The 69,079-nt window shown below is 52.1% G+C and overlaps 3 protein-coding genes, 1 long non-coding RNA gene and 1 other non-coding gene across 8 annotated transcripts; 2 read left to right on the top strand and 3 right to left on the bottom strand.

Moving 5' to 3' along the window:
- Positions 1-7,180: 7,180 nt before the first annotated feature.
- Positions 7,181-25,222, bottom strand: CACNG7 (calcium voltage-gated channel auxiliary subunit gamma 7). The gene is made up of 6 exons (XM_070386788.1): positions 25,079-25,222; positions 22,436-22,660; positions 21,426-21,512; positions 20,734-20,874; positions 8,046-8,191; positions 7,181-7,601 (listed from the first exon to the last, which is right to left on the bottom strand). The coding sequence occupies exons 2-6, from the start codon at positions 22,629-22,631 to the stop codon at positions 7,344-7,346; spliced, it is 828 nt and encodes a 275-aa protein (XP_070242889.1). The 5' UTR covers positions 22,632-22,660; positions 25,079-25,222; the 3' UTR covers positions 7,181-7,343.
- Positions 25,223-26,942: 1,720 nt separating this feature from the next.
- Positions 26,943-47,483, bottom strand: PRKCG (protein kinase C gamma). The gene is made up of 19 exons (XM_005886913.2): positions 47,403-47,483; positions 45,791-45,998; positions 45,383-45,414; positions 44,304-44,386; positions 40,076-40,187; positions 39,779-39,910; positions 38,860-39,016; positions 38,110-38,244; positions 37,743-37,830; positions 37,202-37,231; positions 33,725-33,877; positions 33,237-33,425; positions 32,118-32,209; positions 31,959-32,021; positions 31,685-31,823; positions 30,601-30,681; positions 29,358-29,465; positions 27,911-28,051; positions 26,943-27,814 (listed from the first exon to the last, which is right to left on the bottom strand). Exons 2-19 carry the CDS (start codon positions 45,958-45,960, stop codon positions 27,626-27,628), a joined length of 2,094 nt encoding a protein of 697 aa, XP_005886975.1. The 5' UTR covers positions 45,961-45,998; positions 47,403-47,483; the 3' UTR covers positions 26,943-27,625.
- A 1,941-nt stretch (positions 47,484-49,424) lies between these two features.
- Positions 49,425-57,882, bottom strand: MYADM (myeloid associated differentiation marker). 3 transcript variants are annotated; one of them, XM_070387105.1, is made up of 3 exons: positions 57,836-57,882; positions 53,663-53,740; positions 49,425-51,784 (listed from the first exon to the last, which is right to left on the bottom strand). In XM_070387105.1, the coding sequence occupies exon 3, from the start codon at positions 51,780-51,782 to the stop codon at positions 50,814-50,816; it is 969 nt and encodes a 322-aa protein (XP_070243206.1). In that variant the 5' UTR covers positions 51,783-51,784; positions 53,663-53,740; positions 57,836-57,882; the 3' UTR covers positions 49,425-50,813. The 3 variants fall into 3 exon arrangements, with proteins under 3 accessions (XP_070243206.1, XP_014331819.2, XP_005886976.2); XM_014476333.2 differs by lacking the exon at positions 57,836-57,882 and adding an exon at positions 57,109-57,249; XM_005886914.3 differs by lacking the exon at positions 57,836-57,882 and adding an exon at positions 55,804-55,933.
- Positions 57,156-68,649, top strand: LOC138991723 (uncharacterized). 2 transcript variants are annotated; one of them, XR_011467588.1, is made up of 5 exons: positions 57,156-57,283; positions 57,512-57,607; positions 57,822-57,912; positions 67,304-67,387; positions 67,607-68,649. It is a non-coding gene; the product is annotated as an uncharacterized lncRNA (long non-coding RNA). The 2 variants fall into 2 exon arrangements; XR_011467587.1 differs by having other exon boundaries at positions 57,226-57,363; positions 67,607-68,648.
- TRNAG-GCC (transfer RNA glycine (anticodon GCC)) lies at positions 63,161-63,232 on the top strand. The gene has a single exon. It is a non-coding gene; the product is annotated as a tRNA-Gly (tRNA).
- Positions 68,650-69,079: the final 430 nt, after the last annotated feature.

Below are 69,079 nucleotides of genomic sequence, written 5' to 3'. Positions count from 1 at the left end.
GACCTGGTCAGGTGGTCTCTTTTAGAAAGAGTCAAGAATCAGCTCACGCTAGTTAGAATGGAAATGCTGGAGAGGGTGTGGGGAAAGGGGAGCCCTCCTAGAATGTTGGTGGGAATGTCAGTTGGTGCAGCCACTCTGGAGAGCAGCACGGAGGTTTCTTGAAAAACTAAAAGCAGAATTACCATATGATCCAGTAATCCCACTCCTGGGCACATATCCAGCAAAAATGCTAAGTCAGAAAGATACATGCACTCCAATGTTCATAGCACAGCTATAGTCAGTAATCAAAACATGAAGGAGTTCCCTAGCAGTCCAGCAGTTAGGACTCAGCACTTTCATCACCCCTGCCTGGGTTCAACCCCTGGTCAGGGAACTAAGGTTCCGAAAAGATCACAAGGCAAAACAAAAAAACAAAACAAAACAAAAAAAAAAACAAAAAAAAACCTGCTACAGGAACTTCAGTCACACAACCGCAGGAAATGAATTCTATTCAACCCGAGGGAGCAGAAGTGGATCTCTTCCTAATTGAACCTCCAGATGAGGAGCCAGCCAGCCGAGTTCTTGGTTTCAGGCTTGTAAGACCCCTGTTGAACTGTACGAGATTCCACGGTAAACTGTGAGATAGGAAACACATGTTGTTTTAAGCCCCCGTGTGTGTGGTAACTTGTTATGCCGCACAGGTGACCAGTATGCCTTGTAAATCACAGTGCACTGTGAAACTCACAGGGGGCCTCCTCAGTGTCTCCCCTCCCCTGCTCCTGACAACCAGCCAGTCCCCGTACATAGACTCGTCTCCCTCCAGGGTCCCTTTTGCTCCCATTTCCTCCTGTCTGACCTGCTCCTGGGTAGACTGTACCATCAGCTCCTACCACTGGTTCCCTTCCCCCGAAGTCCAATTTCCACTTGGCCCCTTTCTAACATTCAGAACTGTCCTTGTTCTTCCTCTGCTCAGAATTCTCCAATGGCCCTCTCTTACCCTCAGGGGAAAAAGCTAAGCTCCTCACCTGTGTCCTCAGCAGTGAAAGCACAGACTCCTAACCATTGCACCACCAGGAAACTTCCCAATGCCTCCTGCAAGCTGGAGTTGTTTTTCCCTACCGTGTCCAGCTCCTTCATGCTTTCAAGTTTTCTGAGTGTGGCTCCCTTTTCCAGACTCCCTTTTCATCACTCATCCATATGACAAACCCTCTACTTGCTCTTAAAGATTCAACTGAGTTGCCTCTTCCTCCAGGAAGCCTTCCCTGACCTCTCAAGGCTGCATCAAGTGTTACAACTGTGCTTCCTCCACACCTGGTAGTGTTCCCATTAGAGCACAGTCACCCTGCATTGTGACTGGTCCAACGGTCGGGCTCCCCCAGTAGAGCAAGGAGCTGTTCAGGACAAGCAGGGGTCTAGTTCACTCTGGTGTCCCCCAGAACCCAGCCCTGGTAGACAGGAAGCTGCAGTTCACAGATGCAGAATGAATGGATGGATGAAGGAATGAATGAATGACTCAGGGAGCGAGTGGCTGCACATTTCAGGGTCCCTTACCCCCCTAGCAGTCCCTGCCCAAGCCCTCTCCCCCGCCTCACATCCTGAATGTGCTTTTTCCCAGGTGCCTGAGTGTTTCTCATCAACAACAGCTGGGCCTTTTGTGTTTTCTCAAGAGGAACAGAGTGCTGGTGGCGTGTTTTCCCGCTGTACCAGGAAGAGAAGATCAGCGTTTCTAAAACGTCCTCATTCAGGGTGAAGTGGAAATATTCCAGCGCTGGGGAGTCAGGTGGCCCGAGTTCCAATCTTTGCTTTGCCTTGCCTCCCAAAGGACCCAGAACCAAACTATTGCTCTCTCTCTGCCCCTTCATCCTCTTGTCTAAGAAGGGATCGAGGGGTGCAAAGTTAGTGATCTCTCTCTCTGGATGGGGTGCTCTAGGGCTGTGATTCGAAAATCACACATCCTTGGGGACCTCCTCGGTGGTCCAGTGGCTAAGACTCTGCCTTTCCACTGCAGGGGGTGCAGGACTCCATCCCTGGTGGGGAAACTCAGATCCCACATACCGCGTGGCATGGCCAGAAAATAAAAGCTGGGGCTTCTCTGGTAGTCTAGAGGTTAAGAGTTGAATGCAGGGGACATGGGTTTGATCCCTGGTCCAGGAAGATCCCACATGCCATGGAGCAACTAAGCCCATGTACCACAATCACTGAGCCTCTGCTCTTGAGCCGAGGAACCAAAACTACTGAGCCTACACACTGCAACTGCTGAAGCTCACATGCCCTAGAGTCTGTGCTCTGCAACAAGAGAAGCCACCGCAGTGAGAAGCCCGAGGATCGCAAGCAGAGAGTAGCCCCTGCTTGCCACCACTAGGGAAAGCCCAAACATAGCAACAAAGACCCAGGGCAGCCAAAAATACATGAACAAGTAAATCTGTAAAAAACAAAGAAGCAAACAAAAATCCCACACCCAAGGGATTCTGGCAGGGCTCATTTAGTGACTGTGAAGCTCCTGAAATTATGTACAAAACTTTGTAAATATGGATATTGCTTTCTGGGGGGTTTATCTGGTGTTCAAAGGGATCCCTAATCCCCTATGAGTTGAGTCACTTTTTAAAATTGATTTAGCAAAATATCATTTGTGTTAATAAAAATAAAGGTTAGGAAAAAAAAGCAGGAGAGAACATATAAACAAACAAATAATGTCAAAAGAAGGCTTTTATCCACCCCAGCACTAGTCACTTCTCGGACCAGATCATTCTTTGTTGGTAGGGGACTGTCCTGTGATTGTAGGCCATTTACCAGCATCCTTGGTCCCACCATATGCCAATAACACCCGCTCCCTAGTTGTGACATCCAAAAATGTCTCCAGACATTGCCGGATGCTCCCTGGAGGCAAAATCACCCTGAGCAGGGAACCGCTGATCTAGAAGAAACTGATAAAAATTGTTCCCCCTGGGGATCAAAACTGGGATTGAGAAAAATGAGAAGAAAGTTATTCTTTTTTCTTTCTATCCTTCTCTGGCTCTTTAAATTTGAAAATCATGACTAAGTATTACATTTGTAATAAAAATGAGTTTATTGTTAAAGTAAATTACCTCCATTCAAGGAACCACTGCACAGCCTTTGGAAAAAAAACAGGCCAGTCTCTGCATCTGATATATTGCCTCCATGGCATACAGCAGCAATGATGAAAACTTTTGCCCTCAAAACCCCTCTCTACACTTAAAAATTGTAGCAGACACTGAAAAATTTTGTTTGTGTCTATCAACATTTAGCATATTCAAAATTCAAGTTCAAAAGATTTTAAAGTATGTATTGTTTAAGTAAAATAATAAATTCATTGCATGCTAGCATAAACAAACTTATTTTAGTGAAAAATAACTCTCATGAATACTTGCGTTCACTCAGCCCAGCTGTATCCGACCCTTTGCAACCACATGGACTGTAGCCCGCCAGGCTCCTCTGTCCGTGTAATTTTCCAGGCAAGAATACTGGAGTGGGTTGCCATTTCCAACTCCAGGGAATCTTCCCAACCCAGGGATTGAGCCCATGTCTCTTGGGTCTCCTGCATTGGCAGGTGGGCTCTTTACCACTGGCCCACAGATTCAGCTGTATGAGGACTCAAACACTGCCTGATGGCTCAGTGGTAAAGAATCTGCCTGCAAAGCAGGAGATGCCAGTTCAATCCATGGCTCAGGAAGATTCTCCTGGAGAAGGAAATGGCAACCTGCTCTGGTATTCTTGCCTGGGAAATCCTATGGATAGGTGAAGCTGGCAGCCTGCAGCTCACGGTGTCACAAAAGAGTCAGACATGACTGAGCAACTAAACAACAACAACAATATATATGCTTAAATATGCATATAGTATTCTAGAAATTACACAGTAAAAGATGATAATACCTTAGGGCGAAGGGTATTTCTGGATGTCAAGAAGTCAGAAGTAAGACAGACTTTTCACAGTATTCCTTTCAAAAAAATAAATCTTTATGGAATCCTATTGTATTTTTCAAATGTAAAATTTGAACCACCAAAAACATTAGCTTAATTTTTTATTTTAATGAACATGGACTTGTTGTTGTTAAGTTCCAGACAAAACTCAGCAGATAACCTCAGCGCTTGCACCACAACTGCTAATCCTGCACGCAAGACAGACAGCACGAAACGAACAGGATGGCAGACAGCACCAATCGATGGCGGACAGTCTTTCCCACTGAGCAAATCCTTCTCAATACTGTGCTTCCAAGTGGCCATTAGGAATCAATTCATCTTGATGAAGAAGCCAAAACTCATTTGCCGTTCCCAATTCTTGAGCATGACCTCCAGAAATTCCTGAAATCATTGAAAATGACTCAGAGTATTTCCCTCAGGGAGTCTGATCCTGCTGACTCTTAATTCTCTCCTGCTAACCTACCCCCACCACTGTCTCTGTTCCCGAGGGATTTCGGGATTTGGAGTTTTGCTACCCCACCCCCCTCCTCGTTTCTTTCTTTTTTTTTTTAAACAGAAAAAGAAACCGAAGCCCCAGAGATTAAAAGACTCGCTCAAGGTCACAGAATGAGTTTGCATCAAATTTGAAGTAAAATATAGCAGCTTTGAGAGTAGATGCTAGAATTTGGCAGAACTGGTTGTGAATGCTGCCTCGCATCCTTCTAGCTGGGTGACCTTACCTCCCAGAGTCTCAGTTTCCCCATCCTCAAAATGGGGCTCCTTGGAATGCCTCGCTTAGAGGATGTCTGGGAGAAACCAATGAGCTGATAAGTGAAAAGGGCTCTGCACAGCATCTGACACCTAATGGCAGCTTGATCAATGGGATCATGGCTATTATAGGATGTGTTAGAGGCTGCAGAAGTTTTTCTGATTATCCCCTAGAGGCTAAATCTAGGTGCACTGAGGAATCCAAGTGCTAGAACTGTGTTTCCTTTTCAGTGTATTTCAAGAATAAGCTTATCAAGCATTTAGGCTATTTTCAATCCCTCAGTGTAGTAGGTGGGATCACAGACCTTGGAGCCCACTTTGAGCCTCCCTCCATCACCTGTAAAATGTGGGTGTGTGTGTGTGTCTGTGCCCTACCTAAAGGGCTGCTGGGAACGTCTCCTGAGATCAGGGATGGCAGCAAAGTGTGTGGCTTTCCATACGGAGTAGATACAACAGATGATAGTGGTTATCTCTCAATAGCGTCACCAAGCATTAGGAAAAGCCCCTGCTCCTTGGTGCAAAAGGAAGGAAGCTTAACTTTTGGAACCAGATGAACCTAGTTTCAACTCACGGCTCTGCCAGTTTCCACCTGTGTGACCTGGGTGAATCATTTCACCTCTATGGACCCGGCTGCAAAAGGAATCCAATAAATTCAATGTGCAAGCTTGGGGAGGAAATTAAATGAAGCAGGGAATGCTCTGGCTGACCATCCGCTGGTTAGGGCACTGCAGAGAGCATGTCCTGGTGGAGAACTAAGATGCCCCCAGGGGGCACAACCAAAAGAAAAGAACAACTTTTTTAAAACGAAGCAAGGAAAGTGAGTAATAGTAACAGTTCTGTAAGTGGTCATTATCACGCATACTGTGTGCCCAGTCGTGTCTGACTCTGTGCAACCCGTGGACTATAGCCCACCAGATTCCTCTGTCCATGAGAATCTCCAGGCAAGAATACTGAAGTGGGTTGCCATGTCCTCCTCCAGGGGATCTTCTCAATCCAGGGATCAAATCCATGTCTCCTGCAGCTCCTGCATTGGCAGGTGAATTCTTTACCACTTAGCCACCTGGAAAGCCCGGGTCAGTGACACCAAGTGTTAACTTTTACTGATACTGACCTGTGTCATTTGCTGTCCTACACGCTTTACATGGACTGAATTATAAAGTGCGACTGTTAATACCTGTGATGATTAAGCAGTTTAAGAAACAACTAACTTTATTCTGTAGCACCCCCCGCCCCCCGCACCACACACACACATATACCCTCTAGAGACCTAGATTCGTCCTCTGTATCCAATGCCCCCACCCCCGGATAGGCAGAGACGTGTTTGAAATAAAGTTTATTGAAGTTTCTGTCGGTATTTACATATGATACACGGTAAATAACAGAGCCAGGCCCCCCACCCACCCCTCCCCCATCTCCAAAGCCCCCCTCCCCCCAGCCTCGTTAAAAATCGCTGCGTAAAGACAGGTTAACTGCTGCGGTCCCCCCTCCCCCCTCCCACCTAAGATGCAAACTAAAAACCCCCCATCCCTCCCCTGCCCCCCTCCCCCCACCCAGGGGGCCTTTCTGGTTCCGTGTACAACACTGTGCTACCTCGCCCCTCCTCCCCTAATAAGAGAGTGGGTGAGTTTCTGGTGAACCCTCACCCCCACCCCAATCTGTCCTAGGAGGCAGACGGACCCTTGAAAGAGGCCAGAGTTGGGGGATCTGAGATGGGGAGGGGGACTTCAATGAAGGGGGAGGTGCCAGAAAATGGAAGACTTCGAGGTTTGGGGGGGTGTCGACCCCCGCTACTGCCTCTCCCTCCCACGACGGGGCCTCGAGGGGGGAGAGGCGAGCACAGGCGTGGAATTGGCGTGGAGGACTTTCCTCCACCCTAGGGTCTCCATTCTTGTCGCGTGGTGTGTGGGGGCTGGATACACCTAGGGGGGCTTTGGATGAGCGGGTGGTGAGGAGGCCAGGAGACAGGGCAGGAAGAGGAAGAAAAAAGAAGCCAAGGTCAGCTGAGAGAGAGCGAGAAAATTCGTTAAAGAGCGCCCTTGAAAAGGCAGGTAGCCTTCAGAAGGCTGAGGCGTGTCCAGCAGGTGAGACAGAACGGGGTCTCCCGTGTGTGGGGAGAGGGGCGGGGGAGGCCAGGTTAACCATACCCGGTTATGGTTAACCATCCCCATACTAGAGATGGGGTAGGGGTGTGGGGTAGAGTAAGAAGGGCCTCCCCCTCTGCACTCATTGCACGCAAGGACCATGAAGGTCTGGAGGTGAGACTGGGCCAAGTAAGAGGCTAGCCGAGGCAGAGAGAAGAGGATGTTTGGCATTCCTGGCGGCTGCCGGAACCTACTCTCCAGCCCAGAGCCCCCGGCCGAGGCGAAAGGTAACTGGTGCGGTTTGCACGGAGGTGGACGCGCTCGGCCGCTGCGCGCGAAGAACCCGGGACCTGGGAGTCTTTTGGCTGGGGGGCGGGGCCTAAGGGAAAGGGCCCCTCAGGAGGAGGAGGAGTCTGGAAGTGGAAAGAGGGCGGGGCTACGGCGGGGGCGGGGCAGGGCTAACGCGCGCTGTTTCTTCCCCGGGGGACAAGGTGTCCCCGGGACTTGCTCTGGAGCCGCGGTGGCGACGAGACCCGTGAGGAGGAGGAGGAGGAGGAGGAAGAGGAAGAAGAGGCAGGGCGCTCCGGGGGCGGGGCCTCAGCAGGGCGAGGTGGAGATGTGGAGGTGGTCGGGGTACTTGATGGCGGGAGGGTAGTTCTGCGTCATCTGTATAGACACGTCGCTGGAGATGTCGGAGGGGCTGCGGCCACGGCGCCACGCCTCGGGCTGCAGAAACTGGCCCGAGTAGTCGGAGCAGTCGCTGAGACGCGGGCGGTAGAAGGCCGGGTGCGGGCGGTACATCTCCTCCTCCGCGTAACGTTTGGTGAACAAGTACACGGACATCACGCCGGCTCCCTGCGCCAAGGCAAGACCAGAGTCCCCGCGGCTGGGCCCGGGCGCGCCGCCCCAAGGCCAGGCCCGCCGGCCCCGCTCTCCCAGGACCCGGGATTCCAGGCCTCCAGCTTCCTCCTTTCCCAAAAGCCGGGGATTAGGGGCCTGGCCTCCTCCTCCCTTCCCACAGCCCCTCCCCCCACCCCTCCATCCCAGGAGTTAGAGTCCCCGGCTTCATCCTCCAGAGATCTGGGAGTCCAGGGCCCCCCCTTCTCCCCTGGGACCCCAGGAGTTGGAGCTCCCAGACCCTCCTCCTCCAGGACCTGGGGGCTAGGACCTCAGCCACCACCTCCTTTTAATCCACAGTCTAACCCACAGCCTCCTCTTCCCCGTGGACCCAGGAATCACACACGCCCCTGCCACCGGTCCCCATTCAAAACTCTGAAGTCTGGGCCCCACAGACATCACCTCTTTGAGTAGGAAGGAGGATGCAGCGAAGGCAAAAGACCACCCGTAGCGATAATGGAAATACTGCTCCGAGCTGCTGGGCCTGTTCATGACCTCGTCGTTGATGCTGGAAATGTAAAGAACCAAGCCCACCACCAAGGAGAGGCCTGGGGGAGTAGAGGGATGCCCTTGGTCCACTAGCAGCGGACCCCTTTCCCCAGCCCCAGGCCCCTGCCTCCCACTGCCATCTTCTCCTCCCACCCCCCATCCCATTCTATCCTGGACTGTGCTGTGCTTAGTCACTCAGTTGTGTCCGACTCTTTGCGACCCCATGGACTGTTGCCCGCCAGGCTCCTCTGTCCGTGGGGATTCTCCAGACAAGAATCCTGGAGTAGGTTGCCATGCCCCCCTCCAGAGGATCATCCCAACTCAGGGATGGAACCCCGGTCTCCCACATTGCAGGTGGATTCTTTACTGTCTGAACCACCAGGGAAGCCCAAGACTACTGGAGTGGATAGCCTATCCCTTCTCCAGGGGAATTTCTTGAGCCGGGGTCTGCTGCATTGCAGGTGGATTCTTTACAGTCTGAGCTACCTGGGAAGCTCCCATCAATTGAAGTCCCTTGTGGGCTCGTCCTGGGCTGGGTGCAGGGAGTCTAGAGGTAAATCAACAGCCTCCTCCTCCTTCCCCCCACCCCTGCATCCCTAATCTGCCATCCAGGGGCTCACAGTGCAGTTGGGGAAGGCAAATATGGACACTGGTCAGCAGTCACATCCATGGTGACAGTACTGTAAGGGAAATGGTAGCACAGGGACTACCCTAGCGGTCCAGTGGTGAAGACTCCGAACTTCCTTTGCAGGGGGTGCTGGTTTGATCCCCAGTCAGAGAACAAAGATCTCACATACTGTGTGGTGCACCAGAAAAATTAATTTAAAAAGTTTTGCAGATGAAATAGTAGCATAAAGTTCCATGGGCCCAGAAAAGGCACCAAAGCCACCTGGGCCAGGGGTGGAGGGAGTCAAGAAAAGTTTCCCGGAAGCTGCATTTTGTCCTAAATCTCAAAGGATGAGGCCCAGGGAAGAATGCAGGAATACCACGCCATGCACGGCAGAGGGACTGGCATTGTTCCAACCAGAATTAGAGGGGGAATGCTGAACTGATCCATCCATGCAGCTCAAAAACATGGCCCACAGCCACCAGAAAGGAAGCCAGAGAAGGTTGGGCAGGGGCATTGCCATGATGAGCCTCAAGTGCCAGTCTGAGGAGCTTGGCATTGATGGCAAGGGCACTAGGGAGCCATGGAATGTTGGGAACAGAGGGAGGACAGGGCCAGACTGCAGTGTTAGAAGATCCTTTGGGGGCTGATGGGTTGTGGGAAGGGACTGGAGGGGAGAAATGCTGGAGCTGTGATAGGCCCAAGGCTGGGGAGGATGAAGCAGAACTAAGGCTGTATAGATAATAACATCAACAACAATAATAGCAGCTGCTTGTGTAGGTCTTGCTCTGTGCCAGGCACCATTCTGAGTGTCTTATATGCATTAACTCATTCAAACTTCACAATAACACTTTCAAGTAGGTACCACTTTTATCTCTGTTTAGAGTTGAGGATACCGAGGTACAGGGAGAAAATGGAGAGAAGAAGTCTCATTTGAGAATTTTTAAGAGGCAAGTCTCACTTCCTCAAGCTGAACTTTCTGTTTCTAACATATATATGTATATAAAATAAACATATATATTTTATATGAGCAGCATGGGGGATCTTAGTTCCCTAACCAGGGATTGAACCCATGCCCTGTACATTGGAACTTGGAGTCAACCATTTGACCACCAGGGAAGCCCCAAGGTGAACTTTCTTTTAAACAGTAGCACAAGGGTGGCTTGCAATGGGTGTGTGCTCAGTTGTGTCTCACTCTTGGCAACCCTGTAGCCCAGCAGACTCCTCTGTCCATGGGATTTTCCAGGCAAGAATGCTGGAATGGGTTGCCATTACCAGGGGATCTTCCTGACCCAGGGATTGAACTCATGTCTCCTGTGTCTCCTGCCTTGGCAGGTGGATTCTCTACTGCTGTGCCACATAGGAATCCGTTAAAGGTGGCTTAAGGAATCAGTAAAATCCCCAGCCCTAAATTAATCTCCATAATCCTCATTAGCACCTTCCCCTAGAATCCTATTACACAAACAAATATCTGTGTGCCCATCACCCAGAATAAATCTGAATTCCTTCCATTGCCTACGAAAGGGGTTAGCAAAAAACGACCCCCCACCCCGACCCCGACCCAGGGCTAAATCCAGCCCACCTCCTGTTTCTGTATGGTCTACTAGCTAAGAATGACTTTTACATGATTAAGTGGTTGAAAAAAAATCAAAAGAAGAGTATTTTATGGCATGTAAAAAGTATCGGAATTTCATTTGGCAGTTCCTCAAAGCGTTAAAGATAGAATTACCATATGACCCAGCGATTCCACTCCTAGGTATTTAGCTGAGAGAACTGGAAACATATGCTCACACAAAAACTTGTGCAGGAATGTTTGCAGAAGCATTATTCATAATAGCCAAAACGTGGAAACAGCCCAAACGTCTATCAACTGCATGGATAAACAAAATGTGGTATAGCCATATAAAGGAATAGTATTCAGCCAAAAAAAGGAATGAAGTGCTGATTTATACTGCCACATGGTGGAACCTAGAAAATATGCTAAGTGAAAGAAGCTAGATGCAGAAGACCACATATTGTACGCTTCCATTTATAGGAAATGTCCAAAATAGGCAAATCCATAGACAGAGAAAGTAGATCAGGACTTCCCTGGTGGCTTAGTGGTGAAGAATCTGCCTGCCCATGCAGGTGACACAGGTTTGGTCCCTGACCTGGGAAGATTCCACATGCCACGGGGCAACTAAGCCTGTGCGCCATGACTACTGAGTCCAGGCCCCAGAGTGCGTGCTCTGCACAAGAGAACCACCACTGTGACAAGCCTGAGCAGCACAACTAGAGTGGAGCACCCACTCATTGCAACTAGTGAAAGCCTGTGCCCAGCAACAGCTACAGCCCATAGGGTCACCAAGAGTCAGACATGACTGAAGCAACTTAGCACGCACGCACACAATGATATTAGGATGCAGGAAAGCATCATCAGTGGTCGTTAAAACACTGAATGACATAATCTTCTCGTGGAATATCTATGCATTACAAAGATACTTTGGAAATATCATAAAGGAGCCTGAAAGATACCCTTTGAACCAAGTACCTGAAGCTAACATCACCAACAGTGGGACAAACGGACACCCCGACCTCCTGATGGGATCGCGCCACTATTTCATTTATGCAGTGTCCCTGCTGGAAATGTGTAACCTGGATCCACTCCAGGAGAAAATGTGGGGCGTTTTACAAACACCGGCTGCGTTCTTCAAAAATAAACGTCAACATGAAAGATTTTTTTTTTAAGGCATAGGAACTATATAAAAGATGAAAGGAGACGAAAGAGACACATCAAGGAAATGCAGAGGGGAATCCTAGCCTGGATCCCAAATCAGGGGAAAAACGGACTATAAAAGGCGGTGTGGGGACTTCCCTGATGGTCCAGTGGTTAAGACTCTGCGCTTCCACTGCAGGGAGTTTGGGTTCGATCCCTGGTCAGGGGACTGGGATCCCACAGGCCCCGGGGTGCAGCCAATGGGGGAAAAAAAGGAGTGTGGGTGCTGTGGGGCAACTAAGCCCGTGCATCACAACTACAGAAGCCTGAGAGCCTAGAGCGCATGCTCCGAAACAGGGGGACGCCCCGGCGATGAGAGGTCTGTGCACCGCATCTAGTGAGGAGCCCTGGCTTGCCATAGCTAGAGAAAGCCTGCCAGCGGCAGCCAAGACTGAGAGCGGCCAAAAATGTTTAAAATATCAAAAAGGGCAGAGTGCAGACAATTGATGAAATTTGAATACGGATTGTGTATTAGCTGTAAAATTGTATTAATGTTCAACTTCCTGAATTGGATGATGGTGCTATGCTTAGGAAAGGAAATATACTTGACCTTAGGAGATATCTGATCTGATTTATTTAAGAGTGAAGTGTTTCTAGTTGTGTCAAATGGATAGTTGGTGAGAAGATGCTGTGTGGCACAGGGGGCCCTGGATGCTCTGGGATGACCTAGAGGGATGGGATGAGAGGAGAGGAGGGAAGCTCAGAAGGGAGGGGATATATGTATAATTATGGCTGATTGTCGTTGCTGTATGGCAGAAACCAACACAACATTGTAAAAATTAAAAAATATTTAAAAGGGTGAGGTATTTGCAATTTATGTTCAAGTGGTTATCTATGATAATATAATGTATTAATAATATATAGATATATACCCATATACACACATATACTCTAATACTTTGGCCACGTGATGCGAAGAACTGACTCACTGGAAAAAACCCTGATGCTGGGAAAGACTGAGAGCAGGAGGAGAAGGGGACAACAGAGGATGAGATGGCTGGATGGCATCACAGACTCCATGGACATGAGTTTGAGTAAACTCTGGGAGTTGGTGATGGACAGGCAAGCCTGGCGTGCTGCAGTCCACGGGGTCAAAAAGAGTCGGACACGACTAAGTGACTGAACTGAACTGACTTATATACACATAAGATAGAGAAAAAGACAAAGGTGGCAAAGTGTTAAAAATTGGTCCAGGTGAAAAACATGAGAATTCTTTGTGCTGTTCTTGCAACTTTTCTGTACGTTTAAAAATTTGCCAAAACAACAAATTTTAAATAAAATAGGCATCACCAAACAGGAATTCCACTCCCTGAAGATTCAAAAGTGTTACCCAAAAGTCTACAAATAATAAATGCTGGAGAGGGTGTGGAGAAAAGGGAACCCTCTTACACTGTTGGTGGGAATGCAAACTAGTACAGCCACTATGGAGAACAGTGTGGAGATTCCTTAAAAAACTGGAAATAGAACTGCCTTATGATCCAGCAATCCCACTGCTGGGCATACACACTGAGGAAACCAGAAGGGAAAGAGACACGTGTACCCCAATGTTCATCGCAGCACTGTTTATAATAGCCAGGACATGGAAGCAACCTAGATGTCCATCAGCAGATGAATGGATGAGAAAGCTGTGGTACATATACACAATGGAGTATTACTCAGCCATTAAAAAGAATACATTTGAATCAGTTCTAATGAGGTGGATGAAACTGGAGCCTATTATACAGAGTGAAGTAAGCCAGAAGGAAAAACATAAATACAGTATACTAATGCATATATATGGAATTTAGAAAGATGGTAACAATAACCTGGTGTACGAGACAGCAAAAAAGACACTGATGTATAGAACAGTCTTATGGACTCTGTGGGAGAGGGAGAGGGTGGGAAGATTTGAGAGAATGACATTGAAACATGTAAAATATCATGTAAGAAACGAGTTGCCAGTCCAGGTTCAATACACGATACTGGATGCTTGGGGCTGGTGCACTGGGACGACCCAGAGGGATGGTATGGGGAGGGAGGAGGGAGGAGGGTTCAGGATGGGGAACACATGTATACCTGTGGCGGATTCATTTTGATATTTGGCAAAACTAATACAATTATGTAAAGTTTAAAAATAAAATAAAAAATTCAAAAGTGTTCCCCTGCAAATGGTTTACTCATCATAAAGAGAAAAATGTGCCTTTCCAATGGAGAGCTCTAATGATCACCCCCTTTACCAAGGGGTTAAACATTTTCCCACTCCTGGTGGGAACAACTTGACATTTGCTACCTGAAGTGATGGGCTATAAAGAATACGGCACCACTTCTAAATCTTACCAAACCTATTTAACTAGAATCTAATCAAGTCTCTACCTTGGACATAACTGCCGGTTACAGAAAATACAAAGGAAGAGGAAGAAGTCAAATGATGCCACGAGGAAACAATCCAACAGATGCAGGATGTGGGGTGTTCTACAGGACATCCTGTCTTGTAGATTTCAAAAGGACAATGGTACGACCCAAGTTATAATACTTAAGCTGGTGATTAATCTTAACATCTCAAAAAGAGAGGCAAACACGTAGTATTATGTCTCCTGATGCAATGCAATAGGACTTAATAACACCACCTATCTATGAGGTATTTTTGCCCCCCCACTCCCAAAGTCAAACCTGGATCTGATCTACAATTTTACAGGAAAACACAGAGTAGATGGATATATTAAAATCACAACACAAAGACACAACAGAAAGATCAAAAGTGTGGAGATTATATGAGGCAAATGACTAGATGTCTTCAAATGAATGGCAAGAAAAAAACAGAAGGAGAGGGACTATTAGAGATTAAAAGAGGCTTCAGAGATCTATCAACTAAATGCACAGTGGAATTTGGATCCTGGTTTCCAACACACTAATTGTAAAAATTTTAAAAAGGCATTTATGAGATAAGTGGGGAAGTTGAACTCTGGCTAGATATTAATTTATATTAAGCAGCTATTCTTCATTATTTGGGCAGATAATGGCACTGTGGCTATATTAAATAACAAAGTACTAGTTTCTCAGAGATATGCTGAAATATTAGTGGATAAGATGATTTAATGCTGGAGACTGACTTTAAAATTCTGTAGTGAAGTGCAGAAGGGAGATATGGCAAGTTTGACTAAAAAAAGACTCACCATATGTTGATAATTGTTGAAACTGAGTGAAGGGTACATGGCACACTATACTATCCTTTCTATATTTTCATAATGAAATATATTTTAAAAGTCAGTGTTGTAAAAAATATAGTACGGGAACTAGTCTAGACTAAAAGAGAAATTAACTAAATGCAGTGCATAAACTTAGATTGAATCCTGCTTCTGGGGGAAAAGCTATAAAAGGCATTCTTAGAATGTCTAGGACAGTTTGAAAATGGAATGGATTATGGTATGGACTTTTGTAAAATTTCTAGGTTTAATAATGGTCTTGTAGTTATGTAGAAAAATGCCATCACTGTTAAGAGATGCATATTAAAATGCTTAGTGATGCCTGCAACTGACTTTCAAGTGGTAAAGTTAAAACAGAGTGCTTGTGTGCTCAGTTGCTACAGTCGTGTCCAACTCGGTGAGACCCCGTGGACTGTAGCCCACCGGGTTCCTCTGTCCCTGGGATTCTCCAGGCAAGGATACTGGACTGGGTTGCCATTTCCTTCTCCAGGGGATCTTCCCGACCCATGGATTGAACACGCGTCTCTTCCATCTACCTGCATTGGCAGGCGGGTTCTTTACCACTAGTGCCACCCGGGAAGCCCAGGGGAGTCCTTTTAATCCCACCCCCCTCATCCAAGAAGGATGGTCAGTCATCAAGTCATGTCTATTTTCCTTCCTAAATCTCTCATAAATCTAAAATCCCTTTTACGCCCCCAAGTCCTCTAATCCAGCTGAGGCTTATTCCCTGTGCCTGTCCCGTTGCCTTCAAACCTGTCTCCCTATTTTAGATACTGTTGTTTCTTTCTTTTCTTATTTTTGCCACACTTCGAGGCATGTGGGATCTTAGTTCCCCAACTAGGGATGGATCCCACATGCCTTGCATTGGGGGGTGGAGTCTTAACCTCTGGACCACCAGGGAAGTCCTGTATGTTTTTGTTTTGTTTCAGATACTGGCTCTTTCTAAAAACCCATACCAGGGAGGTCCCTAGCAGTCCAGTGGTTAGGATTCTGCCCTACCACTGCAAGTTGCCTGGGGTCCATCCCTGGCCTAAATAATTAAATAAAACCCATAGCAGACTCTGTCCTTCTCTTGTCAAAATACTTTCTCGGCGCTCTAGGATCCATGGGAGAAAGTATTCATTCCTCAGTCTGGTTACCCAAGCTCTTTTTGATCTGAAAACCTGCCAACCACTCCTGCCTCACTCAAGTCCCTGTTTCTTATTTCAGTTCTAAAAGACATTCTCCCTACAGAGAGTCAGGAGCAGGGTTGATGAGAAGGGAACAAATGTTTCTCAAGAGAAGGAGCTTTTTGTTATTGCTTTTGCTCTTGTTTTTGTTTTTAGTGATTGAAAGTTATCTAAACACAATGTCAGAAGCTGTTCTTGTCATTCTTTCTCCTTCCTGGGCATTTTATGGCGACTCTGGTTCTCTAAAAATAACCTTCTTTTCTCTTTTTTCTCCTCCCCTTTTCTCTCTCTCCCATCCCTCGCCCTTTCTCTGTAATACAGTCTTCTCTCCCCCCACTCCACTACATCTGCTTCAGAATTCTTAGAGCACAGAAGGCAAGAATCACCTACATTCCAAGCTGAATAGGAACAACCTGGATTTAGAACAAAGAATTTCAGGACCATGGAGAGCTACATGGGCGGCTACCTCAGTCTTACCACTTTCTGGAGTCTTAACACACGCTGTGAAATGCATGTCTGTACCAGGCACTTTTCTTTCTTTACTTGAAAAGCTCCCCCTCGCCCTTTCTGCATCAATTTAGATGTCACCTGCTCTTGAAATTCTGGTCACTCCCACCCTCTCCAGCATCCTACTCTGTCTGCTTAAAGCAGCTTCCCTTTTCTCAGAATGCCTTGAACTTTCTTTATGAGGGATCTCTTCTACCAATACTTCATTGTGGAACTTTGTACCAGCAACTAATCTAGGCTCTGAAGATATAAGCATGAGCACGTCTCTGCCTTTTATTTATCTATTCATTTGGCTGCGCTGGGTCTTAGTTGTGGCACTGGGGCTCTTTCCTTAGTTGCAGCGTGTGAGATCTAGTTCCCTGGACAAGGATCAAACCCAGGCCCCCTGCACCGGGAGTGTAACGTCTTAGCCACTGGATCACCAGGGAAGTCCCTTCCTGTCTTTTGGAGTTTACATTCTGGAAGAAGGAGGCAGAAAAGGAATAAGATGACGCTAGCAATAAGTGCTATGAAGCAAATATCAAATAGGGAAGGTGATGGGTAGTGTAGTGGGGGCAAAGCAACCTTGGATACCATTGTCAGAGAAAGAAAATCTGAAGAGGAAAAGTTGGGGAATTAGGAGAAAGAGACTTCCAAGCATGGAGGGTTAATGATTGTAAAAGTGAGGTTGAGATTAGCATTTTCAAGGGCGATGCAGCAACGGAGAGAGTGTTAGTGAGTTAGGAAAAATGAGACCAGAAGTCTGAGCAGTAGCCAAATCATGTAAGACCTTGTAAATCAGCGTGAGGAGTTGGGATGTATTCTAAGTGCAATGGAAATGCATCGAGACCCTGAAGGGATTTAAGTGTTGTGTGACCAGCATCGAAGGGCATGTAGCTGGGAGCTGTTTTGTGGCTGACTGCATGAAGATTGCCATTTAAGATTCAGCATGTCACCAGTGCTCAGTAAGGGCATGGCGTAGAAGATGTTTCTGCAACTGTTTGATGAGTGAGTGAATGAAAGAGCAGACACATGGAACATGTTTGAGGAGCAGGGGTTAATGTGAGCCAGGCGCGGGAAGCTTGCCTCATCTGACCTGGAAAAAGAAAGCCAATGTCACTCCAGCCTCCTCCCCCTACTCTCACCAATCACACCCAGTCAGTCATCTGGTTCTATTGATTCTTCTGTCAACATCCTTCTTTCTCAAAGCCATCCAGTCACCTTTACCCTCCCATCTCCCTCCCCAGCTAGAACCTTATCCGCTTCTGCCTGGACTACTGCATAAGCCTCCTCGCTTTCCAATCTCTTTCCTTTTAGTCCATTCCCAAAACAGGTCCCTGAGGGATCATCGACACCCTATCCCTTTCCCTCCCAAGCCCTCCCGCCACTTTCTCCAAAACTGTTACCTCACCATTTACCAGACCTTGGTCAACCCTTGCCTCTTTCTAAGTCTGAGTTTCCTCATTGGGAACACGAGATGGTTGCACTACTACATTCCACTCCAAGATCTAAAACACTGGTACTATGTCCACCCTTTCCTTTCTTTCTTTCTTTTGCTAGCTGGGTCTCAGATGTACATGTGGGATCTAATTCCCTGACCAGGGATGGAACCCTGGGCCCCCAGCACTGGGACTGTAGAGTCTTAGCCACTGGACAACCAGGGAAGTCCCCAGCCTTTCCTCTCTTGTAATCCCCTTTGTCTTTATGACTTTTAATTGTGGTGGGGCAGTAGAATGCCAGAGTGAAAGACCGGTCTGGAATCCTGCTTCTACTGTGGAGCAGCTCAACTTCTGAGTGCTTTCCGTTTCCTCAAATGGAAAATGGGAATAAAAATAGCATCTGCCTTAGGAGGTGAAGAAAAAGAAATAATTTGCACAAAGCACTTAAAACTTCCCCAAACCGTGGCTCTCAATTAACTGTTTTCTATTATGGTTGCTGTTGCTACTACTACTATTCATGTACATATGTGAGCGTGCGTTTATTTATTTAAAACTACCACGTGCTGAGCACTTACTGCTATAAACCAGGCCCTGGGTTGGGCCTTCACATCCGTGATCTAGACCAGGGGTCAGAAAACTACTGTTGGTCCCACTGCCTGTTTGTGTACAGTTTGCAAACGAAGTGTGGTTTTTACATTTTTTTTTAATGGTCAGGAAAAAAAAAAAGACAAAAGAAGAATAAAATCTCATGGTCCATGAAAACTATATTGAATTCAAATTTCAGGCTCTTTAAATAGGATTACTGGAACACAGCTAGGCCCACTGCTTCCCCTCTGGTTGCTTTGGCACACCAACAAAGCCTAGACTATTTACTGTCTGGCCCTGAGCAAAAAGTTTTCCCACCCCTGACCAAGGTTGCCCAGTCAACAGCTCCAGAAAGGAAGGCTGCAGCTCACACAGTAAGTGTCAGGATTTTAACCCAGGTCTTTCTAGGTTCATAGCAGCATGAACCTTCAGCTGCTATAGGCTGCAACCTTGGCTACCTTGGGTAGGGTGCATAGATCATAGTCTATGAAATGAAGTTCAGGAAGTGGGGTTTGATCCCCCTAAATTACTCTATTGTTACATCAGAGGCCTGATTTCCAGCCGTGACGGCACCAACTGATCCTTAACTTGACCTTGGGGAGTCAGGTCCTGATGCATTGGCATAAGCATGGCTTTGGGGAGGAGAACACCCTTGATTCTAGTGCCAGCACTGTCATTTATCAGCTTTATCGCCTCTTTGGTTTCCACTTCTGTAAATCACAAACAATAGGATTTTCCTTCGAGCATTTCAGGTGGGTTGAATCAAAGTCCCCATGCTCCCTACCCTTGCCCCACTTTCTGTCTCTCTAGGCTACAATTTTTCCATCTGACACTCTGAAATGGTGATATGATACATGTCTTATTTTAGCTTGGTGTCTGGCTCCGCATGCTGTGATTCAAGTTTGCACGGAGGTTGCACCCTGCTTTCCTGGGGAAGAGGTCTTGTCAGGTTAGGTTGGAGGCATGGGGGAGGTTTAGCCCAGAGAAAGCTGGGTGAGGAGCAGGGAGGAGACTGGGGGAGGGGATTTTTGAAGACCCATCTCCAATCATCTGCAGAGCCGACTCCAAAGAGGTGGCCGAGTGCAGGCCCCAGGGGATGTAACGGGAGTGAGACGTACAGCAGGCTTTGTTCATAAAATATCAACTGAATTAAAAGGGCCCCAACGGAGTTTAATTAAATCATGTTGAAGTAATTCGAATTGAACTAAAGAACTGAGTCAGAATAGATTGGGGTCAGTTGGGCCAGATGGATGGAGTTAAGTATGTCAGAGCAGAAGTGACCTGACCTGAGCTGAGTTAGACTGAATTGGACTGGACCGAACTAAAATTTGGAGGAGGGGAACACTTCAGAAAGAGCTCTCCTCTGGAGCTCAGGACACTTGAGTCCCTGGGGAACCAGCTTACACTGGTATCTCAGGCAACTCCCTGCACAATTTCGAGACCCGGTATTCCTATTTTATCAAACTAGTTCTAATAATAACTCCCGGACAGAGATGCTATGAGAAGTTTATGAGATTGCTCATGCTAAAGAGACTTAGATCTCAAAAGAAAAGATAACTATAAAGAAACATTGAACTCTAGCTAATGACAGGCATGGTAAAGAATCTAGAGTCAAGTGTACTGATGCCTGCAGCTTGCTCTGAAATTCATTTTTTTTAAATGTTTATTTATTTGTCTGCATAAGATCTTAATTGCAGCATGTGGGATCTAGTTCCCTGACCAGGATTGAACCTGGGGCCCTCTGCATTGGAAGCATGGAGTTATAGCCACTGGACCACCAGGGAAGTCCCTGAAATTCATTTTTAAATGATAATAAAATAGACGAATGGATGGGTAGAAAGATAGATAGATGGACAGATACAGGATAAAGCAAATCCCGTGACATGGTAATGATCAACTCTAAGTGGTGGGTACAGGGTTCTTTCGACTTTTCTGTTTGAAAAATGTTCCAGTAATACGTTGCACAGAACATAAAGAGCCTTGCAAACTGTTAATTGCTAAAATATCAGGAGTGGTTAAAAATACAGCCTCTGGAGGCGAAATGTGTGTGGTTGAGTCCCATCTCTGCCTCTCACTGGTTGTATGGCCCTGACTTCATTCTGCTGAGTGTTTGTTTCCATAACTGTAAAATGGGGTTATTAATAGCATTTGCCTCACAAGGTGGTTGTATCAGAACAGAGCCTGGCACCCAGTTAGCACCCAAGAAGCGCTCGCTGAGAAATGCTCCATTCCACAGAGCAGCAAGTGGGGCTTGGAGAGGTTCTGCAATTCCTTCAGGGTTACCCAGCAAGGAAGTGGTGGTCTTATTGGAAGAGGAGCCCCAGGTTCCTGGTACCTGAAATGGTCCTGCAGCCTGTCAGTCCTTTCCTTGGGCTTACCCGAGAGGATGAAGAAGATGCCGGAAACAAAGGCCAGAATGGTCCTCTGCGGGCGGATGTGGCCAATGTTGCTGATGACGAAGGCGGTGAACACAAGGAAGAGGCTGACCATAGGGAAGGGGGTGGCTGTGCGCACTGTCTCTGGGGGAGGGGTAGGAAGAAAGACAGAAGTGAGGAGGGACTCTGCGGGTTGCCTCTGAATCCTCCTCATCTCTGCACCCCCACGCCCTTTTCTGAAACTTCCACTGCTGGCCCCGCCCCCTCACCCAGACCACACCTCCTTGGCTTGACCCCCACCCCTTAGCTCCTGACTCCACCCACTCCCGGGCTCCGCCCCTTCGACCTGGCCCCACCTCCTCACGCACCTACTCTGCCTGCTTTCAAGCCTGCACGACTTCCCTTCCACTTCATCCCTTCTCTTGTGTGCGCAACTCTATGCGACCCCATGGGCTGTAGCCTGCCAGGCTTCTCCGTCCAAAGGATTTCCCAGGCAAGAATACTGGAGCGGGTTGCCATTTCCTCCTCCAGGGGATCTTCCCAACCCAGGGAATGAACCCACATCTCTAAGTCTCCTGCATTGGCAGGCGGGTTCTTTACCACTAGCGCCAACTGGCCTGCTCTTTTCCCCAGGACCCGCCCTGTCACCCTGCCCCTTGGTTGCCTAACCCTCCCAGCCCCGTGCTTCCCCTCACTCAGAATATTCTCCGTGTTTTCCGTCACCAAGTTGATCTCCGGTTCAAGGAAATATTCTGAGGCCACGCAGCGACCCTTTTCCCGGCCTGGGGGGAAGATAAGAAGGCAGGGCGGTCAGGGGCAGGACACACAGTCAAAAGACCCCAGGATGGGAACGACCTGGGGATTAGTGTCTGGCTACTCTGTGTTACTCTGTACTACGTTTGTGCTCCTCTTAGGGGGTTATAGAAGGGTGTGGGCAGGAGTCTGTCAGCTCCTATTGCAAGCTGCCCTAGAGACCGTTGGATGGAGGAAGATAAGCCGGAAGCCAGAGTCTCAAGTAAGAAGGGGTTATGGGCCAGGTCTCTTGGATCCCTAAAGAGGGAAAGGTCTAGGGGTTGAGGTGGGAAAGGATTCCTAGAAGGAGCGATGTCCATAGTAGCTGGGAGGCACAGATATTGTTTATCCTTCCCATTCAACACTGGAACTGTCCAGGAGACAAGTTCTGAACTAGGATTACTGTTTCTCTGGGTCTGGGGGCTCCAGGGGGTTGCTGGGGATTAGGGACCTGGAGATTGTATGATCGTTGGGGTTCTTAGATCCAAGGACTAAAGTGCTAGAAATTGAGTGTGTGTGCGTGTGTGTGTGCGCGCACTCCACTGCTTAGTCGTGTCTGACTCTTTGCAACACTGTGGATTGTAGCCCTCCAGGTTCCTCTGTCCATGGGATTCTCCAGGCAAGAATCCTGGAGTGGGTTGTCATTTCCTTCTCCAGGGGACCTTCCCGACCCAGGGATCAAACCCGCGCGCGTCTCTTGCGTCTCCCTGCACTGGCGGGCGGATTCTTTCTGCAATGCGGCCACCTGGCAAACCTTAGAAATGGAATCTCCAGGTAGACATGTGACTGTCCAGGAGAGACATGGGGTTGATTTCTGGGTTTCGGGCACCCATGGGAGGGGACTATGGATGAGGACTCTCGGGTGCCACGCAAAGGCAGGGACAGTTGACTGGTGGGCAGGTGAGGCCTGTACCTGCAAAGAAGCAGACGCGCCACAGGCCAGCGTGCAGCGCCATCTTGACCTCAGTGGTCTGGTTCTGCGGCAGCACGGTTCCCTCCTCCATGTACAGCCAGTAGTCTGTGCTGACGGCGATGCCCACGAGCAGCAGGCCGCACGCACCAAACACGCTGCTCAGCAGGGTCAGGGCGCGGCTGCTGCAGTGACTCATCCTCAGCGGCGGGGGGCGCCCTGCGGGGCCTGAGAGACCGGGAGCTCCAGTGGAGAGCCCCGCTGGGGCCACTGGGGTCCCCCAGACTGCATGCAGCCACGGGGGACACCAGCCCTGGGCCAGAACCAGCAACCCCCCGAAAGAAACTCTCTCCTATCTGCCCCCTGGGTCCTGACCTGTGACTCCAGCCTGGATTTGGACCAGTAACTTGTCTAGAAATCCTAACCTAGGCCACCAATCCCCACTCCATGCCCAGACCTGACACCCTGACCCCTTTCTTTTGGGCTCTTAATGGGAACCAGAAATGCCCCAAGTGGGTCGTTAACCAGGGACCCTAACCCTGTACCTTGGCCTTGACCTTAAGCCTCCCATATCTAGTTGGACTCTTAAAAAAAAAAAAAAATATATATATATATATATATATATATATATTTGGCTGAGCTAGGTCTTAGTTGCAGCTTGCAAACTACTTAGTTGTGGCACGTGGGATCTAGTTCTCTGACCAGGGATTGAACCCGGGCCCCCTGCACTGGGAGCACAGAGTCTTAGCCACTGGACCACCAGAGAAGTCCCTGGACTCTTCTCTTGACCCTTAATGTCCAATTCTAACACCAAGACCTTGACTTTCTAACCCTGGTATGGTGCCTTGACCTCAGTTTGGCATCCTAATCTGAAATCGTGGACCACAACCCGGATTCAAGATTCCAGAACATTAACTGCCCCTCCTCCCCAATCCCAAATCCCTGCAAGCCTCTGAACCTGGGGTGCTAGAACTCCATCACAGGCCGCTGGTTCTCCAATATCCCACAGGATATTGGGGCCTAGAGACCTGGAGCAGGGTTTTGGCTAGAGACTTCAGAATGTCCAAACCATGATCTGGGAATCCCACCCCCCCACCTCTCAGTATCCTATTCAGAGCAAGTGACCATCATTCAATAGGAATCAGGGCTCTGAACTCTAAAACCCACATCAGGAAGTCTGCAATCCCCATTCTCGTTACAAGATCCCCAAATCCCCTCCCGGAGAGTCTGGACTCCAGCTCCCCCAGACTAAGACCTCCAATTATAGACTCTCTTCAACCTCCAATCTGGAACCCAGATTTTCCCTAACCCTGGACCTTCAAAACAAAAGTGCTCCCAAGTTCATGGCGTGGCCTCCAAAATTCCAATCTTAAATCTGGAGATTTCGTTCCAGGGTGCTCCTAATCCCTTAGCCACCACGCTCACCCTTTCCTGAGAACTTCTCCCTAAACCACACAGTCTCATGGTTTGGGGGACTCAAACTGTGATCCCCATCTTTTCTCAACCGGAGCCCTCAACCTACCTGAATACCACAATCTCCATCACCTTTTTAACAGTGACTGTTAAGACCCCTAAGCAGCACTCCCCCTCTCCACCAACAAGCGGCCAGGACTTGAGTCCCCATTCTCTTTGACCAGAATTCTTGGAGCCTTGACATTGAAATTCTGGAAACTTGACACCACCTCAGTAAGAACTCTGGAGCTTGAGACGACCTTCATCCCCGCCTGGGCGCTCCCGCCCCTCAACCCCAGCCTCTAGGGCCTCCACCCCACCTGCCCGGCTCCCCACCTCCTGAGGGATTCAGGAGTCTGAGACTGGCAGAGCTCCGGACCCCTGCTTGCTCCCATCCCCCGGCCCATGGCTCCAGGGCTTGACTGCCAGCTGCCTGTTTGCCTTCCTGTCCGCTCATCTCAGAAACCAGCGTCAGAACCCCTGTCTCCCGGGCTGCCTCCGTCCCAGGTACCTGACCTCAGCTCCCCCCACTGGCTCCTCCGATCCAGACGGCTGGGACGTGGCCCACCGGCACCCTTCTCACTCCCGTTTTGGGGCGCCCCTCCCTCATCACTCGGTTCCTCCACACTCTCAGCGGCCCGCCCAGATCTCCTCATTCTCCTCCAACCGCCAACCCTTCCTCCTTTGGGACCCCCCCTCCTTCCCCAGGCCCAAAGCCTCCTTCTTATCCTTCTTTATCCCCGCCTTTCCTGGATATAGGCTTTTGGATCCCCGGGGGTCCCCATTCTCCAAGCCCCAAGTCCAAACTCCATAGGCCCTCAATCCTGGGGAGACCTCTTTCCGGGGACCCCTTCTCAGACTCACGGCCGGCCCTTACCGGGCCCGGGCCCTCCCCCCTCATCCAGGAACGCCTCCCTCGAGGATCCAGCCCGCACCCTCTCCCGTGCCCACGGCCTCCGAGGTTCGGACACTGAGAGTATGGTTGCCCCGTTCTGGGACCCTCGGACCCCGTACCCCCGGATTCCTCAGGCCTAAACGTCCCTCCATCGCCCATTGCCCCCCAAACTCGGGCGTCCGATTGCGGGCATCTCACCCCCAGGAGCCACTCAGCCCCGTTTAGTCCAGACCCCCGGTCGCCTCAGGAGGACCACCCCCGCCCCCAACCTGGTTCCCGGACTCTCCCTTCGCGCTCACCTCGCTCAGGGCTTGGCGGACGCTCCGGGCCGCGGGCCCCGCAGCCGCATGACCGGCCCCGCGGCTTCCCCCGGCCGCCGCCGCCGCCGCCGCCACCGGGGTCGCCGGTGCCCGCGCCCCCCGCCCCCGCCCCGGAGCCCGGCGTCCCGGCCCCCTCCCGGCCTCCCACCCCCCACCCCCCGCGCCCGCGGCCTCACTCGGCGGACGACGCCGGGAGCTGGGACCGGCGGTCGCTCATTGGCTACTGCGGAGGAGGGGAGGGGCAGGAAAGGAGGAGGGGGGATTGGATGCGGGGAGGGAGGGAGATGGGCCTTGAGAATGGGGGAGGCAGGGAGCGAGAGAGAATAGAAACAGAGGCAGGGGAGCCCGAGAGGGGCAGGGGCGCACGGGGAGGCAGAGAGTCTGCCCAGAACTGAGACCCGGAGGCTGTGAAATTCTGAGACTCCCGGGTCTGGAGACTAGAAGACACACAGAGATGGCCTGGAAGAGACAGAGAGATGGAGAGGCAGAAATCGGATCTAGGCAGGCCCCCTCTTCCCCCAGGCTCAGAGATTCTGGGCTCCAGGAAGTGGAGAGGTCACAGAGAGAGAGACAGGTAGACTGTCAAAGGCCTTTGGGCGGAGAGATGCTGAGACCCAGAGACCTTGAGGTAGAGAGAGAGAGAGAGACAGGGAGGGAAAGAGAGAGGGGCAGAAAAAGAGAGGAGAGACCCTGAGACGGATAGACAGCAGGGGTGGTCCTGGGGGTCCCTTGAGAAGACTGGGGCTCTGGCCAGGCGTGGGGGCGCAGCCTGGGGTCTGGGCGGCTGGAGGAGACGGGAGGGGGCGTCCCGGGCCGGGGGTCCCCTGAGCAGCGGGCGGGCGCAGAGCGGAGCCGCGTCCTGCAGCCGCCGCGGAGCCGGGAGCCGGGCCAGCACCCCCCCACCCCCGCCGTGATGTCAGCGGGGCCACTCTTAAAGGGGCAGGCCGCCCGCCGAGGGTCGGAGCAAGGGTTGGGGGCCGCGGGCACGGATGGGGGCCCCGCGGCTGTGCTGGGGGGGAGACAGGGGGAGCCCCAGCATCCAGCTAGACCGAGTCTCGGGAACCCAGGAGTCTGCGGGGACGAGGAGACGCCGGAGCTCCCCGAGGGAGCCTGTGAAGCTTTGGGGCTCAGTCCCCTCCAAACGCAGACAGAAGCACACCGTTCCGCGGGCCTGTCCCCATATCCAGGAACTACACTTCCCATCAGTCCTGGCGGCGGCGGGGGCCGCGCCTGGGGGGAGGGTCTGCCACAGGGTCTGCTGGGAAGTGTAGTCTATTGGGACTGTCCTCTCCACGCCCCTCACTCGCAAGTGGGTCAAGGGAAAGACGCCCGCAGGGTGCGTCCGTCCGCCCTTCGCCTCACGTCGCGGATCCTTAAGCTCACAGGTTTCTCTGTCGTAAGGTCTCTTAATGGCAGGGCTGCCTTTCCTCCTCCCTCTTCCGACTTCCCGGCCTCCGGGTCTCAGCGTGTCCTGTGTGTGCCTGGGAGCTTTACCTTGCTCTGGGCAAATGGGTGCGTGCTTGTGTCTCTGTGCTCCCGATCTCTGCCTGACACGCTCAGTTGTCTGTGCGTACAACTGCCTTTTCCCTCACATGTCCACTTTGGTCCTCTCTTTGTGTCTCTGCTTTCTCTGGGTCTCTGCTGTTTGCTGTCATGCTGTGGGTATCTTCTCTCACTTTATGGGTCTCTGCGTTTCCCTCCTCTCTCTCTGCAGCCTCTACTCAGCCTCTGTATGTGTGTGTGTGTGTTTCTATGTACAGTCATTGTCCCACCTCCATCCCCCTTCATTCTCTAAGTTTAGAAGAAAAACATCCAAACACTTGAACATAAGCATCCCAAATTTATTCTCCAGCAGTTGTGGCTGGGCGGAAGAGGGGGCACGGAGAGTCCCGAGAGTGGCAGGCATTTGGGTAGAGGTGGGGTTCCGAGCAGGACTGGAGAAGCCATGCGTGATGGGTCTAGGGGTGGGGGAGCCTAGGACAAAAGCTGACAGAGAACAGGGGCGGGGAATATCTTCCGTATGTCCCAGGAATCCCTAGAGCGCAGAACAGGGGCACTGGAGCAAGGGGGCACAGCCTCCCACTTACTCTGGAACTGGAGCGGAGGTGGGAGGGGCCTCGGAGGTGGGGGGATGTTCTGGAATCCTAGTCTAGAACAGCCCATCCCATGAGACTATTTCCCAGGAAGAAGAAGAAGGAAAAACAAAACAAAACAAAAAAAGAAGAATTGGGATGGTGTTGGCAGTTCTGTAAGTTGATGGAACAGAGTCCAGGACGCTCAGGCAGGTCAGAATCTAGGGCTCAACAGCAGCAAAATCTAGCACACGGTAAGACTCTAGAGATTGTATTGGGAGTGCGGAAAGCCAGGAACGCTTGGGCGGGGCGGCTAGAACCCGGGGGGCGGGGCAGAGGCCAGAACGCTGGGGAGCCATATCTAGAATTGGAAAGGCGGGTGGCATGGTGAGGCGAGGGCCAAAGCCGGGGCGGAGGAGGGAGCCGTGGGGACGCCTGGTGGCGGCAGGTGGGATTACATGACTGGCACAGGCGTTGGGCTGATGGGGCTGCGGGCATCCGGGTGCACGAAATCCGGGTTGACATAGGTGAAGCCCTGGAACTCAGCCTGGTCGATGCTGGCCAGAACCAGGCGGTCAGGGGGTGTCAGCGCCGGCGCCGCCCGAGTGAAGAACTTGTCGAAGTTCTCGCCGCTGCGGCCACACTGTGGAAAACACCGGGAGGGAAACGTGAAGCGTCGGAACGCGTGGCTGGTCCACCCTCTTAGGGGCCAGCATGGTGTTCCCGGGAGGGGACTGACCGGGCGGGGTCTGAACGGAGGCGCGATCTCTAATCGTTCCAGCCTGTCCCAGTCGATCCAGCGGAAAAAGCCGTGAGCGCGGATGGTGGGCTCTCCATCGGGGCCTGAGCCCAGGCGCTTGGCCGGGTGCTTGGTGAGGAACTGCAGGGAACACAGAGAGAGACGGACAGACAAACAGAGTCCCAGACAAGGAGGCCCAGAGAAAGACGGGGGTGGAGGGGAAGACGAGGAAGGAGGAATAGGGAGAGACAAGCACGGAGATCCAGAAAGAGAAGAACCAACAGTGGGGGGAGGGCGCGGTGCAGAGATGAGGGGGTAAAGAGAGGAAGAGAGAAAGAGGAGAAGGGGGGATAAATGAGATGGGGTAAATGAAACTCAAACCCAGAGACCCAGGGACAGACAAAGAAAGGAGCAAGATCAGGATGTGAAGGTGTGAGCGGCAGAGAACCCAGAAAGAGAGGAAGACGATCGGGGAAAACATCCCAGAGGGAAAGTGGCAGAGAAGGAGAAGGTGGAAGAGAGAAGACCCAGAGAAAAGGGGGAACAGAGACCCAGAAAGAGGGAAAGACTCAGTGGGGAGAACAGAGAAGGGAGGAGGAGGTAGGAGAAGAGAGAAGGGAGAAGATGGGAAGGGGTGGGAGAGACGGAAGCCCACAAAGAGAGGAGGGTGGAGACCCAGGAAACAAGCACCCAGAGAGAGGGATGAAGACCCCATATGAAGGAGGAGACTCAGAGAAAGGGGAAGATGGAGACCCAGAAAAAGAAGATGAGAGAGACCCAGAAGGAGGATTGTGTGTGTGTGTGTGAAGAGGGGTTGGTGAGAAGGTAATAGAGACCCAGAAAGAGGAGGACGAAGATGGAAAAGGTGAACAGAGATCCCGAAGGACACAGAAAAAGAAAAAAAAAACAAGGCAATGACACAGAAAGCCCCATCATGTGCAGATGGAGGCAGAGGAATGGGACAAAAGCCGAGAGAGAGAGATGTGGTCAGAGAGACGTGGAGACAGGAGCTCGAAGCAGAAGCCTGCTAACAACTGCTGTAGGCTAGGCTCCTTCTCCTGCCTTAACACCACAACCCCGGAGGAGGAGACGGTGGCTCCCAGAGTTTTGGTGACTTGCCCCAGATCCCACTGGAGGAAAAGTGGCAGGAGTTAGGTTCGACTGACCCACTCGGCTCAGCGCTGCCTGCCCGGAGCTGGGGGGCGGGAGGGAAACACAGGACAGGGTAGAGGCTGCCCTTGGACTGCCTGGGGCAGCAAGGCAGGATGTGATTGTTCTAACAAGATCAGTGTGCTATATAAACTTTTTCAGCAGATGGAAGTAAACCGACTTGAGGAGTGGGAGCCTTTTCCTAATGTGCAGAGACACTGCGTGGGCAGTCCTGGATGGCAGCCGTGGGGCGTGTAGGTGCTGGGCCTGGAGAATCTGGAAGTCAGGGGGCTCTCACCCCCTTGCAGATGGCCACAGCTTCCCGGGAAAGCGACTTGGGGTAGGTGACAGTTTGTTCCATGATGGCTTGAAACAGCTCCTCCTCGTCTTCTCCATCAAAGGGGGGCTAAGAAAGTAGAGGCGTTAAAGAGTCAGAGGCCTGACTACCTGGCCCCACCTTCCTGCCCTCACTGCCCACCACAAGCAGAGCCCGCCCCGGGGTGGGGGGGGGGGGTCCCGAATTGCTAGAGAAAAACGTGACCAGACCGCTAAAGCTATGTCTTTCCCACTCTCAGAGGCTCTTGTTTTCTATCTCAGATGCTTCAGCTCTCTGCACCTCTTTGCTGCTCTGTCTCTCTTTATCTGCTATGTAAATCAGCAAGGTGTTAATTAGGCAATGTGTCATTTAAATAGAAGAGAGAAAAACTGCAGGAAAAAACTGTAAAAGCACTTTCTTGGCTGGATGAGTGGCCTCCAGTCTTCTTGGATTTGGAAAAGCAGTATCCAGACAAAGATTCTAATGTGGGGTCTAGGGAGTCTGTTTCTACAACTGAGTGGGGCGTCCTTGAATTTGGATGGGAAAAAAACATGCATCCTTACTTTTTGGAATCTAAAATTGAAATTCGGCCTTATAAATGTAGGAAAGAAACCCCAGCAGTAGTAGTTGTGACTTTATCACTGATGGAAATCACCGATATTTTCTTATCATATAAGAGTTGCAGATATCTCAAAAAAAAAAAAAGCAAACCAAAAAACCCCCAGTCATCTCTACTTTAAAATTACTGACAGGCCTTCCTACTTACTTCCTATTCCTGTGAGATATTACTATTTAATACCATTTAGTTCATTAGTAGGAAGTCACATATAAGTCCATATTCTAATACCCTTAGACAACCATACACAGTTAAATTTATTTACTTGGTTAAATTATATTCAATTAAGCCTTTAACATTTTGATAGCCAGATTTCAATATGATTGACTTCTTCCGTAATGCTATTGTCTTATTTCATGTATTTAAAAGCATTGTTCTGAGAAAGGGGTCCAAGACACAAAAAGGGGGAAGAACCCCCCAGCCTGTGGGAAGTTAATGTTTCAGAACCATGGAGAGCTCTCTTCTATTTGACGGACGTCCCCACAGCTTCCTACACTCAGCCTAAAGACAACCCTTCCTGACCTGCTCCTCCTGAGACAGGCCATGTAACAGGTGGCACCCCTTCTGTGTTGCCATTAGCCAAACCAGCCTCTCCCCAGCATCCCTTACCTGTCCCGCCAACATCTCGTAGAGCAGAACCCCAAAGGACCACCAATCCACAGACTTCCCATAGGGTTGGTAGGCAATGATCTAGCAAGAGAGGGAGGAAGGTGAGCAACGGTCATTGTGTTTTAAGAAAACGTGGGCCCCTCTAGCTTCACCACCTGGAAACCCTACCCAACTTTAAATGCTTTCAGCACAAACTTTTCCCACTCAGAACGCTTTGGCTCCATCCTTTGGAACATTTGAGAAGCAGATTCTACCTACTCAGAACATTCCTTTGGTTCCAATATAAAGTCGAGCTAAGCACTAAGTTGCAAGTTCCGCCCACCCTCTAGAACATCTAGATAACTGAACTCTCTCCTTACAATGTCAGGTGCACAGCACAGAACTTCAGAGACCAGAGAGTCTTAAATCTGGACACATACTAGATTCTTGATTGCTTAAAGATAGTTGTTGCCAGCCCTGAAGAATTCCAGCCACAACAGACCAGAGTCAGAGGCAGGAAGTGTGTGTATTTTTCAACATCTTCCCAGGTGATGCTGATCAGCAGCTATGTTTTGAAACCATTGGCACTGGTTACTCAGGCAGTAGCACAGAGTCACCAGGAAAGGTCAAGGACAGCAGCATCAACCCCACCTCTCCCAAGGAGAAAAGTCGGGACCTGCTCTTAGTCTGCTTATGTTCAGTCAGATCATTAGCCCCACCTCCCCAGCAAAGAGCAGATTCTTGCCCACTTGAAATATTCAAGGGACAGCCTCCACAAGCCTAACGTTCTAGTGGGATGGGCCCCACCCCCTCAGAGTACACTGGGACTCTTCCCCCAGCTTCTTAGAACGGTCCAATAACAGGTCCTGTTCTCCAGAATCCCTAAAGGGGGTCCTGCTCTTTCGGAACATTCACCCACAAGTCCTGCCCACTTTGCCTATTTAGAGACCCAGACCTGCACACTTACAACACTCAACATGGTTGGAACAGTCCATGACTCCCGTGAAGACCCCGGGGTCAGTTCGCCACATTACGAACACTAGCCTCCCAGGCATATCCACGCAGCGAGCATGGAGAGCACTAAGAGCGGCGGAGGTGGGGTTACCTCGGGGGCTATGTAGTCCGGGGTCCCGCAGAAGGTGCGAGTGGTACTCCCGGGAAAGACGTTCTCCTTACACATGCCGAAGTCGGTGATTTTGATGTGTCCTTCGGCATCCAGCATCACGTTGTCCAGTTTCAGGTCCCTGTGGGTGGGTTGGGGTGCAGTGGGTAGGAATTGCAGGAAGGGGAGAGAGTTCAACAGCCTGGAGCCGTGAAATTTGAATCCCTTCCCTTCTAGGGGGTCCGATTCTCTCCACTGAAAGCCCAGGGCTGCTCACCGATAGATAATGCCCTGGTTATGGAGGAAGAAGAGGCCGATGGCGATTTCTGCAGCGTAGAACCTGGAGGAGGGGACGGGGGGCGGGGTCAGGAAGCCAGAGGCGGGACACCGCTCCCTTTCGCTTTCCCCCCACCCTCCTCTCTTGGCCAAGACTTACGCTGCGTGGGGTTCCTTAAACTTGCCCAGCTGTTGAATGTGGTACATCAAGTCGCCCCCGGTGACATACTCCATCACAAAATACAGGCGATCCTGGGGAGGGGGTGGACGGGGGCTTAGAGGCAAGGGCACGCCCACCAGGGGAGGGAAACGTCCATTCCTGCCCACTCTAGACCAACGCAGAAGGCTCTGGGCCCATGCAATCAGAAATCCAGAGCAACTGTCCACGCCTACCTGCCATCACAGAATCTCCACCCACTCCATCCTCTGTTACTCTGAACTGTTGGGTGTTCCCCTCCTCCCTTCCCAGGATTTAAGATTGAGGTCCACCATTTGCTTGAAATCTCAGGAAAACTGAAACCTCTTTCCATATCCACTCACTCACACATCCAGTCTTGGCCACCTGCTAGGGACCAAAGCTGTTCAGACTTCACTTGTGAATGATACTAATTTTTAAATTACTTTTTAATTTTTGGCTGCACCTTGCCGGCTTGCGGGGATCTTAATTCCCCAACCAGGGATCGAACCAGGCCCCCTGCAGTGCAAGTATGGAGTACTAACCTCTAGACCAGAAGGGAATTCCCAATCAAAAAAAAAAAAAAAAAAATCCAGGAAGCTGGCTACGCCCACTCAGAGCTCTTCAAAGTAGAGTCACGCCCTCTCTAACCTCTGACAGTTCTGACTTGTTGTCCCATTTCAGTCTTCGGAAACGCCTTATTTCTGATGACTCCTTAACTAAGAACCCACGAGTGACAGCCTCATCACGCAGAGCCCAGTTGTAGGCAAGCTCACTCAGGAGACGTTCTCCACGCACTCCTTTACTCCAGAACCCAGTACTCCAGAAACACCCACTCAACCCCTAGGGAGTTCAGACCACGCCCACTCAGGCTCCAGGTGCTCTGGCCACGCCCTCCAAGCCCCCTGGGTGCTGGCCACACCCACTGAGGAGCCGGTCACGCCCCTTCAGAGTCCACTGAGGTCTTCTGCCCTCCCCCAAACTCAGACTCTCAAATCCAGTGCTGAGTGTATCTAGGGGGTTGCGGGGCGGGGCGGGGCGGGGGGGCGGTGGTGGAGATGAGGCAGGGCCCCTGAGCCAGCCTGAGGCCCCATCCTTTCGCACCGGGGTCTGGAAGGTGGAGTGAAGCTGGGTGAGGAAGTGCGGCCGGCCTCCCGGGCCTCGGCCCCCCAGAGCCAGCACGCGTTTCTCCACCAGGGTGCAGTCCACGTCGTCATCCTGGACGATCACGTCTTTCTTCAGGATCTTGATGGCGTAGAGCTCATCGGAGCCCCGGCGCTCGGCCAGCATCACCTAGGGACAGAGGCCCAGTCCATCTTGGGAACCCAGAGCGCTGGTCCCTAGCCTTCCCTTTCAAGGAGACAAAAAAACAGAATCCCGGGTCCCCCCTCTCACTCACGGGGGACCAGGTGCCCTGACGTGGCCAGCTACTCCTTCAGGGCAAGTATCCATATCTTTAGGCCTCTCTTCTCCAGGAACTCAGAGGCACCATCAAACCATCTTTGGGGCTCAGAAGCCTAGTTTCCCCCGCCCCAACCCTGATTTCATCTCTAAGAAACCCGACCCCTCCCCCAGAGCCCCAAGAATCCAACCTTCCCAAAACTGCCTTTTCCTAGAACCATGAGGAAGCTGAAGTCGGAGATGTGCAGTCGTCCAGGGCTGGCCCCGAAGAAACAGCGCTTGGAGTCGGTGGGACTGGGGGATGGGGAGGGGATGGGAGATGAAGAGGGACCCGTCCGCACCCTCTGTGAGAAAGGGAAGACATGCAGAGCTAGTCAGACCCCGGAAGGGGGCAAGGGGGTGCCCCTCAGAGAGACAGTATCCAGGGAAAAAAGAGAAGGGGAGAGAGACAGAAATGGAAAGATGGAGAGAGAAGAAACGCTGTTTCCACACCCATCTTTGGTTTAGGACTTTTTCTGACTTCACCCATAGCCTGCAGGTTTTATTGGGCTTTCTTTGTGGCTCAGACAGTAAAGACTCTGCCTACAATGTAGGAGACCTGGGTTTGATCCCTGGGTCAGGAAGATCCCCTGAAGAAGGAAATGGCAACCCACTCCAGTATTCTTGCCTGGAGAATCTCATGGTCAGAAGGGGCTGGCAAGCTACAGTCCATGGGTTCGCAAAGAGTTGGACATGACTGAACGGTTAACACTGGACTTCCCAGGTGGCACTACTGGTAAAGAACCTGCCTGACGATGCAGGAGACATCAGAGATGTGAGTTCAATCCCTGGGTCGGGAAGATCCCCTGGAGGAGGGCATGGCAACCCACTCCAGGATTCTTGCCTGGGAAATCCCATGGACATAAGAGCCTGGCAGGCTTCAGTCTCAAGTGTCGGACACAACTGAAGAGACTCAGCATGCTTGCCTGGGGAGTCTGGTATTCAGCTAGCACTTAGACAGCTTACTATATGCCATCAATCCTCCCCATCAGCACCACCACCCGATCTCCCATCTTAGAGAAGGTAAGTCACACAGCAGGTAAAAAGTCACACAGTCACACAGCAGGTAAAAAGCAGAGCCAGAAATCAAAACTCATTAATGCCAGAGACTGTGTCTCCCTCCTTTGTGCCTCTCCACCATCACCCAGCAGGTGGCTTGGGTCTGGAGTTGAGTGCTGAATGCAGGTCCAGTGCTTCTAACTTCAGAGCACATCCAGAACCTGAACACGCTTACCATAATTGCCTCCCTGGGCCAGCCTCCCCGATGCCTTCTTCCTCCTCCTACTGTCAGCTCTCGACACTGAGGCAGTCCTCTTGTCCAAATCAAAACCATCTTGGGCCACCTTTAGTGGCCTCCCGTCTCACTTGGTCTATTTAATTACTTAAAAAATGAACTTATGTAGGTGCACTAGGTCTTAGCTGCGGCACATGGGATCTAGTTCCCTGCCTAGGGATTGAACCCAGACATTGCTGGCTTGCTCCCACCTCAGGGCCTTTGCATGTGACCTTCCCTCCACTGGGAAGGCTCTCCGCCATCCTTATGGCTCACTATTTCATCTCCTTTCCGTCTTTGCCCAGTGGTTACTTTCTCGGTGAAGCCTTCCCCGCTTATTGTAAAATCTCACCGAACAGCACTCCCTATCTTTAGCGCTTCTTTTTCTCTAACAGGATCATCAGCGCCTTTATTTTGTTTAATGTCTTCCTCCCAGGAGAGCAGGAGTGTACTTTTTTCCCTCTCTCTTCTTGTTTGCTGCTATATCCCCAGTGATTAGAACCATGCCTGGCACACAGAGGGCTCAAGTAAAAATATGTTGTTTTGAAAGAAGCAATGCCAGAGTGAAAGTGTTAGTCGCTCAGTCATAGCCGATTCTTTGGGACCCCATGGACTGTAGCCTGCCAGATTTCTCTGTCCATGGAATTCTGCAGGCAAGAATACTGGAGTGGGTTTGCCCTTCTCTTCTCCAGGGAATCTTTCCCACCCAGGGGTCAACCTACGTCCCCTGCGCTGCAAGGCAGATTCTCTACTGTCTGAGCGACCAGGGAAGAGAGAGAGAGGGCACCTGTTCCTTCCTTGGCCTGGAAATCTGTCCTCCTTCTCCTTTACCCAGGGAATCCTGTACTTCCTGTTGATGAAGTTTTTCTCTGACTTGCTCAGGTCTTGCCAGAGGTTTAGGACTCCCCAGTGCCGGAGGCCATCTCCATGATCAAATACATTCCTTCTCTATCTGTAACTTTCATTGAAAGTGGAGCTCCCCAGGGAATGGCCTGATTCTACTCCCAGAATAGGGCATGACTTACGTAAAAGTTCAGGAAATAGGTGTTCAGGAAGCGAAAAAACAAAAAAAAACACACCAAAAACCAATGGAGGAGAGAAAGGCCACAGTGAGAAATGGACAGAAAAACTCAAGGAGCAATTCGGGTGTCCCTTCCTCAGGAAAGTCCTCCCTGATCACCTCCCCCAGCCCCTGCCAGACTGGGTTAACCTTGTGCTTCCTGGGTGCCCTGGTAGCTTAGTCGCTAAGTCGTGTCCGACTCTTGTGACCCCAGGGACTGTAGCCCGCCAGACCTTCTCTGTCGATGGGATTCTCCAGGCAAGAATACTGGAGTGGGTTGCTGTTTCCTCCTCCAGGGGATCTTCTCTTCCCGACCCAGGGATTGTCCTGGGCAGGAAACCTGTGAAACCGAAAGTGCCCCAGACACACCACAGCTCGCCCTTGGGAATTCCTCAGACGCCTTTGGCTTTTCCAGTTCACAGGCTGACGCTGTTCTGGGGGTGGCCCTGCACGGTCTTCACCCAACAAGAGAGGGTCCTTAGGGGCCACTCGAGGGGGGACACACCCACAAAGTCAGGAACAGAGAAGGGCCTGGGTCTGCGAGAGCCCCTTTCCTGAACCTTTACAGGGTGGAATGACAGATGCTACTGGCCGCCTCATGGAGAGGCGCGCAGTGGGGTGGGGAGCTGGGGGGGTGGGGAGGCTGGGTAAGGCCTTGGTAAGATCCTGACCTTTGCTCCCCAAGGTTGATTCAGCCCAGAGGGGAGTCAGGGCACGATGGAAGCTCCCCAAGGGTACCAGTAGCAGCAGGGTTACCAGGATCCTCCCATCGGCTGTGGTCCTCCTACCATTCCCCAACAATAGTAACGCTGAAGACTGCAACGCGATCGGCATAAATACACTTGCCTTGGGAGGTGGAGGTGGCAGAGAGAACCCTGTTTTGGACCTACATCCCCTAGAGCTCTGTTCCTCCTTCAGTGCCAGGAAGAAACAGAAGTGTCGCCACAGAATCCGAGAACCACAGGCCCAGAATGACAGACCACAGAATTCCAGAGCCAGGCCCCACAGCCCATGGAATGCCAGAAACACGGGACCCAGAATTGATAGCTACAGGGCCCTAGAGCCTCAGGACTGTGGGCCCTTGGATCTAAGGAATCTGTGATGCTGTCCCTACCTTTAGGGGTTGCCTGAGGGTCAGACTGACCTCCAGAGCACTCCAATTACTCAGCAAATACAATACCTAGGAATGGTACGAGTTCCACCCACACATGTGGAAATGCAGACAGATATGAGAGGGATGAGATACAGACCACAGGACTGAAGCTGCCTCCAACCCAAGCCTCTGGCTTTTCTCACCTCGTATAGTTCCAGGGGGTAGTTACAGGCCTGAGAGAGAAGAAAGTCAGAGTCAGAGCCTCCTGGGAGGGGTAGGCGATGGCCCTAAAGCAGGGGAGAGGGACCCCTCGATCCCCAAGCCATGGGGATGGATGTGTGTGCGTGTTAGTTGCTCAGTCGTGTCCGACTCTTAGCGACCCAATGGACTGTAGCCCACCCAGCTCTTCTGTCCATGGGGTTTTCCAGGCAAGAGTACTGGAGTCGGTTGCCATGTCCTCCAGGGGATCTTCCCGACCCAGAATTGAACCCGCCTCTCCTGTGTTTCCTGTATTGGCAGGAGGATTCTTTACCACTAGCGCCACCCGGGAAGTCCTGGGGATGGATGGGAATTCTAATTCCCAGCACTCCCTTAGAAAAGCAGAAAGAACTCCAGGGTCTTCTGGGAATTTTCGTCCCGGATCAGTTGGCAAGCAGTGATGGAGTCTGGGGAAGGCCAGCTCTGAACTGTGGGAGGTTGCGCTCCCCGGGGGGTTGGGGGCTGGGGAAGTCGGGGTCTGGGTACCTCGAACTTCTGGAGGAGGTTGCAGTTGTCGGCGTCAGCCACCGGCACATTGTAATACTCGCCCTCCTCCTGGTTCAGTAACTTGTACCTGACATACAGACGGAGACCAGAGCGGGAGGGAGGGGGGAGGTTGGGAAGACGGATGGGGGGCGGGCACCCAAGGGAGAGGCAGAGACATCAAAAGGGGGTAAGAGATGGAGAGACGGAAATAGCGAAAGAAAGAGTGAGATAAGAAGAGAGGGACGGGGGAAAAGGTTAAAACAGCCCAGGGAGGCCGAGACGATGGCGTCCGGGCGGAGAGAGACCACAGCCCCGGGGATGGAGGCGCGGGTGTCGGCGCCGAGCCCCGCCCCCGCCCGCCCCTCACCAGCCGTCCACCGGCGCCTTGAGCAGCTCCGAGACGCCGAAGGACATGGCGCCCATGAAGTCGTTTCGGGAGGTCCGGTCCCAGTCCCACACCTCCACGCTGAGCCGGCGCTCCACGTCCCCCGGCTTCAGGTTGCTGCGGGGAGAGCGGGGCGCAGTGAGGGGCCAGCTAGTGGCTCCCCGACCTCCGTATCCTCGATGCTGGAGGAGCCGGCAAACCTCCTGAGCTGGGGCCTCTTTCCTGCTCTGCGGAGTGTCTTCCCACCCCTAGTCCTCCCGAAGAGGGTCCCTGTCCCCGCCTTGGCCCGAAGTCAACCTAGACGGCTCTCTCAGCCCCCCTCCCTGGTCTTTCGCATCTCTGCCTCTGGGCTTTTCTCTCCGGATCTCTCCTATTCTCCCTCCAGAACCGTCCTTCTGTCTTTCTCTCAGTTGGCTTCTCTTTCTCTTCCTGCCGCCCACCTATCACACCCCGCCCCATGCCGTCTGTGTCTCTCCCTGGGTTTATGTTTCTTCCTCTGAGTCTCAGGGTCTGTCTAATCTCTCTGATCTCTGTCTTAGCTCTAAAACGGTCACCTTCTGTGTCTCCATCCCTCTTCCTCAGTCACTTCATTTTCTCCTCCCACCGCCTTCTTCTCCCTTTGCGGGGCTCCTCCTATCCTAACACCTGCTCTCTGTAGTCTTGTGGGCCACTAGGACTCTCAGACCGTTCTCTGTTAGTCATCACTGGGCCTCCCCTGCAGCCGAGACTCACAACACAAAGGTCTCGTTCCACACAGGGTTTAGCGTAGCTTTCACCGTGCGGGTCTTCTGCTTGGTCAAATTCCGAGGGTCTGGGATGAGCTTCAGCTTCACATAGGGATCGGAGAGACCGTTGGGGTCCATTGGGATGAGGTTCCGGGCCTCGCCAACTGAGGGGGTAGGTGAAGGAGGGCAGATGGGGTTAAGATCCAGGGAGAGGCCCTGGAGCCTTCCCCCAGCCAGCAGTCACGACTTCCAATCTTTCAACTTCCTCTTCCATAACCCATGTTTTTTGTTTCCTTTTCTTTCTTTTTTTAAAAAATCTTTTACTTCTCCAGTACCCAGAAGATGGGGCATGAAGCCCTCTCCTCAGCCAGTGACCCAGAAATCAAATCCAAAGCCCCTGGCTCCCTTAGGATCCTGGCCATATCACCAATGCGTGCATGCTAAATCACTTCAGTCATGTCCGACTCTGCGACCCCATGGACTGTAGCCCGCCAGGCTCCTCTGTCCATGAGTTTCTCCAGACAAGAATACTGGAGTGGGTTCCCATGCCCTCCTCCAGGAAATCTTCTCAACCCAGGGATGGAACCCAGGGCTCTTATGTCTCCTGTGCCACTTGGGAAGCCATGTATTAAATCGGAACCTCACTTGGGACCAGTTCTTCTCTCGTCCGCACCCGCCTCCACCCCCAGGACCTTGATGCCTACAACAGCCATCATGAGAGGCAAGGCTGGAGACCAGGGGCCTCGAGCAGAAAGGGGCATGGCCGGGTGGCTCAGCCTGTGCAGGCGGGGTCAGCAGTGTGGGCGTGACCTTTGTGAGGGGGCGTGGCTTTCCTGGGTCGGTGAGAGTGGGTGGGCAGCTCGGGTGGACTGGACCCAGTCCCTGGGATGAAAGGGGCGGGGCCAGGCGAGGAGGCGGGGTCTCACCCGTAACGTGGATCTCGTCGGAAGTGGGCGCCCGGATCTCCAGCTGCAGGCGGCCCCGGCGCTCTGTGTGGTCCACGCCGCACAGAGAGGGCACGCTGCGCACACAGCGCCGGTGCACGTTCATCTCGCAGCCTGGTGGCGGGGGGACAGAACTGGGAGGTGGGACTGTGGGTCCCGCCTTTAACTCCAGACCCCACTTCCCCTCCTCCACGCTCCCCCCCACCACCACGCGCGTTACTCGAGACCCAGACTCTGCGCCTTTGCAGGGGCCGCGAAGCGCTGGGTTCGCAGACTCACAAGAACACTTCATGCCCTGGTGCACCAGCCCGTAGAGCAGGGAGCCACAGTGGTCGCAGAAGGTGGGGCTGCTGTAGCTGTGCAGACGGAACTTGTGCTTGTTCCGGGGATCCTGGCGTGGGGGGCGGTCGGAAGGAGCCGGTCAGAAGGCGGGCCAGAGGGGGTCCTGAACAAGCACCGCCCCCACCCACTCCCCCGCCCCCACCGCTCTTCCTCTTCAGCCCTGCTCTCCCAGGCTTCCTGCTCTTCCGCCTCATCATTCACTCTCCAGTATTTATGGAGCACCTACTGTGTGCCTGGCACTTTCTTGGTGCGACGACCCAGCCCCTGAGCAAAGCCAATAAAAACTGCAGTCCGTGTGGACTTTACTTTCTAGTGGAGGGAGACAGAAAATGAACACGACAAATAAAATATATAGGGCCTTCCCTGGTGGTGCAGTGGTTAAGACTCTGCCTTCCAGTGCAGGGGGTACCTGTTCCATCCCTGGTGAGGGAGCTAAGACCCACATGCCTTGGGGCCAAAAAATCAAAACACAAGACAGAAGCAATATTGTGACAAAATTCCATAAAGACTTTAACAAATAGTCCCCATTAAAAAATCTTAGAATATATAGTATGAGGTATGGATATAGGTGCTCTGGACAAAGATGGAGCAGAGAATGCACATTATTAGGGATGCAGGGGGGATTGAAATGTGAAATAGAGTGATCAAGGAAGGTTGTACCAACAAGGTGGAATATGGGAAGAATCTGAAGGAAGTGGAGGCTTCCAAGATCCCACAGTCCCTACCCCATGGTCTTCCACAAGCTGTTCTCTGAGGACGTGTGGGCCACCATGAACCCCGGATTATTCATGGTCAGCTTCTTTCAATGTCTGCTCAATGATGACCAGCCTTCTCTGAGCCCCTTGTGGGATGCAGACTATGCCCTTTCAGTTTTAGGGACCCAGGTATCCCAAAGATTAAGTGTAAACCACACAGCAGGGTCTGGTTAAATGTGCTTGGTAGTGTTACTACTATCATCACGGCCATGGTTATTACTAGCGATTTGATTGCAGTCCCCACGTAGCCCTGGGTTTAATCAAGAGCTGGGCCATTTCCCATTCGTGTGATTTCAGGTACATGCCCCATTTTGAGCCTCAGTGTCTTGATCTGCCCAATGGAAATAAACAATCTATCTCTTGAAGCAGTGCTTATAGCTCAATTCCAATTAAGCATGAATTTAAGACACCAGGAAAAGCATTTCTCCTTCCACCCTCAGCAATGTCTGAGTATGAAATAATTTGATATTTGCATTTTTCTAAGCAGGCTTCCTTGGTGGCTCCAATAGTAAAGAATCTGCCTGCAGTGCAAATCAAACCTGGGTTTGATTTAGGGGTGGGAGAGATCCCTTGGAGACAGGAATGGGTATCCACTCCAGTATTTTTGTCTGGAGAGTTCCATGGACAGAGGAGCCTGGTGGGCTACAGTGCATGGGGTCGGAAAGAGTCAGACACAAATGAGTGACGAACACTTTGGAGCTTCCCTGGTGGCTCAGATGGTAAAGAATCTGCCTGCAATGCAGGAGACCCAGATTCGATTTTCTATGAGTGCATTGCAAGAGTTTTATAGGGTGAACATTCAAGATCTTCTTAGGATTTTATTTTGAAGTTTAGTGGGGATTGAATTGTACTTGGGTGGGGAAAGGTGTTGGCAGTTGCATGCTCTGAACCTCTAAAGACCTTCAGCTGACCCGAGCTCCCAGTGTTCCTGCCACATGAAATGAGCTGCTGTGGCTGAAAATTCCCAGCAGGGTACCTGACATGGGAGCTGCTGTGGTTATTCTCAGGGTGAAAGTAGCTATTAAAAAAGGAGACAGTACTGGCGTTCCGATTAGGAAGATTAGGGTTCAGATTTTGACTCTGCCCACGACCCAGCTGTGTGATCTTCCCTCACACCACCCTTTTGAGAAATTCAGGGAGCCTCCCCATAAAATGGGACCATGAGCCCTCCCTGAAAGAGTTCTTGTGCAAACGGAATGCAATCATGCATCTTGAGCCCTGAGCACTTCTTAAGCCCTTGATCTGTGTTGCTGACAAGAATAAAAGCTTAATGCTTCACAGAGAAAAAAGAAAGCCAGATACAGAGGAAAGGCCTTGTCCACACTATTTCCCTTTGTTTCCTCAACAAGAATAGTAACAATTTTACAATGATAAAAATTAGTATTTTGCCTTTTGCTACATACCAGGTATTCATACCCAAGGAGTTGGCTCATTCAGTCCTTAAAACAATCCTATCAGATAAGGGTGTGGTTATTAAACCCCATTTTACAGACAAGGAACTGTCTGTAAATTAACAGAGAGGGAAATTAACTTCTGGAAGGTCACAGAACCAAAACGCGGTGCAGGTGGGACTCAAGCCCAGGTGTCCTGGCCCAATAGCCTCCGTTAGATGGGGACAGGAACAATACCTAACTTTATAAGCTGTTGAGAAGATTCATTCTTACGCTAGATACAAGATCCCTGTTAAGTGCACGCAATGAGCCCTGGGTAAATCAGATGCGAGTGTTTGGTGGTGCTGGAGCTGGACGGGTGAAGGCAGCAAATAATACATATAGGTGCTGGGAGACAGTGGAGCTCAACCTTGTTCTCGGAAGTCCTATCCTCTAAACTTCAGTTGTCTTGACCTGACAAGCTGGCAAAATGCCTCGTGGACTTCCGTGGTGTGCTCTCTCTCTTTCTCAATCCGCCTCTTTCTCCATCTGCTAACCATAAAACCGTCTCCAACTCTGTGTCAAACCCTGGGCTAGTCTCATGCTGCCTGACTTCACTAAACTGTCAAAACAAGCCTGGGGGCGTCTAGATTGATGCCTATCCCACACGGGAGCCCTAACTATAGGCGGCTGTTTCTTTTTTTTTGGCTGCTCTGCGTGGCATGTGGGATCTTAGTTCCCTGACCAGGGATTGAACCTCTGCCATCTCCAGTGGGAGTGTGGAGTCAACCATTGGATCAGGGAAATCCTACAGGTGGCTATTTATTAATTCAAATTAAGCAGGATTTTTTGGAGAAGAAAATGGCAACCCACTCCAGTATTCTTGCCTGGAGAATCCCATGGACAGAGGAGCCTGGTGGGTTACAGTACAAGGGGGTCGCAAAGAGCCCGACACGACTTAGCGACTAAACCAAGCAGGATTTTAAACTTCCATCCCTCGGCGGCTAGCTACGGTGGTCGGCAGCTGGACAACAAAGATACAGAATGCTTCCATCATGCCGGAAAGTTCTCCAGGTCAGCACCAGATGGTCACCCCACTTTATAGAGGGTGAAACTGAGGCTCACAGAGAGGAGCCCCAGGGCCAGACAGAGAGTGCAGGAGGGATCAGGGGTGGGCATGGAGGGTGGACAGTTCTTGTTAGCCCCTTGATGTTGGGGGCGGAGAGGAGGGAGAGAATGGTTGTCTGTTTCTGTGTGTGTGTACATGGGGGACGTGTGCATGCACAAATGTGTGTGCAACATGGGGGAATTTGTGTGTGTGTGTGAACACAGGGGTCTAATATGCATCCGTGTGTGTGCACATGGGTGTCTGTGTGCACGGCGCACACACAGGGGGCATCTATAAGTGGATATATGTGTGTGCGTGTACATGACAAGATCTCTTGGGTTTCCTTCTCTCGGTACCTGCTAAGCAGTTTCCTGTATCTACCATTTTCTACCCTAGTGAACCTTTCTGAGTGTCTGCCCCTCCGTCTCTGAGTTTGTCTCTCCCAGTCTTTCTGGGTTCCCTTTTCCTTCCTCCCATGTTGCTGACTCTGTTCCACTGCTCTTGCTTTCTCCCCCCTCCCCCAATCTGCCTGGGTCTCTTTTTTTTCTGCATCTCTGGGCGTTCTCTCTCTGTCTTATCTCAGGATCTCAGTGCTTGCATCAATTTCCCTCTCTGTCTCTCTCTCTGCCCCTCATCCTTCTGCTTTCTAAATCTCTTGACTCCTGGATCACAGCCAACCTTCTCCAGTGCCGAGGTCCCCTCACCAGGCCTCCTCTCTGTCCCCCACCTGGGTCCCCAGCCAGTCTCGGTCCCCTCTCATTCCCCCTTTCCAGGCCAAGGGCAGGGAATCTGGGCCAGACTAGCTCTCCCTATCTCTCCAGCCCCCCTTCCCTCCCAGCCTTAAAAATAGCAGGAGAAATTGGGACGGACGCCGAGGGGGTGAGGGGGGGGGCGCGGCCCGAGGAGGGAGAACCGGGTGTCCGGGCACTCACGTCCGTCTGGGGGCCCTTCCCAGCGCCTGGACACTCGAAGGTCACAAACTCGTGGCATCGTCGATGAACCACAAAACTGCAGACTGAAGGCGAAAATCATAGAAATCCAGAGCAGAGAGAGACCCCAGTGGACAGAAAATCAGAAAGAGGGGAGACCCAGACAGAAAGAAACCCAGGAGAGAGGGATCTCCATAGGGTTCAATACAGAGAAAATCAGAGACCTTAACAGGCAGAGAGAGACAGATAGACACTGAGAGACAGAGATTCTAAAGGTGGACCCAGACAGAGAAACAGAGATGCAGAGAATCACAGAAACAGAGAAACACAGAGCGCCCAGTGCCTACACACAGCCAAAGACGAGACAGAGACACAGAGGCAGAGACAGAGAGAGAGACAGGGAGACACAGAGAGGGCAGAAATGGAGACAGAGAGAAAGCAGGATCCACGGACAGAGATTAAAAAGTGAAGAGAGAGGCAGGCAGACTAGAAGGGAGGAGACACAGAGAGGTCCTTCAACAGAACGGAGAAAGAGCATCAACTTGGGCAGAAGTGAGTCTGGGGGCGACGCCGACGGCCCGCCCCCCTCCCTGACTCACTCTGCTCTCAGCAGTAGCAGCTGGTACTTTAGGACTCGCCCCCCCTCCCCCGGCCCCCATATCTGCCTGCCCCACCCAGCCCCCACCCGCCCATCGGTGACCCCACCCGGCCTGCCCCTTCCTAGGACGGGTGGTGTTGTCATGGCAATGGCAGCCTGGGGGGGGGGGCTCTGACTTTGCATCTCCAGCCCCCCCTTCAGCTCCCCTTTTCCAAATCTCCCTGTTCCCATGGCAACAGATTCCCCAAATATCTGTCCCCACCTGGAGCCGGCCGAGGGAGGGGCCCCCAGTGCCACCTCCGCGGTGGCCCCGCCGTCAGAGCTCCCCCCACCACTGCAGGCAATGTCTCTGCCACACCCCCCGCCCCGCGCTCCCCCGCGCCTCTCTGGGGACCAGCGAACACGTGTGTCAAGCAGCCTAGGCTGCGGGTCCCCAGCCTCCACCCTCCCGAGGGTCCCAGGAGTCCAGGTCCCCTGCTCTTACCTTGACATTGCAGACCCTGTTTTCCAATCCCCCTGTGAGAGTCAAGGATCTGAAGTCAGTGCAGAAAAGGGTGCTGGACCCCCTCTCCTCTGCAGGTCGTGGGAGGCCCGAGTACTCCCACCCCCTCCCGTCGGACCCAGGAGTCTGAACCCCAGCTAGCCTCCTCTTCTCAGGACCCCGAAATCCTGTCCCCTTCGTCCGTGTCCCTCTTCTTTCAGACTCAGGAGCCCAGGCCCCCAGCCTGTTCCTTCGGACCCGGAAGGCCAGGACCCCCGCCTCGCTCTCTCTGACCCAGGAGTGCCGGCCCCTAACCCGTGCCCAGCCTGGAGCCAGGAGCCAGGGCCGCAACCCCCTCTTTCCTGCTCATTAAGGGTCCCCATCCCCCGGGGCCTCAGCCCCCTCCCTCACCATATGAAGTCAGTGCAGTGGCTGCAGAAGGTCGGCTGCTTGAAGAAGCGAGCGGTGAACTTGTGGCTCTTGACCTCATGGACCACCTTCTGCCTCAGAGCCCCCTTTCTGCAGAACAGGGGCCGGGGTCCGCCCTCTGAATCGCCTCCGCCGGGGCCCAGGCCGGACATGGCCCCCGGAACGTAGCAGGGACCGGGATCCTGCCTGTCTGGGGAAACAGGTGGAAGGGCGACTAGCCGGAGGCTCGGCAGGACAGAAGAGCCGGCGGGAGATGCCGCGGTGGGAGTGAGAGGGGCGAGGCACCTCCAGGAGCCGAGCGCGCGGGGCCGGGAGCGGAGCCCCGGGGCGCGCCGGCTCCGCCAGGGGGAGCGAGAGCCGAGAGCACGGGCGCGGAGGAGCCGGAGGCACGGGCGGCGGCGGTGGTGGGAGCTCCGGCTCCGGCACCTGCTGAAATGTGGGAGCCCCGGGCGGGGGGAGGCGTTGCCATGACGACCGAGGGGCGGGGTTTCGGCTTAAAGGCGTCCCCCAACCCCCTTCCTAGAGAGCCCAGGGACTATTCCCTCCGTCTCCAACACACACACACACGTGCGCACACCCACTCCGGAGGCCGGGTGAAGGGTGGGGGGAGGGCATCCTCTGAGCTGTGCCCTGCCCCCTCCCCAATCTGCCGCAAGCCCAGTCCCGACCCCCTCCAGGGTGCCGCGGCGACTCCTGTGAGCCCACGGCAGCTCCGCTAGGATCTCCGTCTGACTGTCTCCGTTTCATTGTACAAACTTTGTATTGGTGCTGAGATCCAACGGTGAGCAGGAGGGAGTCTTGGCGTCTCACTTTTTCGGATGTCACCCAAGTCTCGAGTTCTCCCTCTGGGCTTCTTGTGATTTTTGTACGTCTGTGTCTCCCTCCGGGAGTGTCCCTTTCCCTCGGCCTCTGTTCCTCTCCCTGTATCCCTATAGCTTTCTCTCTGTTTCTCTGGTTGGGTCTGGGTTCCTTTCCTTGTCTCTGAGAATTTCTGTTTTTATTTCTCTTTCTTCTTCGCTGTGTGTCTCCATCTACATTTGTCACTCCTCCTGTGGACCACCCCCCCACTCCTGGGTCTTGGGGTGTCTCTCCCTCTCACTCCCAAGTCTGTCTCCCTGAATCTCTTCTTCTTCCTCCCTGTCTCTGTCTCTGTGGAGCTTTGTTTCCCCCTTTCCTCCGTGTCTTTCTCTTTGAGAGTCAATCGGTGTCTCTCTCCCTGTCTCATTCTCTATGTTCTCTTCTTTCTGGTTCTTTGCATTTCTCTCCCCTTGTCTTTGCAGATGCTTTCTCTCTGTCCCTCTCCGTTCCTCTGTGCTTGTTCCTCTCTGACCACTCTCTGACTCTGAATCTCTATCCATCGCTGGGGGTCTCTCTCTGAATATTTAAGCTGATCTCTCTCCTTTTCCTTCTCCCCTCTCCAGCTCTATCTTTTTGTCCCTTCTTCACCCACTCTGTATGTCTCTCTGTCTCTGTGAATCCCTCTCAGCTTGGGGACGGGGGGCGGGGGTGGGGGGGTGGGGGGGGTGGAAGGTCTTTCCTTCGCTCCACGTCTCTCACTGATTGAGTCTGTCGCCCCCCACCGGCTCTGAAATACCCTGGGCATTTCCGTCCGGGGGTTGGGAGGGTCTCTCCGAACGTTTGGCCCGGTCAGGTTTCCTCCTGTCTTCCCCTCCGTCTCCCTACCAGAGTCTGCCTCTCTCTGGTGGCAGTCTGTCCCTCCCCCGGCTCCAGAGCGCTTCCCAGTTCCGGCTCCTTGGGGGTGGGAGGGGAGGAGTGACAGGTTCTGTTGCCAAGGGCAACCACGGCCGGGCCGGGGTTGCGAGGCGCAATGCACTCTGGGACTTGTAGTCTGGGCCTGCGGATCGGCTGTTCTGGCATCGCGGCTGAGAACTTTCTCTCCCGGCATGATCCGCGAAATGGGGCGTGGCGCTGCGGCGAGCCTGGGGCGCGAGACGTCTACTGCACGTTCCTTAGGACTCGTGGGGGTCGGGGAGTCAGCGAATCCGAGTACTAAACCCCCAACGTGGGGGCCACTGGCTTTCCAGCCCCTTCCAGGCGTCCGCCGTCCCCCAGGATCAGAGGACAGGGGGCGGGGGGTGGCCCCGAAAACGGACCTAGGAGCCCCACCACGCTCTGTTCTAGTTCGGCTTGGGTTCTTCTCGAATTGCCAGCATATCACCCTTGGTCCCACAGCTGTCCTGGTGCATTCCAGAAGAGGGTCAAGCGTGGGGTGGGGAGGGAGACGCCGTTCGAAAAGGTGGGGATTGATTTAGGTCCGAATTCCGGGGTGGACAGTGGAGACTTTTCCTCCCCAAAAGGGCATAAGCCTGCTCTAGATAGCCCTCCCCCGCCTCCAGCAGGACCCTTCCTCTTTTTGCAGTATCTCTTCCCAATTGCTTTTGCGGCTGTAGGTGGAGAAAATGGGTTGCACGATCCTTGAATTTGCCCCCAAATCATGCTACTTATGTATTTGTGATCGTCCTGGAGAAACCTGACAGGATGACCTTCTGTGGGACAGAGATTCGTGGCAGGAGTAATTCATTTCATCTTCTTGGAAGTGTTCTGTTGACCATGTGTGTCAGGGAGCTTAGCACTGAGGGTAAAATGGAGCTGAGAGTGGGAATTCAGGCAGGGTCAGATCCTGAAGGCCTTGACGGAGGGGGTTTGGTGTTACCTTTGGGCAATGTGGAGCGTGATATGGAAGGATTTGAGCAGAAGAGAACAGGACCAGATCCGGATGTTGTAAGCAAGGCACCCTCCTGGGGCAAGGTGGGCTGCAGGTAAGGTAGTCCAAGGAGGAGGCTGGAACAACAGCTTGGGTGAAGCAAAACTAAAGGACCTTGGAGAATGAGACAGATATAAACAGGATTTTGTTGTTGTTCAGTTGCTTAGTCATGCCCGACTCTTTGCGATCCCATGAACTGCAGCATGCCAGGCTTCTGTCCTTCACCATTTCCAGGAGTTGGCTCAAACTCTGTTCTTTGAGTCAGTGATGCCATCCAACCATCTCATCCTCTGTCGGATTTAGGAAGAATACAGTGTTTGATGACTGAAAGGGGAGATGGTAAGAAGTGGTGCCTGGGTTCTGCCGCTCTCAGAATGAGACATGGTATTTCTCAGATGCTTGTGGGACTCCGAAGAGGGATCTTTATTCTTTTTTACAAATTACTTTTGGCTGTGCTGGGTCTTTGTTGCTGCACTCAGTTTCTCTATTTGTGGGGAGCAGGGGCTACCCTTTGCTGCAGTGCGTGGGCTTCTCATTGCAGGGGCTGCTCTCCCTGCAGAGCACGGGCTCAGTAGTCATGGCAGAGGGACTTAGTTGCTCCGTGGCATGTGGAATCTTCCCGGACCAGGGATAGAACCTGTTTCCCCTGCATTGGCAGGTGGATTCCCAACCACTGAACCATCAGCTAAGTCCTAAAGAGGGAGAAATCTTGTTCATGTCTATCCTAGTTAGCTCCCTTCATTTGAGGGAGAAATTTGGAAGATCCGGACTCACTTCTTTTCTGATGAGGCCAAGGCTGTTTTGATCCCAGCCTCTTTCTCTTACCAGACCCAGAAATCTGGGCCTTGCCCTCTCTCCTGGAGCCCTCCCCATGAATAAAGCAGGCACAAGTCTTTCTTTTATCTTTATATTGAGGTTTAAAAAAAAAAGAATGAACATTATGGATGTGGGAGAAGGGACAAGGCTTCTCTCCTGTGACTGACTGACAGCAGAGGCCGATCGAATCAGAAGCTCCAGGGAATTAAAAAAAAAAATAAAAAATATATTTGTACATTTATATAGATCATGTTATACATGTGAGTCCCAGAGAAGCAGGAAACTGCAGCAGGAAGCAACAAGCACACAGAAACACACCTGTGTGTGCACCACACACACTGAAGCAATGCAAGGCGATTCCTTTGACTATGGCATAGTAGCTATTTCCATCCCCCGACCCCACACTCCAGGAAAAAAAATTTTAAAGAAACTTCCCTTTTAAGAACAGGGCCAGCCAATGATTGTTGCCCTAGTGACCAGGAAAAAAACAACGAACCCAGGCTAACATCACCTTGAAGGCTGGCAGTGGCCATTTTCTTTTCTTCCCAGCAAAGGCAGGAGATACTATTTTTTAACATTGAAGCTGGAGGGCCATATCCTTGTCCCTCACAAATACTTGAGACAGTTGTCTTCAAGACCCTGTGGTTCTTTGCCACAAAGACTCTGCAAAGAGTCTTTGGGATGGACGTATTCCATCCCTTGTTTCCTTTAAGATGGCCTTTAGGCAGTGGGTTTTTAATAAGCCTGGCAAAAATTCTGGAGCCAATCTCAGGTGAGGCTGAGCACCAGGCGGGGCCTAGGGACCCAGGGTCTATGCTTTAAACCTCCAGCCCACTGGAAATTATTGACCACCAGAGTTTTTTTTTTTTTAACTTAAAGGGGAGGAACACTGTACACACACCCCCAACCCCACTGGGAGAAAGGGGGCTCGATTCCTAACTACCCACCCCCAACCCCCCCAAACACACACATACACATAACACACATACATCAACTAAGGCACAGCCAGGGCGGGCAGGCATGCTTTGGCAAGGAGGCCCCTCCAGAGGCCCAGGGTATGAACAGCTGCAAAAGGGGGTGTGTGATGTGGAGCTCAGCACCTTTGGAGGTGGGATGGGGGGTTGGTGGGGCTGAGAAGGAAGAAGGCTCAGAGCTCCCAAGGGGTCAGGAAAGGAGGCAGAGGCGGAAACACACAGGATAAAAAGAGAAAAGAGCCTCAAAGCAGAGAAGGTCGGAGAAGAGAGCAGGCAGAAGTAAAACAGGATGTGCAACCAAACAGAACAGGAAGGGAGGCAATGCAGGAGGTGGCGTGAGGGACACAGACAAGGGAGGAAAGGTTGGGAAGGACGTGAGAAAAGTAGGTGGGAGCAGGCTGGGAAGAGCACACCAGAGGGGCCCAGAGCTCTGCGAAGGGCCTCTGGGGAGAAGCGGGGATTAGGGAGAGCCCCACCCCGGGGACGAGGCTCAGACCCTGACAAAAACCAGGCGGGCTGAGTATACCAGGTCGGCCAGGTAAGCCAGCAGGTTGATGCCTGTCAGGATGGCCACGGCCAGCCGGCGGTCCCAGGAACACACGTAGTGCACGTGCCTTCTGCTGCAACCAGGATCCATCTGCCGCCGCGGCTCACCGCCATGCTTCTGGTCGAACTGGTAGAGTGGCCAGAGGACCAGGGCCGTGGCGTATAAGAGGACGGAGATCAGGGCCAGGCCCGACAGGAAAGTGGGGAAGGCGATGGGCAGGACGTTGGTGCAGTCGCCGAGGTTCAGCAGGATGGCCACGGCCGCCAGGATGAAGCAGATGGAATACACGGCCACGCACCACTCCAGGGCCGACTGGTGCTGGTACAGCCCCGGGTCGCTAATGAAGGCGAAGATGATGCAGGCCACGAAGGTCTCCAGCACCTTGAGCAGTCCGGGCACGGTGGCCATGTAGCCGGTGATCTCGCCGGGCCGAGCCCGGGTCCAGGCCACCTCGGTGGCGTAGGCGACGCAGGCGATGCAGGAGAAAGCAGTGGCGGCGATGGCGTGGTCCCGGGAGCGCCCGTGAGACAAGAACTGCACGTAGGTGGTGGGGTAGATGATGGAGGAGGAGAGGCAGAAAAGGGCGGCGTAGCAGGCGTATGTGATGGGGAAGTTGCGCCAGGACAGCGGGAAGCGCACCTGGAGCCCGCACAGCTCCACGATGAGGATGATGAGCGTCACGGAGAAGCAGAAGCACCAGGTGAACATGGACCAGTTGCCCATGGGCCCCGTCCAAGCGCCCACGCTGGCCACCAGCGAGAAGGCCACGCAGGTGGAGACCAGCTGCAGCAGGCGGAGGAGGCCCAGCGGCTGGGTCAGCAGCCGAGGGGACCCCACTATGGTCGGGGAGCCCAGGCCGGAGGATGACGACATTGTGGTTGTCACGGTGGTGCGGGTTACCGTCACTGGCATGGCTGGGGGGAGGGGAGAGAAGATCCTAAGAACATTCCAAACTGGAGGATCCAGGGTCCCCCCTACCCTGGGGCACTTGCCTCCCTGGAGGGGCTGTTGTGGACGGTGTAATCTGGACTCTAGCTGGAGGGGTACCCAGGATTTGGGCCTTTGAGTTTTCAAACCGGGCCAGTCCCAGGCCTACCGGGATGCCAGTGGTCCAGGTGTTAGCCCCTCCCCACCTCCAGCCTCATGTCAGAGCTCAGGAGGGTAGGTACCCTGTCTCTCTTTTCCCCAGGACCATTCTTTCTTTGCCCCGAAAGCCAACTCTTATAAAATCATGTCTCTTTTTTCCCCCTCCATTCCAGACACACAAAGCTACTCTCCTTCCCCCTGGGACTCAGCAACCCACCCACTCAAGATTCTACTCTAGGGACCTCCCTGGTGGATCCGTGGTTAAGACTTTCCGCACTTTCAATGCAGGGGGCAATCCCTGGTTGGGGAACTAAGATCCTACATGCCTTGGGTTACAGCCAAAAATAAAAAGATTTTGCTCTAAAGTGTCCTGGTCTTGTGCCCTTCCCACCACCCCCCATCAGAAGAAGAGACCCTGTCTCCTGTGATCTCTTAAAAACCCCACCGCTGCAACTTCCTCCCTTTGGGTACCCAGGGATCTGCAGCCAGGACTTTCTTTGATCTAACAAACATTTCCAGCCTCCAGACACATTTAAGAGTCTAGCCATCATTCGGGAACCCTCTCAGGGACCCACATCTGATCAGAGCTCCCAATCTTCCAGCCTGTCGCCTCTTACTGAAGGGTAGTCTGTCCCCAGTTGGAACTGGGTATTACCAGCTTCAGCAGCACCCCTCCTGTGGCCACAGGAATTTAGGTCTGGGGTGCCTGTGTGCTAAGTCGTTTCGGTGGTGTCCAACTCTTTGTGACCCTATGGACTGTAGCCCGCCAGGCTCCTCTGTCCACGGGACTCTCCAGGCAAGAACACTGGAGTGGGTTGCCATGCCCTTCTCCAGGGGATCTTTCCAACCCAGGGATCCAACTGGAGTCTCCTCCGCTGGCAGGTGTGTTCTTAACCACTAGCGACACCTGAGAAGCCTGGGGAACTTGCACCCACCTGTGAAGCCTGGGGAAGTTCAACCCAAAGGAAGTCAAGTTTCCTCCTGCCTCTCCCCTTTCCCCATCATGAGGTCCAGGCCCCTTCAGGAACCAAGCCAGCTAGTCCCCAACTTCGGGGAACCTAAGCTCCCTCCCCTGTCCCAGGCCACTGAAAGTTCTGGGTCTCTCTCGTTCAGAAAGACAGCGTCCTTGTCCCAAAGATTCAGGAATGAAGGCCCGGCCTCAATCTCCTGACCAGGTGTCCAGATCCTCACTCAAGCCCTAAAATAGTTAATCTCTCGGCTACTTCTGCTCAGCCACTTCAGTCATGTCTGACTCTTTGCGACCCCATGGACTGTAGCCCGCCAGGCTCCTCTGTCCATGGGATTCTCCAGGCAAGAATACTGGAGTGGGTTGCCGTGCCCTCCTCCAAGGGATCTTCGTGATTAAGGGATAGAACCTCAGTCTCTTATGTCTCCTGCATTGCAGGTGGATTCTTTGCCACTGAGCCTCCAGGGAAGCACCCCCTGAAAGCTCAAAAGGCCTCTCTTAACTCCCGGGCAATAAAACTTCCTCTTTCCATTGTAGGAGGACAGGGTCACACCCCAGCTGTCCCTCACAATAGCTTCCTGGGGACACAGGAGACCAGTTCCTGAACATACTTCTTCCTCAGGTCTCAGGATCTAGGCGGCCAAATTCCCAGCCCCTCCTCCTTCAGATCCAGGAGTCCAGACCCCAGAACCCCTCCCCGGCTCGGATCCAAAAGTCTGTGCCCCCCAGCCCCACTCACCAGAGGTCTTGGCGGAAAACCCCCACCAGAAAGAGATCCGGCCCTGGAGGCGGACTGGGTCAGACACCTGGAAAAGGGCTGATCGCGGAGAGGAGTGAGAAGACGTCAGCGTCCAGCTCAGACCCTGCCCCCGCCGCCCGCCGCCCGGGCTGGCCCAGAGCACGCGACGAGGCGGTGTGGTGGACCCCGGGCGCGCCTCCCAGCCAGGGCAGGGACTTGGCCCGGGAACCCCGGACGGTGACCTCGAGGGAAGCCCCGCCCGTTCCTTCCTCCCACCCCACCCCCCCCAAAAAAAATCTGCGCGGGCGGGAATGGAGGGAAGTGGGGAAAAGTGCACGCCCCGCAGGGCGGCGAGGGCGGGCTGTGATCTTAACCCTGCCCCGGCCCGAGAGCCGGGGGAGGGGAGGGCTAGGGGAGGCCGCCGGCGGAGGGGGGGCCCTGGGCGGCGGCTGCCGGGGCGGGCCGCCCGGGCAGCGCCGCGTCTCCGTCCTTATAAGGGCTGCAAGTCGGCCCAGCCATTTGGAATGTGGCGAGGACCGGGAGGCGGCGCCGCGACCCGCGCCCAGCTCCTGGGATTCTGGCGGGGGAGGGGAAGGGTGAAGGGAAGGAGGGATGCTGGGGGCGGGGGGGAGTGTGGAGCCCGGACTCCAGGTCCCGGGAGGAGAAGCTGCTAGGTCGAATGCCTGGGTCCTTCTAAATGTGAGTTCTGGGTCCCTAAAAGGAGGGCCGGGAGCCCGGAGCCCCAGGAGGAGGGGCTGGGTATCTGAACCCCTGGGTTCGTCTTGTGCACGCCTCGCATCTCGGGGTATGGATGGGGGCGGGAAACTGCACAGTACTGGAATCCAATTCGGAGACAGTGGCCACACCTCCTGCCACCTCCCGGAGAGCTGGTCTTCCCCGGCCGGAGCTGGGCCTCCTGGGCCACCAGGGAGGTGCCCCGCAGGAGTCTGCCACCTCCCGTCCCCCTGACCCGTTAGGAGGAAGTGGGGCGCGCCCAGGAGGCAGAGGGCGGGGCCTCGGTGAGGCTCCCCGGGAAGGTGAGTTAGCGCGCGGACCACCTGGAGGGGTGGGGTCCGTCCCCACTCTCCGAGCCCCCAGCCGTAACCTGAGGTCAGAGCTCAGGAATGAGCCGCCGGAGACCCAAGCAGGGAGAGGAAACACCCAGTTGGCTTCCGAACACAGCTCAGGACGTCCCCGGCCACGCCCCAGTCCTGTCCCCACCTCCGCGCCGAACACCACACCACATCACTCCAAAACTCAGAATCGCGCCCTGAAACCCCAGCCTGGCCTCTCAACGCCCTGGGACCCAGCTCCATCTTCACTTTGGCAGCATGGGTACTGAAGCGCACTCTCTGGCCTTTTGCGTCCAAAGTTCGGATTCTGCACCCTGGCTGGAGAGGAGGTCCGTAATTCTGGACCCCGGCCACTCTCCTTGTCAAACCCAGGACTCCCAACTCCGAGCTCCTCCAGGAGCACAGCCCCTCCTCCCTCAGACCCAGGGTTCCAGGCCCCCAGCCCCTCCTCCCTCAGACCCAGGGTTCCAGGCCCCCAGCCCCTCCTCCCTCAGACCCAGGGTTCCAGGTCCCCAGCCCCTCCTCCTCAGATCCGGGGGTCCAGGTCCCCAGCCCCTCCTCCTCAGACCCGGGGGTCCAGGTCCTCAGCCCTTCTTCCTTCAAACTCAGGAATCCAGGTCCCCCTCCCATCAAACCCAGGAGTCCAGCCTCCCAGCTCCCCAGCCCCCTGCCCTATCAGATCCAGGAGTCCAGGCCCCACTCCACCTCCTTTTAAAGATGTAAGACCTGTATGAGTTCAGGACTCCAGCCCCTCCTGCCTCAGATCCAGGGGTCCAGACCCGCAGCCCCTCCTCCCTCAGACCTAGGGGTCCAGGCCCCCAGTCCCTTCTCCCCCAGACCCAGAGGTCCAGGCCCCCAGCCCTTCCTCCATCAGATCCAGGAGTCCAGGCCCCACCCCACCTCCTTTTTCAGATGTACGACCTGTGTGAGTTCAGTCCCCCAGCCGTCTCCTCTCCAGGACCCGAGTCCTGAGCCAGACCACCTTTCTCGGGACTGAGACAATTGGAATCCCTCCGCACCCAGAATCCTGGACGCTGCGCCCACCCTTGGGGATTCCCGCAGCCTCACCTTACAGGTCAGCAACCGCTGCGGCTGAAGCAGAGGCGACAGCTGCAGATTAGAAGGGTCTGCGGTCTGGGTGGGGTTAGCCGGCCCGGGAGTGAGGGTGGGCGGGGCCGGAACTCCGGGCTCGAGCCGGATAAGGGACTCCCTGGCCAGGGCTATCCCAGTCCCGCCCCGAGGGCGGGGCCAGAGGCAAGGCCGCACCCCCTCCGGCGAATAACGCCGCAGTGGTCCCGCCCCACCAGCGGTGGGGTGGAGGGCTGAGGTCACTGTTTCCGTGGTGACAAAACAGGAAGACACAACAGCTGGCGGGGTCTGGGCTCAGGAGGGCTGCCCTCCTCGCCCCAGCGCTGGATGGAGAACTCTCCAGGGCCGGCCCGGGAAGGCCGTTGCCATGGCAACCCGTCTGTTTGGCCTTTGTTTAGGACGAAGCTGCCCCCCCACCGCCCAGCTCGGGTCCTCACCCCAGTCTCACCTCGGTCTGTTCTCCCTCTCCCCTTCCAGCCCCCTCCCTCCTCGTCTCCCTCCTCTGCCAGGATGGATGAAATCTTGGATATCTGGGTCGCAAAGCGGCTGGGAAGAGCGGGCCTCTCTTTACCGGGGTCTGTTTGCTAGGGTCTCTGTCTCCAGAGTCCCTGAAATGGGAAATGTGCCAATCTCTAGACTTTAGGGGGTTCCTGGGTCCCCAAAAGAACAGTGGTTGGATTGCAGTGTTTAAGGAATTTTGGGGAGGAGTAAAGTGGGCCCTCCTAATCCTCTATCTATAATGCGGTTCGCGGTGTAAGGGACGGATGGGCCGGACCCCAAAGTCCCATGTGTCGGTGGGGGTTGTTGGTAGCAAGATTTCTGGGATCAGGGTGGTGGGAGACGGGGACATGGAGTCCCAGGCTGTGGGCCCAGATTCTTGGCTCCTAGGAGCAATTACGGCTCAGACTCCCGGGTTTTCGGAGCAGATGGGGTTGCAAGCCGGGCCTCTTGGGTCTGGAAGCGAGAGATATTTTTGGCCTGCATTCCTGGCTCCTGGAAAAAGGGAGGGGCTCAGAAGCTTAACGAGGGCGAGGCTAGGGGCTGGGGGTGCCAGATTCCTGATTGCTGCAGGGAGGGAGGGGGCCAAGGGACTGCTCAGCCCGGGGCCCAGAGTAGGGAGGGGCCGCGGGGTCTTTTTTTAGGGTCCGCTCCGGGGCCCTGAAACGAATGGACAGAGCCCAGAAGCAAGCAGGAGCTGAAGGTCGGGATGCTCGGCCTGGGGCGGCTGAGGCGGAACGGAAACCGGGACGCCCGGGTCCCTCCCTGCTGGCCCGGCTCACTCACCGCGCTCTGCACTGGTCCCGGGCGCGGCCTGGCTCGCGGCTGCCGCTGGGCGGGGCCCGGCGGGAATGCGGCTGCTCCGCGACGCCGCGCTACCCCGGGCGCTGCCCGCGCCGCCGCCGCCGGGTGTCTTCCAGGCCGACGACTGAGGAAGGAGGCTTTGAGGCCGAGCCCCAGGGTGGGAGCCGAGCGCGTCGCGAAGGGAGGGGTCCGAGAGGATGCTGGAGCTCGGAGCCCGGGGCTGCGTGCTCTACGGAGGTGGGAGGGGTTGGGGGACACCTGAACGCTGTGCACTCTGCAGTTGGGGAGGGTAGAGGTGGGGGCTGAAGGGCTGTGGAGCCTGTACGCCCCCTTTTGTGTCCTGCAAAGGCGGAAGACCTTGTCTGTCTTTATGTGCCCTGCATAGGGGAACGGTCTCTAGGAGACCCGCGTGGGGATGTCTAGGAAGCCAGGACAAGGTATTCGTTGGAGGATCTCCAGGGACGCACCTCCTTGACCCCCGGTAAAGAAGCATCTCTTACTCCCTTCTTGCCCAGATCTTTGCCTGACCCCAAAGTGGCACTCCTGAAGCCATGAAGTCAGTCGCTCAGTCGTGTCCAACTCTGCTCCTCTGTCCGTGGGGATTCTCCCGGCAAGAATACTGGAGTGGGTTGCCATTTCCTACTCCAGGGGATCTTCCCCACCCAGGGATCGAACCCGGGTCTCTTGTATTGCAGGCGGATTCTTTTACCGTCTGAGCCACGAGGGAACTCCTGAGATGCGCCGCCGAGTAGTAAAGAGGCCGTCACCGCTCACAGTTTACTGCAGGTGTGCTCTCCGGCAGCACTGTACCCCCCTTTAAGGCACTGAAACCTCAAAACAGCAGAGTGCAGGGTAGCACGAACAGGAAGCAAACATTTAAAGAGTGAGTCATCAGGTGTGATCCTGAGACGTGACCTCGGAGGGCTCCTGGGTCTTGTGTAAGCTGGTAAAAGGAATGTGCCACTGGTTCAGAGTGTTTACCCACATCCTGCCAGGACAGCACCCACAGCCCAGAGATGCCGTCTGCCACCGGGCACTGAAACCCAGCCTCCAGCAGACCGTTCCTCTGTTAGTGAGAGCAGCTGCTTTCTGCTGCTGGGGTATGTGGACCCGCCCCCTAACTTCCTAACAAACCTGGCCCTTTGATCAGAAGCAGTCTTGTGTGGGTTAACCTGACGGTGAATGGGGCCATTCAGTTTGTACACAGATGCTGCTGTTGGCTGGGAAAGCAAACAGAACCCAGAGTTCATTATTCCAGGCAGGAAAAGGTCAGCACCCAGTCCACGATGGAAGAGGTCCAAGGTGCTCCTCGGGTGACCAGGTGTTTGGCTGATCTCCCTAGAGAACCATAGCACTGCTTGCTGACGACAGCAAGGTGGGCCTCCATCGGTGACAAAGCTCCGTAGCTGTGACGAGGCAGATCCATGCGTAGCCCACCATGGCTGCTTTGTTCATCAGCAGGTACTGGTGAACATTAAGCAGGCACTGGAGAGACTAGCAGGGGAAGAAACTAACCGAGAGCCACAGGGTGGTCATCTGGTCTACTTAAGTCTTACTAGCACTGTCTGTAATGGAGGGTTTTGGGGGAGAGTAGACCTGAGTACAGGTTTAAAAAACAAACAAACTTTATTTAGGCTGTGTTGGGTCTTCGTTGCTGCTCAGGCTTTTCTCTGGTTGTAGGGAGGCTCCTGGGCTTTAGAGCACCAGCTCAATAGTTGTGGCACACGGGCCTACTTGCTCTGCAGCATGTGGCATCTTCCCGGATCAGGGATGGAACCCGTGTCTCCTGCATTGGCACACAGATTCTTTACCACTGAGCCACCAGGGAAACCCTTGGGGACAGATTATGAGCTGGTTTTTGCTCCTGACCCCTCTGACAAGTGCCTGTGTGTTTGTTTTCCACATCAGACACTAAATCTCTAATTTCAGACAGCAACTGAGTGTCTGATGAGTGTCTGAATCTGGACACACTGCTGCTGCTGCTAAGTTGCTTCAGTCGTGTCTGACTTTGTGCGACCCCATAGACGGCAGCCCACCAGGCTCCCCCATCCCTGGGAGTCTCCAGGCAAGAACACTGGAGTGAGTTGCCATTTCCTTCTCCAATGCATGAAAGTGAAAAGTGAAAGTGAAGTGGCTCAGTCATGTCCGATTCTTAGCGACCCAATGGACTGCAGCCTTCCAGGCTCCTCTGTCCATGGGATTTTCCAGGCAAGAGTACTGGAGTGGGTTGCCATTGCCTTCTCTGAATCTGGGCACACTAACCTCTTGCAACTATCGTCAGACCCCACAAGTAATAGACTCAGTCCTACAAGACCGCCCCCCATTTCAAACTCCAGCCACAAGTCCCAGGCCTCCCCTGCTTCTGACCGACTGGCTAGAAATTGGGGTGTTCCCAGGACTTGGCTTCCATCATTTGCTAGAATGGCTTGCAGAACTCAAGGAGGCACTTAGTATTGAAAGTGTAAGTCAGACTCAGTCATGTCTGACTCTTTGTGACCCCATGAACTGTAGCCACCAGGCTCTTCTGTCCTTGGAATTCTCCAGGCAAGAATATTGGAGTGGGTTGCCATGCCGTTCTCCAGGGGATCTTCCCGACCCCGAGATCTTTTGAACCTGGGTCTCCTGCATTGCAGGCAGATTCTTTACCATCTGAGCCACCAGGGTATTACTGATTTATTGTAAAGGATGCAACTTGGGAACAGCCAAACAGGAGAGATACGCAGGGGAGGATATGGGGAAGGGATGCAGGGCTCCCAGGCCCTCTCTGGGCATGTCATTGCCCAGCACTGTGATGCATTTACCCGCCTGGAAGCCCTCTGAATCCCGCTCTTCAGGGTATTTATGGAAGCTCCATTATGGAAGCATGGTTGGTGAAATCACTGGCCATCAGTGCACAAGCTCCATCTCCTAAGCCTGTCTGGAGGTCAGGGAGTGAGGCGGAGAGTTTCAACCGCCAATCACACAATTGGTTCCTTGGGCAACCAGCCCCCATTCAGAGCTAACCAGGGCTTCCCAGATGGTGCGAGTGGTAAAGAACCCGCCTGTCAATGTAGGAGATGTAAGAGATGCCAGTTCGATCCCAGGGTTGGGAAGATCCCCTGAAGAAGGAAATGGCAACCCACTCCAGTATTCTTGCCGGGACAATCCCAGGGACAGAGGAACTTGGTGGGCTGCAGTCCATGGGATTGCAAAGAGTTGGTTGGACATGACTGAGCAACTAAACCATCAGAAAGGGTTCAAGGAGTAATAACTCCTTTACTTGGAAGGGATATTCCTACTGTTCTCAGACTATTGGATTCTCAGGAAAGTTCCTGAGTAACAAACTTACCAGTTTTTATGGGGTTTTATCTCCCATGCTCTGGCATGTGTATTTTAGAAAGACATATGTAGTACGTTATCTGCTCTCTCCTGCTTTTGAGGTCTTATCAGCATTGCGATTGGCCAGGACAGAGTCTATAGAGTACTGAAAGCAGAAGTTGGTGGAAAATTTGGTGATTCTGGAGCAGTATCTAGAGATAGTATCTAGAGATACAGCATATCTCTAGCTTGGGAAAAGATCGAAATTTGAAGTACAGTGTCTACTGCGTGCAAATCGCTTTTGCACCATCATAAAACTGAACAAGTTAGTCAAGCCATCATAAGTGCGGGAGCGTCTGTATTCTTTCTTCCCTTTACTGAGATGGATATCTCCCCTAGTCCGTTCTCTGGCCGTAACTATCCCCTTTTTGGTGTCTATGGACTTCCCGGTCCTTGTACTCATTTCCCACATAGTGTCCTGAAATTCTCTAAAGAGCATCCTTCTAGATAGATACACCATGAACAGGTTGCATGGATCCCCCCACCCTCAGAGTGGTCTGGTTGGCCCTGGCTCTTGCCAGGCTCCTCTTGTTCATCTCCATGAGCTGCAGAGAATCTTGTCATGTTTCTATTTGCCCCACAATGTGACAATGTTTGGGAGGCACTGACTTAGAAGACCTATGCGAACATTACCCTCCATACCATAGCATCCACCTCTCCACTGGGTTCTCCATGCCTCTCAAACATCAACGATTTCTTCTTCCATCCTGCTTCCTTAGTAATAGCCACTTTGTGATCTTGCCTTAACTTGATAGGAGCCCCCAGTCCATCGGCATGCTCGTTCCTTGCTTTCCTCTTCAGATATGCTTCCACAGTCTATCATTTCAATGACCCTCTTTTCACACTAGGATATTTAACACTCCTTTGCCATTCTGTCTTTTTATTACCCCAGTCTTGAAAAAGAAAAGCCTACCTACAGAATATCTAAAGACATTTCTCCAAAGAAGACATACAGATGGCCAAAAAATACAGGAAAAGATGTTAAACATTGCTAATTGTTAGAGAAGTGCAAATCAAAACTGCAATGAGGGGACCTTCCTGGTGGTCCAGTGGTTAAGAATCTCCCATCCAACGCAGGGGACATGGGTTCGATAAGAGAAATCCCCTCCCCACCCCGCCCAGGCACCACAACGAGTGAAAACCCACATGTCAAGATGAAGACCCAGTGCAGCCAAAATGTTAAAATAAAATACATGAACAAATAGAGTTTAGGCTCAGATAGCTTCTTAAAGGGGAGAGTGTTAGACACCGAATGTGATTATTTAAAAAAAAAAATGCCTACACTTGGGGAAAAAAACTACAGTGAGGAATCCCTCACACTGGTCAGAATGGCCATGGTCAAAAAAGTCTACAAATAACAAATGCTGGAAAGCATAAGGAGAAACGAGAGCCCTCCTACCCTGTAGGTGGGAATGTAAATTGGTGCAGCCAGTATGGAGAACAGCGTGGAGTTCCTTAAAAACTAAAGACAGAGCTGCCATATGATCCGGCAATCCTACTCCTGGGCACACATCCAGAGAAAGCCATACTTTGAAAAGGTGTGTGCACCCCTACGTTCACAGCAGCACCGTTCACAAAGGACAGGACGTGGAAACCAGCTAGATGTCCAACTGGCAGATGAATGGATGAGGCAGATGTGGTCCATATATACAATGGAATGTTACTCGGCCATAGAGAGACGGCATGAAGCGACACGGCGCTTCCCAGGAGATGCTGTGGCAAAGAATCCATGTGCCAATGCAGGAGACGTGAGTTTGATCCCTGGGTCGGGAAGATCCCCTGGAGGAGGGCATGGCAGCCCACCCTAGTATTCTTGCCTGGAGAATCCCTGGACAGAGGAGCCTGGTGGCCTATAGTCCATGGAATCGCAAACAGTTGGACACGACGGAAGCAACTCAGTGTGCACACGGGCAGCAACGTGGATGGGCCTAGAGATGAACATATAAAGCGAAGTTAAGTGGGGCAAAGACAACGATCGTGTGAATCTCAAAAAGGACACAAAGGAGCTTATTCATGAAACAGAAAGAGACTCACAGACTGTGAAAACGAATTTGTGGCTACCAAAGGGGAAAGGTTGAAGGTGGAGGGATAAATTGGGAGTTTGGGATTAACATAAACATGCTACTATATATAAAATAGATAAACCACGAGGTCCTACCATAGAGCACAGGGAACTCTACTCAATCCTCTATAATAACCTATATGGGAAGAGAATCTGAAAAAAAAAAGATAATGTATGAAAGTGTTAGTTGTTCAGTCATGCCTGACTCTCTGTGACCCCGTGGACTGCAGCCCACCAGGCTCCTCTATCCATGGGATTTCCCAGGCAAGAATACTGGAGTGCTTTGCTATTTGCTCCTCCAATACATGTATGCTGCTGCTGCTGCTGCTGCTGCTAAGTCGCTTCAGTCATGTCCGACTCTGTGCGACCCCATAGACGGCAGCCCACCAGCCTCCACCATCCCTGGGATTCTCCAGGCAAGAACGCTGGAGTGGGGTGCCATTTCCTTCTCCAATGCATGGAAGTGAAAAGTGAAAGTGAAGTCGCTCAGTCGTGCCCGACTCTTAGCGACCCCATGGACTGCAGCCTACATGTATATGTAACTAAATCACTCTGCTGTACTCCAGAAACCCACACAACATTGTAAATCAACTGTACTCCAGTATAAAATTGGGTTTCCTGCTGGCTCAGTTGGTAAAGAATCTGCCTGCCATGCAGGAGACCCAGGTTTGATTCCTGGGTAGGGAAGTTCCCCTGGAGGAGGAAAGGGCAGCGCACTGTAGTATTCTTGCCTGGAAAATCCCGTGGAAAGAGGAGACTAGTGGGCTGCAGTCCATGGAGTCGCAAACAATTGGACACAACTGAGCATCTGAGCATAAGCCAATATAAAATAAAATTTTTTTTTTTTAAAGAAAAAGCCCATCTATCAGGGTTTCTCCCTCGCATGTGTTTATCCCTAAGCAATTGAACATCACTGGAGAAAGTCATATTACAAGGCAAAAGATATGGTGAAAATGAAAAAGTGAAAGTATTAGTCATGTCCGACTCTGTGACCTCATGGACTGCAGCCTGCCAGGCTCCTCTGTCCATGGAATTCTCCAGGCAAGAATACTGGAGTGGGTAGCTGTTCCTTTCTCCAGGGGATCTTCCCGACCCAGGAATCGAAGCCAGGTCTCCTGTACTGCAGATGATTCTTCACCATCTGAGCCACCAGGGAAGCCACAAAGAGGCAACCAAACAGTACCGCGCTCGAACAGTGTTTCCTACAGCCCTGTTGCAATCCTCTGGTCGGCTCCTTCTCATTGTCATGGTGACAAGCACACTATTTTTAAGCTCTTTGATCTCTGCCCTCAGGCTGCATTCTCAGTCTGTGACCTACCTTCTGTATTTAGAGAGAGAACAGAAGTCGTTGGCCTGTCAGTTCCTCAACTTCCCTAAACTGAAACCAGAATGTGACACTATTTCCAGAACTGTTCTTAAACAGTAGTGAAGTTCTTTCTATCTCACGCTAATCCTTCTTGTCCTTTTGTTTTTGCATTTCTTGTCTTTTAAATTGTAGTAGATCTGATGTATAATATTATATAAGTTTACAGGTGTACAATATGGTGCTTCACACTTCTTAAAGCTTATATTCCGTTTACAGTTATTCTAGAACACTGGCTATATTCTCTGTGTTGTATTATATATCCTTGTAGCTTATTATATACATAATGGTTTGTGCCTCTTAATCCCTTACCCCTTACTCCCCTCCCCTCTTCCCTCTGCCCACCGGTTTGTTCTCTACATCTGCGACTCTGTTTCTTTTTCACTGTTGTTATATTAACTATTTTCTTGTATTTTTTTAGATTCCACATGTAAGTGATAAAATACAGTATTTGTGTTTCTCTGCCTGACTTATTTCACTTAGCATGTTGTTGCAAACGGCAGCCTTTCCTTGCTTTTCATGGCTGACTAGTACTCCACTGGACGTGTGTGTGTGATCTGTCTTCGTTCATCTGGGACGGGCACTTAGGTTGCTCCCGTACCCTGACAGTTGCAGTAAGGACACCGTGAACACTGGGGTGCATGTCTCTTTTCAGATCAATGCTTGTGTTGCTTCTGGATACAGACCCAGGAGCGGAACTGCTGGATCATATGGTAGTTCTGGTTTTAGTTTTTTGACTCACAAAATTTCTACTTGTCTTTTTGACCCTTGAATACATTCTTCTTCCCATCAACTTACTATCGCTCTTAACAACGGACACTCTGCAGCTAATACTCAGCCTCTCCTGCTCACAGAATCTTTCACTGACTGGCTTTTTCAGAAATTATCGTTGTTTTCAATTGTGGTCAAATACGCATAACAGAAAACACCTTTTAAGCTTGCCTTTTGGGGAAATGTACTGTTCAGTGGTGATAAGAACGTTCACGCCGTGACCACATGAAGACACGAAGGAAGGATGGTTGTCAACAAGCCAGGGAGAGAGAACTCAGAAGAAACCAACCTCCAACTTGATCTAGGATTTCTAACTTCCAGGAATTGTGAGAATATGAATGTCTGTCTAAGCCATACAGCCTGTGGTACTTTGTTATGGCAGCCCCATGGAAACTAACCTATCACTTTGAAAAAAAAAAAAAAATTTTTTTTTTTTGCAGCCCCCTTAATTCAGTCATGTTCACCCATGCCCCCTGCGGTGGAAGCACAGTCTTAACTGCTGGGCCACCGGGAAAGTCCCCTATATTCTCTTGCAAATCCTTCAACTTCTATACATCTCTGTATTAGTCACAGGTTGCTGGGTAATACATTTCCCCAAAGGAATGCAATTCTACAGCATGGATGAACCTTGAGGACATTACATTTAGTAAAATAAGCCAGACACCAAGTAACAAATACTATAGGATTCCACTACTTAAAGTAGCCAAATCCTTAGAGACAGAAAGTAGAATAGTATTTACCCAAGGCTGGGGGCAGGGGGAATGGGAGTTAATATTTAAGGGGCCCAAAGTTTTAGTTTGGGATGATGGAAAAAAAAGTTCTGGAACGTGTAGAGTGGTGATGGTTGTACCACACTGAATGAAGGCCACCAGACTGGATGCTCAAAAATGGAAAATTTTAGGTAAATTTTGTGTTGTGTGTGTTTTACCACAAAAGTTAAAAGAAAGAAGATGGGACTTCCCAGGCAGTCAGTGGTTAGGCTCTGCACCTCCAGGGCGGTGGGTGTGAATGTGGGGGGGTGGGGTGCAGGGTAGATTCCTGGTCAGGAAACTAAGATCCTCACATGCCTAATGGCTCAGTCAAGGAAAAAAAAAAAGAAAGAAATAGAAAAAAATTATGTAAAAATACATAAATAAAATGTAAAATTCAGTTCTGTAGTTCCACTGGCCACATATCAAGCACACAGCGGGGTCATCATATTGGACTGAAGTGTGTTTGTTTCTTAAACTCAGAAATCCGAAACTCTCAGTGTTTTGGAGTGTGGAAGCCTGTACTGGGCTCCCCTGGTGGCTCAGACAGTAGAGACTCTGCCTGCAATGCAGGAGACCGGGGTTCGATCCCTGAGTCGGGAACATCCCCTGCAGGAGGAAATGGCAACCCACTCCAGTATTCTTGCCTGGAGAATCCCATGGACAGAGGAGCCTGGTGGGCCATAGTCCATGGGGTTGCAAGAGAGCTGGACACAACTGAGCCACTAACACTTTCACACTTTCACTTTCAGCCTGTGCTAGATACAGATCCCAGCAGTATTAAAAAACAACAACAACAACAACAACAACTTTGTGACTAAGTGGGGTTTATTCTAGAGATGGAAGTATGGCTAATATTCAGAAACCATTAATGAGATTTATCCCATGAACAGAGCCAAGTAGAAAAAAACCATGTGACTATCCCATATGCACTAAAAGAATATCTGACAAAATGCAATTAAAAAAAATTGAATAAACAGGAAGTCAGGGTTCTTAAAGCTGTTAGACATCTGTGGCTCTTCAGGGCTCCTGCTCTGTGAAGGAATTTTTCTGGTCTTTGGGGTCAGGGTGGCTGTGGAAAGCTACTGCTTCTAGAATTTCCTCTCCAGGCTTCAGCATGTATAAATACAACAGACCAGGTTTGGTGCCATGGGAACTTCCCAGCACGGGATCCTCTACTGGGGTTAGTTAAACCTCTTGTCGGAGAAGGCAATGGCAACCCACTCCAGTACTCTTGCCTGGAAAATCCCATGGACGGAGGAGCCTGGTAGGCTGCAGTCCATGGGGTCGCTAAGAGTCGGACACGACTGAGCGACTTCACTTTCCCTTTTCACTTTCATGCATTGGAGAAGGAAATGGCACCCCACTCCAGCGTTCTTGCCTGGAGAATCCCAGGGACGGGGGAGCCTGGTAGGCTGCTGTCTATGGGGTCACACAGAGTCGGACATGACTGAAGTGACTTAGCAGCAGCAGTAAACCTCTTGTGGCTCAGAGGTTAAAGCGTCTGCCTCCAATGTGGGAGACCCGGGTTTGATCCCTTGAGAAGGAAATGGTAACCCACTCCAGTATTCTTGCCTGGAGAATCCCATGGACGGAGAAGCCTGGTAGGCTATAGTCCATGGGGTCACAAAGAGTTGGACACGACTGAGCAACTTCACTTTCACTTTCAAACCTCTTGTAAACACACAGGTGGGAGCTATTGTCTGACTTTTTCTTTTTTTGGTTAGGATCTAGTTCCCCCACCAGGGATTGAACCCATGCCCCTTGCATTGGGAGGCAGAGGCTTAATCACTGGACCACCAGGAAGTCCCACTATTGTCCGACTTATTAGGAAGACTGAAGGTACCAAGACCTGCCTTCTTCTCCCTCTCTTAGCTGAATGCTTCCTTCTGGGGCTTTGAATTGGGCAGGAAAGAAGCAAGGGCATTGGAAATTAAGAGCGCAGCTTCAAGGACGAAGGTATGAGGTGCTGAGTGATGAGTGGAGGGAGTGACCGGGGGACCGGTGGTCAGGCAGCTTCTTGGCCTGGGTGGCTGGGTGCATGTGACTTAAGAGCATTCCCTCCACTGTGTATTCTTGGCTTTCGGCCAATTTACATTCTCCAGCCATCCCCTGAGCTCTGCCATTTACTCCTTCTGTGTCCTGCCCTTAAACCCCTCCTTTGCTTCCCACTTGCAGAAGCAACGCCTTTCATTTGCAAATCAGAACCCGGATAGCAACTCTCACCATTGCTGAAGACCCCCAGGAAACCTCCCCCCACCTTTCTGAGAGGAGGTTTCACCCCCATGAGATGATTTTTTCTCCTCGAGATGCAGATTGGATTAACAGATGGTGATTTTCATCGTAATCTCTTCAGCAAAATAGACTGAAGTCTTCTGTTTGGAAGACGTAGGCTGCCTTTGATGGAGGGGCCGGGGGTGGGGAAGGAAGGAAGGAAATCTTATTTGGTTTGTAAAACTCCCCTGCTAAATGTACTTATCAGATGGAAATAAATCAAGTCTCTGTTTATAAGGTCCTGGATAAATAAGCTCTGGCACCTCCAGATAATGCGACAAAATGTATATCTTAAAAAAAAAAAAAAAAGAATTAGGAAGCTCTAGTTACCTAAATGTAAGATTTCCCAGGACAACAGTCTTGAGCGAAAAAGGCAAGATGCGGAACCCTGTTACAAGGATTGAACCTTCTGCGTGAGAAAATATAAAAATAAGATGTGTTTCTATTTTATTGTGTTTGTTTGTATAAACACTGCAGCAGTCCACAGGAGACTCAGGAAAGTGGTGACCTCCCCAAGAGCAGGCAAAAACCCCCACAAAACAAGTAGGGACTTCCCTGATGGTCCAGTGGTTATGACCTCACACTTCTCTGCAGGGGGCTCAGGTTCTATCCCTGGGTGGGCAACTAAGATCCCACATGCCTCCTGCTGTGTAGCAGACAAAACAAAACAAAAACAAAAAACAAACCCAAAGCAGAAACAACACAAACCAACAACAACAGAAAACTGAGATGTGGGACTGAAACTTCTTCCTGTGTGTGTATGAATTTTAAATTCTAAACACATGAACACATTACTCACTTAAAATCATACCTATATATAGATTATATGACTCAAGGCACAGAAAATACTTAGGACAATGACTCCAAGTCAGTATATGCTAATTATTATATGATGCATAGTGCATATTAATATGATATAAAATATGCCATGGAAAGTTCTGGAAAGCTACACAAGAAATGGGCTCAGACCAAAGGGAAAGGAGGATTGGGCAACTGGAACTTTATCTACCCTTTTTGGTGCATTTTCTGAGTCCTCTCTCCTGGTAAATGCATTACCAAGTCCAACCACAGAAGGATGCATGCATTTTAACGAGCTATTTATAATCAGCCAGGCAAGGAGCCTTACGATGACAAATGAATACAGATGACTTTTTCTCCTGAGCTTCTACGAGGAGACTAGAGAATGTCGCAGTTCGCCTTCACAGATAAAAATAAGTGGAGATCAAAAAAAAAAAAAAATAGTGGGGAATCTAACATACAAAATTGTGAAGGCTTGAAGGCCAAGACTGATTAAACCATGGTCCACGGCATGGGATTTATCCCATACCTATTGGGGATTTGAGGTGGGGGGGTTTCTGTGGCTTGGAGACTGGGGTC

The sequence above is a fragment of the Bos mutus genome, chromosome 18 (genome assembly GCF_027580195.1).
Source record: "Bos mutus isolate GX-2022 chromosome 18, NWIPB_WYAK_1.1, whole genome shotgun sequence".
In the NCBI taxonomy this organism is placed as follows: Eukaryota; Metazoa; Chordata; class Mammalia; order Artiodactyla; family Bovidae; genus Bos; species Bos mutus.
This window is presented reverse-complemented; position numbering and strand designations above follow the sequence as displayed.

Coding starts and splice junctions, on each gene's coding strand:
- CACNG7 (XM_070386788.1), bottom strand. CDS start 22,631: ATGAGTCACTGCAGCAGCCGCGCCCTGACCCTGCTGAGCAGCGTGTTT. Junction 21,513..22,435: donor GCGCGTCTGCTTCTTTGCAG/GTACAGGCCTCA, acceptor TCTTCCCCCCAG/GCCGGGAAAAGGGTCGCTGC. Junction 20,875..21,425: donor AAACACGGAGAATATTCTGA/GTGAGGGGAAGC, acceptor CCCCTCCCCCAG/AGACAGTGCGCACAGCCACC.
- PRKCG (XM_005886913.2), bottom strand. CDS start 45,960: ATGTCCGGCCTGGGCCCCGGCGGAGGCGATTCAGAGGGCGGACCCCGG. Junction 33,426..33,724: donor GAAAAGGCAGTTTTGGGAAG/GTTGGATTCTTG, acceptor CTCTGTCCCTAG/GTGATGCTGGCCGAGCGCCG. Junction 29,466..30,600: donor ACGAGATGTTGGCGGGACAG/GTAAGGGATGCT, acceptor CTACTTTCTTAG/CCCCCCTTTGATGGAGAAGA.
- MYADM (XM_070387105.1), bottom strand. CDS start 51,782: ATGCCAGTGACGGTAACCCGCACCACCGTGACAACCACAATGTCGTCA.